The sequence below is a fragment of the Fringilla coelebs genome (assembly GCF_963513975.1).
Source record: "Fringilla coelebs genome assembly, chromosome: 2".
Taxonomy (NCBI): Eukaryota; Metazoa; Chordata; class Aves; order Passeriformes; family Fringillidae; genus Fringilla; species Fringilla coelebs.
This window is the reverse complement of record NC_140029.1, coordinates 10,548,850-10,620,938: the sequence shown is the minus strand read 5'-3', so window position 1 is coordinate 10,620,938 and position 72,089 is coordinate 10,548,850. Positions and strand designations below refer to the sequence as shown.

Genomic DNA, 72,089 nt, shown 5'->3' with positions numbered 1-72,089 from the left:
AAAGAAAACAACGGCAAAATATTTCTTGGCAAAGTATATCCCAACTTTGCTGCTCCAGGAGCTTTGGCTGGATTAGGGTCGTCCCCGCTCGGGGCCGGCTGTGTCCCCGCAGAGCCCCGGGGCAGGGCAGAGCCGGCGGTGCCCGGTGGGAGCGCCCGGGGGTCCGCGCAGGGAGCGGCAGGGACGGGCGGGATCCTGGCTTCACCCAGCCGGCATGGGAACTAATGCCAGGGCTCTTTGGAGGCCCCGAAATGTTTCAAATTCCAGGACCTGCGCAGAAGCAATGCTCTCTGTGCTTCCCCTTCAAAACAAAGTTGATTTCCCATAATAGGACAGCCCATGCACTCGACGTATAAGGCTCTGCTTCCAGGGTGGCATGTGCGATGGGTTTAAATTATGGGCTGCAGCTTCCCAAGAAACATTCGGGCTGCGAAGCGGGGTGAAGGTATTTATGCTCCCTTTGCACAGCTCCCTGGAGAGCCCTGTGAAACAAATTTGATTCCCTCCCAGCTAATGACCCCCGGCCCATCCCCAGACAGGTTCCTCCTTTTCTGGGAGAGGAGCAGCAACCCTCCCTGACTTTTGGGATTTCAACCTCCCTCCCGAGCAGGAGAAAAATAAACAAACCCTAAAATAGTGTTGTCACCAAACTAAATGTGTAAATGTTAACACAAGTTGTGGTAAGTCAGTAGCTGCTTAAACAGGAAAAAAAAAAAAAAAAACCAAAAAAAAAAAAAAAAAAAACCAAAAAACCTCAGGAAACCTCAGGACTATTGACTTACAACTGACCTTTTCCACTCCCACCAAAACCACGCAGCACTAATGCTGTACACAGCCCAGGAGCTGCAGAGGAAGCAGAGGAAGGAGTGCACACAAGCTGCCAGTCTATTTCTCTTCCTAACAGAGGGAACATCCCTTCTGTCCCAAATCCCAAACAGGTGGGGCCTGGGCTGAAACTCTCCCTCTGCCCTCAGTGCCAGCCTCTTTAGTTGGCACAGGAAGGAAAAAGAGGCATCCACACAATACTTGGGAAAAGGACTGCAGCATCCTTCGCCCAAACCCAGATGTTTATAAGGCTGCTTTCTACAACATGTACTTTGTACAGTATGCACAGCCTTTTGAGACTGGCCACACTAAATCATATAAATGGTTTCACTTGAAAAGTCATTTGAAGAAACACTCTTATGCTGTCCATTTTTAAAAATCTATCCTTAAAAACCTGAAAAGTGGTATTTTTTGGTTTTAAAGCTCAATGTGTCTAGTCATGCTGATTTTAAATTTAAAAGAAATTTCCTGGATTATACAGAAAAATGAACACAAAAATGAAGTGTGCAATATAACCTTACAGCCACTGGCATTTTCTACACTGATAGTCAAATGAATACACTGAAGAACCTGGATGTACAGTACACTCCAAGAGACTGCTAAGGATTAATTTGCAGTCCACAAGAACTGCAAGTCATGAACTGATGTAGAAAATAATCTGAAGCAGAACAGAGCACACTGTAACAGCAGCAGCATTTTGATTATTTGAGGGAGAAGGAGACTGAGAAAACCCAGGAAAGGAACCACTTACTGTGCAATTTCTTTGTTTTAAAATACCTAAAGTCACCCTTAATAGCACCTGCTGTCAATAACTGAGGCCCAGTAACATATTTAAAGGCTACAAGTGAAAGTTACCTTGAAGGAAAATGATAGCAGAACAGTGATCCTCCTGGCTTATCTTCATTTCAAGGTGACAAACCTTTACTCTAAAACTTTCAGGAGCATAAATCTCTGTTTCTAAATTTGATCACAAGGCCTTAATCTCGACAGAGACCTGTGGTCTGTTTTACACCCAGCTTTAGTTGCAATCCTCTCTTACAATGGCTTTTAGACCATCAGAGCATATTTGGATCAAGTTTTGCAAGAAATGCAGTGCTACTCAGCATTTTCTTCTAAAAAAATAGCCCAAAGTAGTGTCTAGTGGCAATATTTGCAATAACTTACATATTAAACAATCCTCCACCTGCAGGAAATCCATATTTGCTTCCCCTCTTTGCACTGGGGGAGTTCATGGTGGCCTCAAGTGAGCATCTGCTTCATTCACAGGAGGGCAGAAATCTTCAGCCCATAAACAATTTCCCTTCCTCCTATTGATGCTCCTCCAGTCAATTGGAAAAGAGTAAAAATGTGTTGGGCCACAGAGAGAAATAACAAGTGTGTTCAAATATACTGGGTACTTTGGTCAGGTTTGGATTTCTTGGTTTGGTGGTGGTGGTGGTTTTGCGGGATGCAAAGAAATTGAGAGGCTCTTAAAAACTTAATCCTCTTTTCAGCAGCTATGAATGCTGCGACCGCCTAATGCTGAGAAACATCCAGGCTGCTGAGGGTGTTTAAAATGTATCTCTTTGTGCCTATTAGCCAGCACTTAGATTGCAGGGATAGCCTGGAGCATCCTGACACGCCAAGTTTTGGTTTTTGTAAGTTCTTTTTGCTCTGTCTTCAGCAGCAGAGAACAAGGCAAAGCTGCTCTGCAGCTTTATGTCAGATAATCACTGTACACTCAGTGAATGCTGGTGGTCAGAGACCACCTGCCTCATTCTCCCCTCTACATGCTGCAGGGAGCAGGCTCTGACCTCAGTGCTCAGAGCCCGTGCTGCAAAGGAACAGAACAAGCTTCAAAGTCACTGAGAATCTGGAAAATGCAGAAAATCTGGAATGATAAAAATGGGTATTTTTTTCAGTGATTGCTGTCAGCTTTAGTTTAATGTTGCCTTACTCTTCCACAATCAGTAATGGCTTAAATGAAAGAAAATTGTCATCGTCACAGAAATGGTTTGGGTGACTTTCAGCCACCCATTAACCAAGGTTTTACACAGAAGCTGTTTATTTCTCTGCTTGAGAAGTCTTTTCAAAGCCCAAGTATTGATAAACTTGAAAATATCCCCTTTCCAACAGCATGAGCGTGACAGTAATGCAGAGCTGGAGCAAAAGCCGAGGAGGCCAGCAGCAATCTGGAAACAAGGACAACAATAAACTGCCTGTTCAGAAACCATTTAGGGGATTGGGTTCAGCCTATGTCAGTGTGACTATTGAAAAGAAATGGATTTCAACATCCAAACTTGGCAGCCACGTTTATTGTCTCAGCGATCTAAACCAGAGGAAGGTTAGGAGTTGAGGATAATGGTCAAACAGTGGACTGGACATGGAGACCAAGCTCTCAGTTCTCTCATTCTTCTGTACCATCATAAAGGGCTACATTAAAATTCAGGACTTCTCTGTCCGGGAAAAAAAGAGAACACAATTGGAAAATGATGTTTTTGACATAATTGATATGGGAGGAGAGGTCCCCAATTCAACAAAAATAAATCAAATAACTTCATGTTAACAACCTCCACAGAGTAACAAATCTACCATCTCGCTGTAATTTACCAGGACACAAACCCCCAGCAAAGCAAAGCACACCATATTGCCAGTTGTATCATCTATCTCCTTTCCTGTTAACAGATAAAACAAGAAAATAACAAATTGGTAGCATGCTGCACAGAACTGATTTACAAACCTCTTATGACTTTTTAAACATCCCAGTGGCACATGTTGTTTGCCAATACAACTCAACATCAGGCAGAGAGAGTGCTTACAGCATAAACCTAGGAGACAGATGATATTTTGATTATCATTTCATAAAGCATTTCAACCTTTATTCCACCCTGTTTTTAAATCACTGCCAATGCTGACCTAAAAAAAAAAAATAAATTAAAAAAAAAATAGAGGCAGTCCAAGCCTGTTGCTCTGTTCAGCCATTAAGCTCATAACAAGATGTCTCTGTGCTCTTGCCAGTATTTGCAAATCTATCACATCTGTCTGTGTGGGAAGAAGTGCTGAGCTCCAGGGACTATGGGACTGATGTGCAGGGAGAACTGGGATGGGATTCTTTCAAGCACTAATGTGCAGCGTGGGTTTTTGCCCTGGTGGTATATTGGCTCTGATTCTTTTTATTATTCACTTCCTGTCATGAAAAAAAACAAAACAAACACAAACCACTTGCATGTCAGCATCAGAGGGAAAAAAAAACATCTTCGACAGCTTTATCACAACAGAAGTAAACAGGCAGCTTCTGATTTCCCTGTGAAACAGACAAGGAAAAAAAAAATCTTTCCAATGTCAGCCATTGAAGAACTTCTTTCTTTTGTTTCTTAGCCTACTTTTACTTCAAAAAGGAATATATCATAGAGGATTTTAGTGCAGGTTGCAAAGAGGTTCTTTTTCTTGTTTATTTGATCTGCAGAAAATAAAAGACAAAAAACTCTTCAAACCAAGACAAAAAACTTCCTCCTATCTCTGAAGGAAGGTAGTAGCTTTTGGCTTTGAAAGTAAAATATATAAATATATAAATATAAATATATAAGTATATAAAAGTTTATAGTCAGAAAATAAGTGGTCAATACAATGATAAAGACAAAGCCTTCTTGTATGCAAGGCCTGAATAAAAAAAATAATTTTATTTTTATGTCATGAAACACTTCTGCTTGAAAACATGCTCTAGCATAGGAACCAGCATATTGGTTCACTGCTGTTCGTGCTCTCCCCAGGAAAGCTCTCTTCCTTCATGTCATGGCTCCTGGGAAATAGGGGTTAATCTCTTTTGCAGAGCATCTAGGAAAAAGCAGTGTGGGGTTTCTTCTTGCTAGCCCAACATAAAAAGTAACTCTCAGAAAACAATCACTATCCATTCTGGAAAGCTCCAGCTAAAGAACAAGCAATCCTTTTCACCCAGTGGATCTGTCTTTGGTGCAAGGTCCCAAGCAGATTTAGGAGGAAAGCATGTCCGTGCTTTGTAAATCTTTATCCTCAAACCCTGTCAATTCTCCAAATTTCAGAAACTTTCACCCCAGCAGAAATTAAATCAGTCTTTACTGGAGTCAGTTGGACCAGACTACTAAGAAGATATACTGAGCCATCCAAAGGAAAGTGCAAAAAAGGATATCAAATTATATAAAAACTAATATTAAGAGCACAAAGAAGAGACAAAAAAGAAGATTTTAATTACTGATATATATAAAGTAGGAATCGAAGTAATAAAGAGGAATTAGAATTACTCATTTATGTCTTTAAAATGTTGGTCTTAATCACTCCAGAGAGGCTGATATGACCAGAAGGGAGAACATCTTATTACTAGTATTTCTTTCTCTAGATTTAGGCATGTAACTCACACCAACCTCCACAAGCTTCCCATGTGACCTACAGAAAGGATCCTGAAAGTGATCTGGAAAGTGTCTGAGTATTTAAAACAGGCTCCTGCCCCAAACTGCCCTTGGTGAGGCAGGGGGGTGTCTTCCTCTAGCTTTATTTTGTTGGCTCACCCTTGATTGTGAGACCCTTGACCATGAAAGGCCAAGGTCAGACTGCCCCTCTTGTCCCTTCTTCTCAGTGTCCACAAGACGAAAATCTGAGCCCACAGACCAGAAGTGAGATGTAGCACAAGAGGATGGGCAGAAAACTCCTTGGTGCAGTTATTTTCTCAGGGTGGGTCCAAAACATGTGAAATTCACCCTATTCTGATTGCCGTAGCAACTCGCCCAAGGGAAGCCTGTATTCCAAGTCACCAAGGAAATCATCCCAGACTCTACAATGCTTAAATGCAACTGATGAAAACTTGATTAATTACATCACATCCAAATGGTGAAGTATTGACCAATTTTTATACAGACACACATTGGCATACGTGTATGTCACAGAGAGAGCAAGTGCGCTCACAGACAAGTGGTGGCAATAGTAATGTATGCCTGTGTACATTTAGTACTTCTTTTAAGAGGACCCAATTTCACAAAGTTGAAGACAGTTATAAAACCTCGTCAGTGAGAAGAAAGAAGTTAAACAGAGAAATGTGAACGATAATTGGAAGATGTTTGAAAACACTGTTTAGGCCTACGTCTCATTACTAAGAAAAGTTTCTCCGGTTGAAAACAAACAACTGCAAACAAAAACAAATTTAGTCTAGAAGGGAAGGAGGTATTTAAAAAACAAAAGCAAACACAATATGTAAGGAGCAGAGGAAAAAATGCCAAGCTGATTGCAAAGAATATCAATAGGAGGTAATTATGAATCAGAGTCAACAATCCATACGTACAAGACAGAGAATTCACCTAGGTCTGCAGGGAAGCTGCATCAGCTCTGCCAAAGACAACTCAAGGTCACTTTGCAGAGCAAATGTGCTGGCTGCTCACATAAACACAGTTTTCTTTAGGGAAACACAACTTGAGTGCCAGCTGCCTACACTACCCCAGGCACCCCATCACGTCCTCCCCTGGCTTTACTCTGCTCCAGCCAACATCTCAGCTCTGTCCAGTTTTGACCCAACACTTTATGAAAGCCACAGATAAATTGGAGAGCACTTAGAATCACAAATATCCAAACAGGCAGTTTTCTTTGAAGAGAAAGACTGAGGGAATATTACATGTTTAGTCTGGAAGGAAAAGGTGAAGAAGTACATAGCTGCTGCCTTTCAGCATCTAGACATCACAACGCCCCATTATTTTTCATGTATGCCAAGGAAATGGACATGATTAGGGTGAAATCAACTTAGATTTGATATAAGGAGAAAATTGTGGGAGTCGAAAGTTACTTACACATATGAAAACATGCACACACAGAGGTCATCAAACCCTTTTAAGTTGAAGCTTGGAAGGAAAAGCTTAACAAAATTTTCAAGGATAACAAAGTGTGCTTGATCTATCTCAACCCTTGCAGTAGAAGAAATCTAAATGCCTTTCATCTCTTTATTTCTGTAACTCTCTCACATAAGATTTATAGACTAGATAATAAGACCAGTCATATGGAGTTCAAGTTTGCATGCATCTCATATACAAAATAATTGTGTTTGAAAGGAGAGCAGTCCAATGGATACAGGAATACACAGTGACAATCTGGAAACCTAAATTCTATTAACAGTTCTGCCAGTCACTCATTGTTCAATTTCCCCTTTTTGTTTCCCTTCCCCACATAGAAAACAACACTTACAAGCTAAACAAATGTCGTTTCCCTGCTTAATTGTTGTTTGAGAGGTAACAAACTGTTTAAAGTAAAGGACTATTAAGAATCTGTGTTTTAATTACACTGATTTCATCCTAAGTGTCCCTGGATGACAATTGCTCAAAGCCTTAGTTACAGTGGCAAAAGACTGTCACATTACATCTGTGAAGACTGGGCTATTATGACAGCAAATTATGATGACAAAATTCTGTTAGTTCAAGTCTAATGAAACATCACTGCACACACTAGGATGAATGTTAAATTATTTCTGTGCGGGTCTATGTGCAGGTTAGTACATCAAGATGATGGCAAACTGAAGTTAATGCAAGCCTGCAGAGATGACATTACAAATGGCAAGATGATTGAAAAATGATGCTGCTGCAAGTGAACTGTGATTAAAAAATAGGTTTCTAAACACAAAAATGTGCTAAGGGAATGCAAAAATAAACCTACAGAAAATACAGCAACGGCATTTTACTTAAAGCAAAAGACATACTGCATACAATTAGTGCTGCAGACCAATTCCCTGCCAAACTGGCCAACGCTGATTAGAAGGGCACAAAGCCAGGATGAGACTGCTTTATAAGTAACTGCCAATAAATTCTGAGTAATGGTATCACTAGGACATTTTTTTCCCACTAAAAAGAGGTAATTGACTCTGTAGAAACATAAATAATTTTTGAATAAGTGCTCAAGATTATTGTCCTATGAAAGAATCTGGTGTTATCATGAAATTCCTTTTTAAATGTAATCATATTGATGTTTTCCTCTCTTGTATTCTGGCAGGGTTACTAGTACATCTCTGGAACCAGATAATTCATTAGGCCCAAAAGAAACTTGTTCACTCTCAGGTAAATTCAAATACATAAGATCCACAGCACTATAAGATTAAGGAGATTAGATATTCAATATGCACAGTGCTCATAATATTTTAATGTGATTAGATCAGTAACACCAAAGATCTGCTAGTATATTTCCTTAGAGCAATGTTTGATTATTACTTCTAACATATGAGGAAAAAATAATTCAAAACCAGAAAAAATTCTTCTTTTCTTTCTACATTTGAAGTCTTTCCTCCTTGCTATAATATTTTTATCTACTGGTAAATACAAGAGGTACACTTCATTTCTATGTTGGCAACAGCAGATACTCTGTCTTCTCAAAAGACAGGAGTATCTATCTATTGTCTGACTCTCTATCTGTATTGTTTTCCATCTTATTATCACACAAAATATGTGACACTCAGTTCCTGATGAATTACACTTGTGAACTGAAGTGTTTTGTTTAAACAACAGGCTTTGTCAAGTAGTTTAGGTAGTGCCTGACCTTTAGGTCAAAAGCCAGCATAATTTTAACCTATCTAGTAGGGAAGAAAATGAAAAATTCCCTATTCTTGAAAATTTATAAGTTTTTACTGGGAAAATTGCACATACTATTCAGCAAAGTAACAAAATGGCAACATCTCACTAAAAATAAATAGATCTTAATGAGGTTATTTATTTCAAAGATAAGTACAGAGTGACTTGTGCTTTTTTTCAGATTTGTCTAAATTGTTCCATAGCTAATAAAGTAGTACTTGGAGTACAGAAGAGGAGATCAAAATGATGGTTCAGGGCTCCAAGTCACTCTGATTACAGACTGGAATGTGTAAGAGCCATTACCACTGCATACATTACATTAAAATTCATGTAGCTTTTCTGGAGACACACGTACATTCCACCTGAAGGCATGGACTTTTTAGAAGACTGGGAAGTCTCTACATCCAGCTCCTCACTAATCTGTCTGCTGGCATAGAACCTCTGCCAAATGAAGCTACCTGTGAATCTGAACTGAGCACTGGAAAGAAACTACAGACTGAAGTAATATAAGATGAACTATATAGTGCTCCCTTGCTCTCTGCTGATTTTAATCTTACTAAATACACTCATTCTGGTGAAGATATACACTCTGATGCCAATGAGATGTGCAAAATTTACTGAATTCAGTGATGTTTTATAACACAGGAAAAGAACAGATGATAGAAAAATTACTTTTTTTTTTTAATTGTTAATGATAAGCAACATTAGTCAGAGTCACTTTATTGTAAGAACACAGAGAAGGTCCAGCTAAGGAGTTTGAAACATGAAAAGTCTATTCTCTAAGGAATTATGTCAAATCTCAATTGCCTAAAAATATTTGATTTCCTCAATACACCAGTTACAGGTTGGTTGTTTAGAGGCTGTTTTAGCCTGTTAGTTGCTTATGCAGCATGTTACAAATGCTGATCACATTAGATTCATGTGTTGACAAAAGTCCAAAGGGATTGTGTGTTGTGGGTAAACAACTGCTTCCTTAAAAACACTTCATGTAAGTTTAAAAATGTAATTTAGATGAAAACTGGAGCAGCTTGGTTACTAATATGAAAACCAGAAATGTTTGCAGCCTTCTCTGTTACACCCCCACAAACATCCAGCTTGAGCACCTACTTTCACAGGAGTAAAATGCACCTCAAACTATTTTTATGCAAAACGTCTTGGCTTATGCTTGGTATATAAGTACAACTAAATGACATATTAACATTAATGAAAGTGGGCTAAATATAAAATTCTCAAAAATTTATCGCTTCATGGAAGATAGAGCAACAAATTCCACATGGAGGACAACAGCAGCACAAAGATTCAGAGAAAGAGGTGACAACTTCTGCAGGTTTTATGTCAGCTGCAGATTACTAAATTTATTCAATATTATTTTAGGTGCTTAGTGTTAATTTGCCTGGCCCATACTCACTCCTTTTTAAAGGCACAGGTCTCCCATTAATCTTGGGTTAGAACCATCAGCTCCAGCCACAAGTTCCAGTCACTGTGAAACATTTTAAATGGCCTGTGCATAAATACCTGATTTATTCCCTACTAATGCAGAACAAGTATAACTTATTTCCTTTTAAAAACAGAAAAAATATTTCAGATTAAAGTACTCTGTCACTCTTTAATCACTCCAATTACTTATTTTCCCAGTTTGATAAATATATCCACATAAAACTTCTCAAAAAAAGATATACTTGACCAGAATGCAGATGCATCAATGCCTGCCACTACAACTAAAATAAATATTCTTAAACCGAATATACAAAGAGACTGAAAATGATTTAATGGTGGTGATACATGTTTCAAGTGTAAAATTAATCAGAAAATGCAATAAGTACTTCAGCTACTCTATAAAGCTGTTTCAACTTCAGCTGGGTAAAAACTACCAAATGCAATGCCCATTTTTGAAAACCCTCTTCTGGAACTAAAACCCAGTATGTCTAATCATGGTATCAGTCTAATTTTCAGAAATGCATAAGAATATAATTAGAAGACACAGGTATGAGTTAATGGAGACGTGTTTTACAGGGGCAATCACACATCATCTGTCTGGCAGGGCTCTTTGGATGATTCAGTGCACACACAGCACAGGGAAACCTGGTCTATGCAATTTAAAGAATTCTCAATACTGCCTCGTTAAAGAACTTAGAGAAACAAGGATGTCACAGGATAAGAGACTCACTTTCACAAACAAACAAGTAATTGAAACACAGAAGTGCCAAAAACATTCAGCTTTCCCAAATGTGTATGTCACCAGGTGTATCACAGATCAGAGCCAGGACTGCTCAACATATAAGGCACACTGATTATCACTACACAGATCTAGAAAGAGAAGGCAACTCTCAAGTTTCCTAATAGTGCTAAGGTATTCAGGGAAATAAAAAAGAAAGTTGGCTGCAGGGAGATGCAGAAGAGCCTCAGAGTGTCAACTGGGCAATAAAAAAGACAGATGAAATTCAATATTGAGAATATGGGGAGGAAAAGAAATCTCAAATTTACGTACTCAGCATGAGCTCCAAACTAGTTATTACCACTCAGGAAAGAGATCCTGGAGTTATAAAAGGTCTATGAAAATACCAACTCCATCTTAGAAGCTGTCAAAAAGCAAATCAAATGCTCGCCATTACTATGACAAAAATAGAGAGCAACATACAAAACATCATTATGGTATTATTTAGAGTCTTCAGGTGTTCACACTTTGAATACTGTGGGCTGTTTTGCTTCCCCTATCACTAAAAAGATATGGCAGGAATAGTAAGGACAACAGAAATCATTGAAAGCTAAGGAGAAATGGCTTCCATGTAAAGAATGACTACAGAAGAATCTCCTAGGTGAGGTGAGGGGAGGGTGAATGAACACCCAAGTCCTCTGAACCTGAGAAGAAGGAAGAGATATCCCAGGGATGCACACCAACCAAAGGAGCATTACAGCCTGAGGGATTAATCATTAAACCATGCCAGAGAGGGGCTGAGGCCCCATAGGCAGGTACAACTCCCAAAAGAGGGTCCTGGCACCATCCCTGACAGTTTTCCCAAATCTTCCTCTCCATGTACAATGGACAAAAAGAGCTGACCCAATCCTGCTCCTCCCCAAAGTGTGGTGGGAGCAAACCAGAGGGGTTGGCTGTGCTGCTATGGGAGCCTGGGGTGGGTTCATGCATGCCTGAAGGGCTGTGCAGTGCTGACCTCCAGGAGGATGCTGGGGACTTACAGAGGAGCAGCTGGAAACAATCAAGGGCCTGGAGCACACTCAGAGAGCTGGGAAGCTTCACTTCATAGAGGAGAAGGCTCAAGGGAGGTAGGACTGAGTCTTGAAAAGCTTGAAGGTGTGAACAAGCTGCATAAGGGAATTATTTACCAAATATGTAATAAAACAACTTGGTAAATGATGCACAATTGGTTTAAAACACTAAAAGAAAGTATTTCTTCAACCAGTGGGCTATTCACTTCTGGGTTTTGCTGCACAAGGAGTTCCTGTAGGCAGATGTTTATCAGCTGGTTTAAACCAGAGTTAGACAAATCGATGGAAAACAAGTCCGTAAACAGATGATAAAAAGGAAGGGGGCCAGACTGTAACCTCTAGCATTTTTAATATGGTGTTTGGAGATGCTGTGGTAAGATGAGAAAATGGATCTCAAAGTGACCAGGCTCATGTGCTCTCCCTGTCATCTCCTGTGCCATTTTCAGGAGAAATAATCCTTAGCATGATGCACCATTGTTTTGACCCAGCAGGACATTTTGTATGAACTTAAGTTACAGGGAAAAGTAGACTACAGCTGAACATAGCTGAGATGTACTAAGCTGATGGGTCTTCAGAGAAGATGAACAGAGAACAATTTCTCACTGTCTCTTTAGCACAAGGGCTGGATACAAGTGAGAAAAAACAAGAAAGAAAATCAGCAAGCAACTGGTTCAAAACAAGCAGTAAGAAATACCTCTTCACACTGTGAGTAGCTAAGGGACAGGACTCTGCTGCTGCATGATGTGGATGCCAAGGGTTCATGGCACTTGGCTACCCTGGGAGCCAGGCAGCAGCAGAAATGACTCCCTGGCACCAGCAGAAATGGTGTGGATGTCAGGTGTCCTCAAAAAAGTCCCCTCAGGCACACAGTCATTTCTCAAAGCAAAAAGGAACTGGACACATCTCCTACCTGTGCCCTACTTCAAGCACCAAGTGACAGCAACACTCTGCAGACAGCATTACAGCAGCTCTTTTCACACCCACAATGCAGTCATTTCTCTATTTCCTCTGCCCCAGAGCCTCTCAGGAAAAATGCTGCAGGTAAGCTTTGATGGGAAGAGTGCAACACAGGTTAAATCACTGGTATTATTCTTATCTTTTGTAGTTACAACCACCTCTGAATTTAATAGTGCTGCGTGTTTTAGTACAGCAGTGTTTGCATGAAAAAATACTAAAGAGCTTTCCACCTTTTTAACATATATCCTTCTTTCAAGGGCTTATAATTTAGCTGAGAAAATGCTCACAGCTGAAGATCAGCATTCAAAGTCTCAGTGTGGAGGCAGCATTTCATTTCAGTTGTGAGAGGGAAAACAGTATGTCATTTTTATAACCATCAATAGAAGGCTTCTGTGGGATTTTTACTTTCTGGATTTTTTTTCCTGTTCTAAGACATCTTCCTGTTTCACGTTAAGCAACTGGATGTATTAATAAGTGACATTCATTGATCACAGCATGAACAAGAAAAGATAACTGTCTTTAAAAAAAAGATGGTACAAAATCAGTGTACATTTTCCACAGCTTTACATGAAACACAAAGATCCACTTCTGTAAAGCATAACTACATAGTCATCACTCCCATGCAGTGCTGACAAAACTGTAAAAGGTTTTAAACATTGAATTCATACTTTTACATTCAGGAGAAAAGACAGATACTAACAGTAGGGACATGTGTAAGACAGAGGAATTCTTAATTTATCATTTCCAAAATCTTGAAAGGAATCAAAAATCTGTTCTTCACTTTAGAGAATTCATGGTTTAAAAGAGCATAACAGCCTTTCAAATTCTCAAGTTTTGTTGGTTGTTTTCACTGATATGACTTCAGAAATATTTACTAATTATGCATTCATTATATCAAAACATCTTGTTTATTAACATAGCATTTTAATTTCTTTGCCTTTCTTCCCACCTGCAGATATACAGAGAACTGGAGTTGTCTGCAGTCCCAAACATGCATCACACACATATACATCTCTGTGGAATTCAATTCCTGGCATGGGTGAACAAGAGGTTAATTCATTTCCAATATCCATCTCCAGAGGTACAGAAATAATAAAATATTCTATTTTACTTAAGCTTGTGTGCCATTCCCTTCTCTCAAGAGCTTCATTAGAATGTGAGAAAGCAGAAAGAAATTATCACACATTGGAAATAACCATCCCCACAGATTAAAAAATTCACATTGAACAGAAAAAAATTATAATTACATTTGGGTACCTACATACATATACACAAAGACAAATATATACATATAAGCAAACAACACAGCTTTAGTATTATTTTAGAGGAGATATATGGACATGGAGAGTGTAAGGAAAGGGTAAGTGTCCAGGATTCCAGGATTCACTGCAACAGGGAGTTTGGCAGAAATAGGATAATTGCTATACCTAGTTGTAGAATGGGTTTTTAGGCAGCTTAGTTCAATTTTTTTCTAGAAATAAGGGAAAGCTTAAGACTGTCGCCTTGATTTTTAAGATTTTCTAAGCCTTCTGATGTTGACATTCTTGTAGAGAACTTTCTCACACACTTTCTGTAAATAACTCATTTTTTTGCATTCTTTTATGGAAGAGAAATTTGATGGACTGTTGGTTTGTCCAGTGTCATTGGAGAGGTGGCACTGTCGCCCTCCAATCCACTGTCACTTTTGGAAAACTATAAATGTTGGAGTCAGAAAAAATAAACTTCCCTTTTTTCTCTTCACCTTGAGAACAGCCTGTGTTCTTTCGTGTCCCACAGAGACAGAAGAGCACTGAAGTCTTCCCTGGAGCCACAGTACACAAGAGTAGTCCTGGGCTTATTCCACTAGGGGAGCACGTCTCCTTCCTGGCTGACAGACTGCACAAACCAGTGCAGAGCTCCCTAAAGCACAGCCATCAGCCCAGACACAATTTGGAGATGGGTAATGTGAATCATGAGCCACTGTACGAGCTCCTTGTGGTGACAGTTCTTCATTTCATTTCTAGGGAAACTCCTCATCCATCAGACTTTGAATTGTCTGTGTCTAATCCTCATTCAGGAAATATGCCTTGACATAATCAACTTTATCAATTATTGCACAGTAGCTAATCTCTTGCTACAGAAGAAAGCATTGAGAAGGCGTGATGGCATTACTCTGAGAATACTTCACCTGTCCCCTATATCATTTCTAGACTTAATAGCCTCAGAGCTCAATACAGTTCTGAAATTTCCCTGATGGTCTCCTCTGAGGCATTATTACCAGATTACTCCCATGATCTGATGACAGGATATGTTATAAACATAAACAGTTGCTTGAAAGATATTAATTGTAATGTACGCTCTTCTGCAAAGCTCTTGCCAGCAGCAATCTCAAAATTAAATCCCTTCAACGCTGTTTTCATACACACAGATACCATCAGAATATTCTCATGGCAACCTGTATCAACAGTGGTGTGCTCAGCTCCCAAGTGAATCCCGTGGTCCCTTCCAGTTATCTGGGGGGTTGCCTCCATGGGGGAATTTGTGCAAGGAATGGCTGCATTGGAATCTGCTGCTCAGCAATTACTGCAGACAACTGCTCATGTGCACCACCTCGAGTGAGGAAGCTCTTCTGCCTCAGCTCAGAACATGGCGTTGCACAGGGGTGCTTTTGAGGCTCAAATAAAAATGCCAGATGAAGGTTAAGCTATTTTCTCACAGTAGAAATCACACTGGTGTTTTTCGTGTGCTTCTCTCCCCTTATAGATATGACCTTATAGATTATCTTTCCATATCCTTAAACTGTGTTTTCCTTCAGCCTCACCTCCACTATTTAAAAACAAAATCCTACCATTGTAAGGTATAGATTTATTGACTCCATCAAAAATATCCTAAGTTGCAAGTTCAAGAGATGCTGAGGTTTTGATGCATGAAGCTTGGTTTCGCTTGCCTGATCCATTCTGCAAAAAGTCTATCCTAACAATTTCTTTTCATAGCAAAATTCTCAGAAAACAGCTGTAAGCCTTCAGTGTCTTAAAGGCATCTATGAAAAATATTTCCCTCAAAAAGTAAAGCACTGCCAAACTCTTATGCACAAATAGCAGCCAGTTCATTCAAATGCAGCTAAAGAACTTCCATGAAAGAGATGCATCCTTGAGACAAACAGGACATGAGATTCCAGAACTAAAAAAACCCCTTATTTTGGGGGTAATTTTTAACAAAGCTGCCTCCATTTGACCAGGTTTTCTTTTGTTAACTGATGGTTTTAAAATTCTTCCAGGGTCCAGAGGGGAAAACAAACAAACAAACAAACAAACAAACAAACAAACAACAAAAACCCCAAAGAAACAAAAAAGGAATTTTTTCATTACCTATGCCTTTTTGGTAAGATGTGGAAGTACTGAAAAAAGGGAGACTCCTCTACTTCCCTCCCCAGCACCCTGCATGCATGCATGCTTGTACACAGACACATACACTGGAATACCAGTTTTAAATTATACAGAGAGACCCTGGAGAGTCAACATTAATGGAACTTTTAAAAAAGCATGTAAAAAGACAACAGAGAAAACCACAAATATTAAAAACCATGCCCAGGGGTTGAGAGAATCATGATAAGAAATTCCACACTCAGTTCTTCTGTCAGAAACACCCTCCTGGGACAGGGTGGTTTAATGATGCAGGGACTGCTGCCCACCAGCCTCATTCCACACCCTGGCTCACCCTCCTGTCACTGACCCTTTGTAATTGACTCCTGGAAGACCTTCAGAGGCTTTGTGAAGCCAGAATGGGGAACAAATGCTGCCTGGTGGGTGTTGGGGGCTGGATCTTGGGAGGAACATTCCTCTGGGACCCAAGCCTCTTGAATCCACTCCTGCAAAACCGAGGGGTTACTGTGTGTAAAATGAACCATCTCTGGCACAAGAGCCTGGGTGCAGGGTGATCCCCATAGTCCCTGGGCTACAAACCCCTCAGGAGCAGTAGCACTCCTCTCATCAGAGGTGTGCAGCTCGGGCAAAAGCAGTTTGAAGGGTAGTAATGAGCCACCAGCCAGCATATTTATAAACCCACACGCCTTAGAGCAAATTCCTGTGGGACACAGGATTAGAGAATAAGGCACAGAGTGTGGCAGCACACAGGCCAGAGTGACCCCACAGGCTCCATCCTGGAAAAGGAGGAAAAAACCATTAACATCAATATTGCAGCAAATGATTTGGGGAGGGAGAGGTGAGGGGGCAATGATGCCCTGAATTCACCCTCCCAAGGCTGAAACCTCCCCCCTTGAAATGTAGAGGGGTAACAGAGAAGTGAGCTAACATCTGAGAAAAGGGGGTTTATCAGGAAGGGGGAGTGTACTTAACAACTGCATATATGACCATGAAGTATCCATCCCTGTTCCTAGGATTCTTTCACTAGACTGACAAAAGCTAAATTAGATTAAGGAGACCTTCTGGCAGGTTTGGCCAGCAGCTCTGCTCCTCCCACCACAGAAACACTTTGAGCGTATCAGACTGGTGAGGATCCAGTCTGCAACTTGGGTGCAACAAAGGTAATGGACTTCTGACAGACCAAAATAGTCAGAAGTTCTACAGGCAAACTAGAAACAAGATCATTTAGGAATATTGCTTCATAAAAAGAAAAAAAAAAAATCTGGGCTCAAAAGTCAGCCTGATTTGAGGCAATATCTTGTCACAAAGATTGAATTGGCTCCTTGAACAAATGGGAACTTGAATTTTATTGTGCGTCTAAGCACACTTATGACATTGTGCAAAGAAATCTACATTATCAGTCAGAATGTTGATAGGATGAGAGCCACAGAAAATGTGTCTTAAAAAGCCCTTGTGATTTTTCTGGTATTCTGAAAAAATGCTAGACGGGTAAAATAAGTCACCTCTAGAAGACTATAAGGGCAAGCTGCAGGAATAGGGATTTAACTGGAGGGAAAGATGATATGGCATTAATAACTACTGGGCTCCCAGCCAGAGAGTGGGAGAGGCCTGTCAGAGACACCCCAAAACTTAAACCAGTAAATGCTGGTGGATACTATTCAAGTTCATCCTTAAAGGAAAGTTAACCAAAGCAACAGTAGAAGAAACAACACCATCAGAAAAAGAAATGTTCCCCTGATTCCTCTTAATTATGCAAAAAAGAATACAGGATTAATTTCCATTATCTAACCAAATGCAAACTGGGAAATAAAAGTAAAATTTTTTTTTTTCCCCAAACCAACAAGAGCCACGCATTGCAAATCTCCTCCCTCTTCTTCCAATCACATAACTGGAAGGTTATTTGCATTTTTTATGAAATACCTGCTGTGCCTTACAGTACTCAGGCAGAGGTTTACTCAGAGAGGAGGAAGCACGCTGGAGCTTGCACTGTCAGATGATGAACCTCTGTCACATGCTGTGGCTCAGGCATCCCTGCCAGATCAGAGCTGCACTTTGCCATGTAATGAAGCAACTTAGAACTACTTATTCAAAGCCTTGAACTTAATTAGCAGCAGAGCGAGGCAACTAACTTGCAGTGAATAAATTGTCAACTTCGCTTCTTTCTATTCATGAACGTTCTATGATTAGCACAAATTATTCTTATAATTATTCAAATTTAATTCACCATATTATTAAAATAATATTTAGTCTACAGCTCATTCACCAGGAGCATGAATGTTATAAGTGAGTTTATTAATTCTGAATATCTGAGTAGGTCACATGGTTCAAGGTGTAAAGCTGAGTCAGAGTGGCCAGGCAATTACCTACAGCACTGAGTTTTACACTCATTTCCCTGCTTTATACTCAGACCACTGGATAAATGTTGGATAAATTGGCATTGGTTAAGCACTTTTGGAAGAGGAACGTGACTGAGGCAAAAGTAATGTGTGTGAGTGTTTGTAAGGGGAAGGGAGCTACAGGGGAGAAGTTACAGATGGAAAACACTTCACTAGGGTTTTTCACAAGTTCAAACACCACAGCTCTTGGACTGAAGCTGTTAGCAAGCTCCCCATTAATAACATTCCTGACAACAGGAAGAGAACTCACAAGAGGATGCTTCACTCAAAACTGTACTTGTAAGAATGCTGATAAATCTAAGTCAACATTTAATAACTGAGCCCACCCAGTGCAACTCCAGGACAGGTGAATTCATGGTACCTAAAGTACCTAAAGAAGAGTTTGCTGCCTTGTTTCTTGTGCTGCCCTGAACTCCTTCCAAGATCTCTGGGCTTAAATTTCTTTCTTCTTTTCTCCAGGGCATTTATTTCAGGAAATCGACTGCAGTTGTGGTCTTCTCTCTGTGCCTGCTGCAGGGGGTGAGGGCAGAAATCTGAATGCTAAGGACATTTTGGATTATGGAATAAATCCTTCCTTCAAAGACAGAGAGAATTATTACTACAGTTGTAGTGACAAGGAGAAATGCATTTAAATGTAAAGAGAGTAGCTAGGTTTAGACTGGACAAGAGGAAAAAAATGTTCACAATGAGAGTGCTGAGACACTGGAGCAGTGGAGAAGTTGTGGATGCTCCATCTGTGGAAGTGTTCAAGGCCAGGCTGGATAGAGATTTTATCTAGTAAAAGATGTTCCTGCCCATGGACCAGATGATTTTTAAAGGCCCTTTCCAACCCAAACCATTCTGTGAGTCTGTGAAAACAACCACAGAGATGAAAGGGAAAAATGAGTAGAGGTATGAAACTATTTGCACACTAAAGGAAAATAAAAATAGACTGGGAGTCTTTATGCTGAAGGAAAAAAAAAAGTTTTCTGCAAGCAGGTCAGCAGAACTCTTGCGTCAAGAGAGAATGGAGACATGTCCTGTCCACCACACCTAAGCCCTGGCCCCCAAGCCCCTGGAGAATCCAGTGGCCTGCACCACTCTTCTGTATCAGTCCTCCTCAGAAAAACCTCCACACACAGCCTGCACTTGGCACCTGGCAAACACCCACTACACAGCAAGAGTTCTTCAAGCCCAGCCACAGATGTTGATAAAAATCAATGAAGAACACAGAGCAGTGAACATGGTTTATCAGCTGAAACAGTGGAAATGGGGAACTATTGACCAGGAGATCTATAAGGAGAGGAATTTGGGACTTGTTTTCTCTGTGATCTTTTTAACTGAGAAAGCAAAGAAGAGATGTCCTTTAGGGCACAAAAGAGTACATCTGGGTTAGTCCTTGATAATAACCAGGAGGCTGGAGAATGTTCCAGCCCAGCCCCAGTGCAGCTCCCATCCCAACCCACTCCAGGACACCCTCTGTGAGCACAGGTAGGGCATCCACTGGGGATCTCCTCATGTCATGACATCTCTGCCCACTGAGATTGCTTTCAAATGAAAGATATTCCACAGATAATTGTCAAACAGAAGCACAGTATGACAGAAAATCTGACTCACTAAGCAGTGTCCGTAGTCTTTGGTAATTGCTAACAACTTTTATGCTATATATGTATGGGTTATTGATACTATTTTGCAGTAGTTTTCTAGCTCAGAACTAACTAATGGAAGCCCCATAAGATATCTTAAAAGAGATTTCCCCTAGCTTGAAACTGAAACATTTTTTACAAAAGCCTGAACACACTTGGGCATATTCTCTCTTAAAAATCCAGACTGTAGGCAGAGCACGCATGATGTTACATAATGAGGAGTGAGATGCATAAATGTCTTCTTGTTTACCAATGCAAACCATGCCTTCCCCCTGCCATCCCTCTGCCCCCCTGCAAGTATAAAAACAGGTCAGAGGAAAGAAAAGGTGGTTCTGTTAAGATGGACTCATCCCAGGGGACAGTCCCTTTTGTTTGAAGGGACAGGCACACAGCCCATCCTTACTTTGCTGCTGTGGTCCTGAGGGTGTCTGCCTCTAAAATCTTTGCAACAACTCTTGACACCAGTATGCCACCATTACCTCATTAATCTATTATGATCAGTGCACCCCAAAATTCCACATCCAGCTGAAGCTTTCTTTACACCAGCACCCTATGCAAATTCCCATCATTTGAGTAAAATCTCAGTTAGCACATTTAGGACTTGTCAAAGACCAGATTTCTGTATGCTCCAGTCAAACTCTTTTCCAATCAACCAACTGCACATATTGAGCAATATATAACTATTTATGGCCAAATGTATCATGCAAATACTATTTCTGCTAATACAACAATGCAGGATGGCTGTTCAGTTGCCTGTGCAAAATGAGCTGATGGTTGTAATTAAATTTATAGTGGACAAGAGAAAGTACTGTAAGAAATTTTCTTTTTTTTTTTTTTAATTGGTGGAAGCTGAAAAGCAATGAAAAGTTATCTGCCCTACACTTCTATGGTTCAGGAAATAGCACAAGAGAAAGTCTACTTAAAAAAAAAATCAAAAAGAGAAAGAGAAAGGAGGGGGTCAACGACAGGTGAATAATACACAGACACGTCCACGGTGATCTGAATAATTCAGCACACAAAATTAAAGCATGTTTCACATCTGCCACCATAAAAGATAAAGCCATCTAGTCTGTTTTAAAAGTATAATGATTACAAGGGAACACTTCTTATTCATACTCAGGTCTAGTTTGTGTGCCAGCCCTGCGGTCCCCACAAAAGAACACCTCAAAGCTCTGGGCTGAAAGAGCTCCAGCTGCAAAGTTTTAATTGACTAGAAACAGCAAAGTTTTAAAGTGCCACCTGTTACCAGTAAAGCCCAGTGGTGCTGACCAGTCTGCCAAAGCCCTGCACCCTTGGGATACTTTCATCCACCACGTGAGATGCCCAAAAATGGCCACTGCAGTTATTTCTCTTTCTGCATTGAGAACAACCTTGTTTTCACACACCCTCCTGACACCCCATCCTAGAGGTGCCAAACCTCCTTCTGCATCTGAGTTTGAGGTGCCAATCCAAAAAGCAACCCTTCTAGACTCCTTGACTTTCTGTGTCTGAAGTTTCAACAACACACCATCTGAGGCTACAAGTGGTTCCAAATGAACTGCTCTTCCAGCAAATGCTTCTTTTCCAAGTGGAGACAGACCAGCAGCTAAGCACCAAATGGTTCCAGTGGGTCCATATGTCTTTCAAATTTTCACCAAGATGCAATGAGAGAGAAAACTCAGCAAGCAGAACATTCCTTCCTGCCGCGTGAAGAAATGTGACAGCCACGCCTTTACTATGCCATCGCACCTTACATACTCGACATGATGTAAATCTTTTGGGGGAGCCAAGGGGGGGCAGATGGCTGCTGCTGCTGCAAGGAGGCACTTGGGTCCCAGTGACAGCAGAAGAGCCCCTCACTGCCAGTGAGAGCAGTGCCAGCAGCCCGTGCCACTGGCAGGGCCCCGGCTGCTGCGGGCCAGGCGCTGCCCCCGCGCCAGCCTCCCACGGGCCAGCTGGGAGAGATGGCTCAGCCTCTCCCTGGACAGGCACCAGCCCTGCTCCTGGAGCCTCCCAAACATTCCTCATAAAGTAACAGCACAGTCACACATATCACTGCCTTAGTGTTTTGTGATGGATCTACTGCAAACAATACTTTTTGTCTTAAATTACTGGTTTTTAAAAAGCAGCAAGGTACGGATTCTTCCAGTAGGGAAGTGTTGCTGCCAGCTAGTTTTTCAGTGTAAATTCTCCAAAGCCTTGATTGGGCTTTTGGGAAAAACATCATGTATTTAATCTAAATAAGCATCCATGAAATCTGACTCATTGTTTTCTTTTTAGAGAGTTACTTATACAGGAGAAAATACACACTAGTTATTAAAACAATCCAAACCAAAACAAAACCTCAAAAAACCATCAACCTCCTCCTCTAATCAGAATATGGAAGTCACTGTGTTTTTCATCACTGAACAAGCAAATCTTTTTTCTTTGGTACCCTGGAGTATTAACAGGTGGCCATAGCCCCTAGCTCCATGAAACTACCATATGCTGCAGAGATCAAAATTAATAAACTAACACTACTATGTGCCAGTTTATTGTGCTTCCTTTTAATTTTAATTTTCTTCTTGGAGTTTTCATTACTGAAAAGACATATTTAGTGATTTTTAGCCTTAATATCAGTAGCTCCAATTTTGAATTGTTTGTTTTATCATCATACCAAGTAAGCACAGGTACAGAAATATATTTCTGACACAACATTTCAAAATACCACTTCATTTGTTCTCCTCTATGACTCTCTATGCTAAAACATTAGCAGTTCCATTTACTTTAAAGGCTTTAACAGTGGAAAATGTAACAAATTTCCTCTGACATAAGATTATGTGCACAATAAAAAATTATCTGAATCTCATTTAACTGTACAAATTCATTTCTTGTTAAATACTAATCAGCCAGAATAAAGCATCACATACAATCTTCTGCTCCCTTCTCTACTTGGCACCTTTAATGGGTCTTTAAAAAATTCTGTTTGTTTTCCTCCACAAAAACTGTTCATAATTGGCAAAGAAACCCACTGATGCAAATACTAGATGAATATGGAAACCACAAAGCATTATTTCATGTGGAGGAAATGAGCAGAGGTGCCTCCAAATATAAACAGGCAATGCTTATCCTGCTCTTCAGAGAGTCCCACTGCTGGCTCCTAAATTGAAGTATCTGCCAAAAACTACACAAAATTCTGTGTCCAAAACCAGGAGGAAAACACTGTCCATATTGTAAACCATTTGCATGACAATTATGGCCTTGAATCAGTAGCCTTCTATTCATGTGAGTAATCAGCACTCCAGTGAGTGTTTCACTGACTCCTCAGCCTGTACACAGACACCTGGGAGAAGGGTCTTGTCCTACTGACTGGGGTGACTGCCAAGACTTACAGGGTCCAGCACAAGTTTTATGTTGAAGTTACACCATCTCTGACCATGTGTAAAATCAGGGTCTTGACCCCTCCACAGCATTTCCCAAGAGCAGCCCCAGCTGTCCTCTCTCCAGACATTTCTGGAAGAACTCTGCTCTGTTGTCTAACCTCCTTTCAGCTGCTCACGGGCTGTGCTGCTTCTAGCAAGTAGTTCTGACAACTCTGTGTTCATCCTTTTGACCTTCATCTTGCAGTTGGATTGCCTTGCTCTCAGGGCTGGTGCACCCTGGTGCTGGGAAGAGCAGCCTGCTCTGCGTTAGGGGCAGGTTACACACAACTGCACGGAGTGGAAGGGAGAGGCAAGGTTATCATCTGGCTCCAGGGATTCCCTCGTGTGTACAGCACCGAAACAATGGAAGAAAATGGCAGAATTCGCTGATTTTTTTTTCTTTCTGCCTTATTCAGACAACCTCCCAATCACTGAGAAAAATAGAGAGTCCTTTCTGGCACACCCTTCCTCAGAGCCTTTTTCTCCCCATTCTCACAGGCTGAGAGAAGGAGCAGAGGCAGTGCTGCTAATCCTTCTTTAAAGTGCTGTCTGAAACCCACTGAAATCAATGGAAAATCTTCCAGTGATTTTAACAGACTCAGATCCGAGTTCTCAGCAGACATGAGCTGTCTCCAGCACATCATCCTGGAGAAAAAAGACAGGCAGGCAGAAGTGCAGCCTGCTTCCCACTCAGGTAGGGTTGGTGTCAGCTGAATCGGAATTGCTCAGTCCCAGGGACCCCAGGACACACTGGCAACTTCAAAGACATAACAGAAAACAAAGAAAAAAGGTTCACTTACTAATCTAGTTTGTCAATATGCATGGACTTCATTGAATTTTGTGATTCATGCCTCCAAACACAGGACATTTTTTTTTTCCCCTGAAAGAGATTGTTTTGATGTTTCCTAAATAAAGCATCTTCATGTTTAATTTCCACATGACACTTCAAAGCTAAATGAATTATATCACTGGAAAGCTTTTCCATAAGGAGCTTTTCAAAGGATGCCAATTCTTGATTTTTGCAGGAAGAGAAAAAAATTACCTTTTTCCACGTTTCTTTTTTTATTGCATGACGCAGCCAGCATATAATTTTGAGTAAATTATTTACATAGATATCATTCCAGTAATTTGGTTAAAATGATGGGAAGACATTTTTTCACCTATGACACATCAAAATTTTTGAGAAAAAGTTCCCACTAAAATAGGAACCGAATCCCTTAATCATTACTCAGTAAATCAAATCAAATGCAAGTTTTACCCCAGGAAAGGCAGAAGAATAAGGCTATAAATTATATATGGCTTTTCCCCAGTCAAGCCACTCCCAATTTTTATCCCTTGTTTTCATTTTGCCTTATTCTTAGTTCCACAGTTGCTCAGTATAAGCTTTATTATCACTGACACACACCACAATGTTCTTATGAATCTGTAAGATCACAATACAATTCTACTAATCTAAATATTTTTCTTATTTAGAACCAGCTTAATGCTCAGTCTGTAAAATAATACCAGTACTAATGGTTAATACAATTCTAATAACCAAAAGACAATAAAGAAACCCAATTCAATAACATGTTCTGGAGAAAGCATCTTCCAATATTTCAGCTTTGCAGATCTATTTCAATTAACATTTGAGGAGATCTGAGACATCATAAAATAAAAGTAAGTACTAAGTTTCCAAGAAACATAAACTGAACTGTAATTCCATTGCACATGAACATATTCCATCTTCTCAAAGAGCTGAACTGTGGTTTCTAGTATTGGCAGGAGGCACTCTTATAATAACATTATATGTATACTGTAGTTCCCTTGATGTCTTTCATATTTTTTCATAAACAAAATTACAGTGACAGTGCAGTTCATTACAGGAGATTTCATTAAAGAACTGGTTTATTTTAAGAGAACAGCAGCAAAGAACTGTCTTCAGGGATGGAGCTGAGTAAAAGGCCTGATTATGCCTCCATGAAAATCAGGCAGAAATTATGCAGGATCTTGACACTGTAACACAGGAAAATCCTCTTAAGAGACACAGGGAACAAACTGTTCCACTGTGACACGCATTAATAAGCAGGTGCAGCCCTGTCAAGTTGTTGCAGGGTGACAATTTGGGCTCCCCTGAGACCTGGCTCCCCATTCTCTCTTAGGGCTGGCAGTGCCCCAGCTCCAGCCCTCAGTGCTGCAGGAGGGACCCCAAGGGGGATCACAAATCACAGAGTGGTTTCACTGGAAGGGACCTAAAGGATCATCTACTTCCAACCCCCCTGCCACGGGCAGGAATGCCACTCACTGGATGAGATGCTCAGGGACCCATCCAGGCAGGCATTGAACACTTCCAGGGATGGGTCATCCACAGCTCCTGTGGGCAACCTGTTCAGTGTCTCACCACACTCAGTAAAGGATTTCTTCTTAATATCTAATCTAAATCTGCCTTCTTTCCATTTAAAGCCAGTGTCTCTTGTCCTGTCACTACACACTGTTGTAAATAGTCCCTCTCCAGCTCTCTTGTAGATCCCTTCAGGCACTGAAGATGCTCTAAGCCTCCTCAGAGCCTTTTCTTCTCCAGACTGAGCAGCCCCCACCCTCTTACAGCAGAGGTGCTCCAGCCTTCTGAACATCTTCACAACCTTCCTCTAGACCTACTCCAAAGGTTCTCCACCCTTCCTAAGCTGGGGGCCCCAGAACTGGACACAGTACTTCAGGTGGGGTCTCAGGAGAACAAAACAGAGGAGGAGAAGCTGTGCCAAGGTGCAGCAGCTGGGAAACAGGAGCTTTTCCCTTCCTCTACCAGCCTGGGTGAAAACCCACCATGCAGCCCACCCATCTTCACTTGCCATCAGGGCTGCAGCTGGCTCTGCAAAAAGCAGTGAAAAGTGGGGTCTATCAGCAATTTCTTTATTTTTCCTTCCCATTAAGACCAGTTCCTAGGAAACACCACTGCTTTCTGAGTGACTGTCAGTTTCTGTCATTTTTCTGGGTCTGCCACTTTTCTTTCACAAAAAATAATCTCCAGTTTGGGATTAATCAACGAAAAGGTCACCTTGTTGCTCAGAGTTTTCAAAAATGTAATCCAAATAAATGTGATATGGTAGTTTTTGTAAGTGTGTTTCTCAGTCGAATCAGATATGCTGTCTCCTATTGTTACTGCAATTTACCTCCCTTGTATATGCTGCTAAGAGGAGACACAATCAACATCATCTATGACTTCAGGCAATGGGTTGATGGAAGAGTAATTTCTCATTTTATTTTTTTGTTGACACTATTTTCACTGTACTCTCTGGAATGACAGCTTTGAGGTATCTGTGATAAAGAAATGCAGTCAAGAGCATTACTGGCTCAAAAATACTTTGCCCCCAGAAAAATTGGTTCCAGGATTCCAAAAATCCTATTTTTAATCTTCCTCCAGAAGGCGAACATAATTGCCCTTTTCTACTCGGGCTCTGACAAAGTATTCAAAGCCACATTCAAAAAGAGCATCTCCCTGCTATCATTTCCCCCTTAGGCAGGGGCAGTGGTTGAGTACAGTGACCTCTCCTCTTGTATGAAATCCAGACACTCTGGGCTGTCTGTAACCAAGCCAGCAGCACAAGACACCAAGCTATTACCCCTGACTTATGACCATAACACCTCTTAAATGTGCGGTCCTTCCAGGTTGTTATCTTTCCTTTCAACAACTTCAATGAAAAAGAATAGAGAGGGGCCTTAGGACAGATTTTCATCACTCCATGTGGTTGTCAGGCTATTTTCCTTTATTGACACCATGAATACATAACTCACTGTGGTTTCTGAAACATGTTTAATGCATGATATATTAAGAGCTGTAGAAAACACAATATTAAAATTCTAACATGAAAAATTATACCATTATGGCTCATTACATTCTCTGTTGCAGCCATCTGAACTGTGAGAAACATACTGTCATCTTGTCATCTACTTCTATAAGATCTGTGATCATGTTGTACATGATGTCATTTATTTCACAGATAAAGGAAGATAAAGTCTTCAAATTCTGAAGTGGATCATAAGTGTTTGCTACTGGTCATCTGAGAAGAACACTTAACTCTAGAGCTGCAGAATCAAAAAAACCCAAAGAAACTCAAGTGAAAAATCAAAAACAACCAACCCAAAGCCTTACATACATAGTGGGATTTCTATTTCCAATAACAGCAGTTTATCTAGTTCATTTATTCAAAATACCTACATATTCACATCATCTTTAAAGAAAATGTGGAGTTTTTCCTTGACTCCAGACAGTTCTGGTCACTAGCATTTCTAACAGAGCTTTGAAAACACAGATATCATCAAAACTCTACCAAGAACCTATCAGAGCACATAAGAACTTCTTTTTCAATGTTTTTTTTTCCCCGCTGCTACCTTTGACTACCATTTGATTAGGAAAAGTTCACATATTGCTGGAGGTTTACTGCAGATACAGCTTTTACTTAAAAATGTTCATTGAAAACACCTGTTAGGTATTAAAATGATCCAGCATAATCTGTCAGAAAAGCACAAGTCTGAATTCAAAGTACATGCAAAAATACCTGGAAATGCCATGGGCTTTCAATGCCTCTGTAAATCATATAAATTTAAATCTCCTACTTAATAAAAATATTCTGATTTAAAAACCATTTATTGCCTCTGACCACTCCTACCAAAGCAGTAAAATGCTATGTATTTTAGATGTGCTGATGTTGAGCGAGACCTTCCCATTATATTAAAATACTTTAATACAAATTCCCAGTTTTGCCATGATGACTTTCAGAAAACAACCTGACATTTTGGTACCTGCACCACTGCTGCCATTTATTTTGCATCACTGTTTTGTTTTACAGAAGTAAAATTAACTTTGATCCCTAATGGAACTGCCTGAAGACGGTCACCTTCTCCAGTCCAATATATAATATTCATAAAAGCTGATCACTGAAACCAGCCTAGAATATTTGGCTGACAAAGACAGAGTGAACTGCACATCTTTACCTATTCTCCCCCTTTCTGGATATCTCAGAGGGGGCTGCCTTAGAATTATGTAATAGTGATAATCCTCCCTGCTTTATGGAACCCTCAGACTGTCAGGTCAGGAAAACTACCCACAGTTAGTGTTTCCCCTATTAAAAAAAAAAAAGAAGAAGAAAAAAAAAACCAAAAACAAAAAACACCCCTCAGAACCATAATAGATATATTTCATCCCATAAGGAAAGAGCCAGGGCTGAAGAGAAGGCTCCAGGAAGACCCCACTGGGGCCTTCCAGCATCTAAAGGGGGCTTATGAAAAGGAGGGAGAGGGACTTTATGCATGGGCAGAGAGTGACAGGATATGGGGCAATGGTTTAAAGTGAAAGAGGGTGTCATGTTTAGATTTGACTTTGGAAATAAATTCTTTACTCAGAGGGTGGACAGGCAGTGGAGGTTGTCCAGAGAAGTTGTGGGTGGCACATCCCTAGAAGTGTCCAAGGCCAGGTTGGACACTTCTAGGATGGAGACCTGAGCAACTCGATCCAGAGAGTAGCATCCCTACCAAGGGCAAGGGCATTGGGGTTGGAACTGCACCATCTTTAAGGTCCCTTCCAACCCAAGCTTTTCTATTAAAACAAAACAAACCAACAACAACTACAAACCCCAAACATGCAAGCAAACACAAAAAAAACCCCACACCACAAAACCACCCTTCTCCTAAAATAGCGACCTTTGTATACAACCGTTTTTCTAGCTCCTACAGGGGATATATCAATTAACATCTGCACTGTGCTGATTTTGGTTTTGCACTATTTTTTCCGTATGTTAAAGTTGTCTGTGGAGGGTAGGCAGTTTTCAGGTAAACCCAGGCACACTTGCTGAGGATGCATGGTCACAGCTTCCAGTGCTCAACCTGAAGGAGGACACAGAAGCCAACAGTGGCCAGGGAAAGGAACCATTCTGCTCATTTGGGCTGCCTGGCTGCCAGTCCTGGCCCCTTTCCTCACTGTCCCCACTGCCAGCTCCCTGCCCCAGAGGCAGGCAACTATAAAGGACTTTTTACAAAAGACACAGAAATCATCATTACAGAACTGCACAAATGTGCCTTCTCAAAAGTTATCTCTAGCTAATGAGACAGGAGTAATTTATCGTGTCAGACTGTACAAAGCAGTTCTCTGTAATTTTGGTCTTTTCATGCACTCTTTGGGCTTTCTGGAGGGGTGAGAGGAGGGAGTGAACTGCTTAAGGCACAACAATACTTGCAACACATTCTTTTTTTATGACTGATAAACAATATCTTCTCTTAAAACATCACAACCTTTGAAAATAGTTTGAATTAAATTCCAAGTTGAGCTTCCTGATGTTATTCTTTCCCTGAGACCAACAAATGTTTCAGGTCTGGAGGGCAAACATACAGCACTAGTACGTTTCTGACTCATTAGTTTGCTTTTCTCTAAAGGATTTAGATTGACATCTATTGGCTTAACTTGTGACACAACGACCCAGTTCTTCAAATGTCAGCTCCATCGTTCCTGCTTTGTCAAGCTTCCCCTGGTATAGCAGCTTCAGACTCGGTGTTTTAAAGCAAGATAGTCCAGCTTAGCTTCTAAAGCAGAGCCTATGGATGTGAAAGCAATGTTCACATTATTTCCCCCTTTTTATTCATAACATATACAAGATAAAAGCCAGGGATTATGATGTCAATCTTTAAAAAAGGAAAACAAAAACTGAAGAGCAGTAAACTGAGACTTGATGCTGTGTTAGTCAACTGACTCTGGTCAAAGAATTACTGGCATGGACAATAAAGACACATTTATTTACATGAACTTATTTAGAACATGTTTTAAAATGTAAGTTAAATTAAATGAAATTTCCATATGCTTAGATGTGCACAGATCACATATACGTACACAGTTGCATATCTTTACTCAACTACCCTTTCTTCCTTTTCATCCCCCCCAAAATTCCTGCATGCAAACTGCAAAGACTGCAAACCTCCAGGCTATCATAATAACAAGAATGCACACATCCCTTCCATCACAGAAGAATAGATTGCTATCTCAACATCACGGGTAAAACATCATGGGTAAAACCATGAACCAAACCATGGGCCTGGTGTGGTTTTATTGGGTGCTTTTGGCCATAAAATGCAAATAAAGAGCCTTCTCCCAGAGATTTGGAATGGACTAACTGAATTTTTCAAGGCTTAACTTTTAGGAAGAACCTGCAGATAGATGAGTATTTTATTTATTAGAATAGACCAATAGGCATAGAAGATATATTCATGTAGTTTGCCTTTTCAGACGGTACTAAATGTACTTCTCAAAAAGGTTTACTACTACTAAAATTAGTAGTTCCTTTTCCTAAATCCCAGGGACAGACAACCTTAAAATTTCATTTGGGTCATGTGAAAGGAGCAAAAGTAAATTCAGAAGATTATTTAGAAACAGAGCCCTTCCTTCTTAGCCACCAGCAAATTAGTGTCCAGCAAATTAGTGTCAAATATGTTTTCGGTCTTTTTTACCTCTCTGGAGGATTCAGAAGTAATACTTCCATGACCTAGGTTCCTTTAGATGCTGAGTTCATCTTAAAAACCCCAACTTTAAATGCTAAGGTAAACATGTAAACACTATATTAAATAATACATTAAACAATGTAATATTAGTTTACACTATTTTATATCTTCTTATGGGCAGAGAACTTTCTTCATCCCTTTCCTTTTGCATGCAGACTGGTCACATATTTTCAGTACCATGAGCTTCAGATAACAACAGGTTCATAAAATCACAATTGCCTCAAAATACATCAGCCTTCTCCTACAACAGCAACCAGTTCAATAAGACTCTCAGGTTCTTATTATTGCTGCATTTTGCTCACTTCATGGGTACCCATTATGGCATGCTGTCAAAAGCTGAAGTGTTGTACTAAAAATCTTACAGCCCTTCATTTTAAAGGTGCCTCAATGGGGCTTTCACAACCTCTGAGCAGAAGATGGCAACTCCTAATCCAAGAACTTTGGACCCCACTATTCTAGAATCAAATATCTCAGAATAGGATGACCTCATTAACAGAGCTGACTTTACCAATTTGTCACAAACCAGGGAGTACAGCTATAAGAAGTGCTTCATTGTTCCATTTAATTAAATTAACTGCTTTCAGATGTGGCTAATGCTTTGCAAACTGTTGTCTTTGTGCTCTTAAAGTTTTAGAGCCAGTTATGCTCATGTTACTGCTGTATATGACTTAAACCTTAGTTTCAAGATAAGAAACCAGGTTTCATCTCATTTTTCTACAAAATAGAAGTGGAAGTTGCCACTGTTTCTTGAAATAGAGATCATAGAGATGATCATCAAAGGGATGATTTTTTATTAAACCCGGGCATGTAGTCATGCAGTCAGTGACATGCCTACACCTACCATGTGCCATCCATAAAACTGCAATAAGAAGCAGCAGGCTGCTCTCTCTGCCTGACCAACAAGGGGCCTTAACTCGAGGAAGTTTACAATTACTTTGGTTATTAGTGTGTTGCTAATAACTCCAGGGTCATGGATTTGGTTCCCACATGGGCCATTCACTTCAGAGTTAGACTTGATGATCCCTGTGGGAGCCCTTCCAAATCCAAATACTCTGTGTGATTCTGTGAACTGAGCCAACAAACACAAACAAGACCAGGACCCAAACAATTCTAGTCAGACCAGGCAGAGGTGAAACCCTTTCAGCAGTGACCTCCTTGGCTCTCCAAAGTTACTTCACAACAAGCTCCTTGTTCTGTACGTCAGCACAATGCAGCATTTTATGCCAACCCCTCAAACATCTGAAAATCACCATGCTAGGGGCCACATTGCCTTCACTCCTGACTAGCACCAACCATGTTTGTTTGCCCTGGGTGGCAGGAGACCCCTGGGTCAGCTGGGTCTTCCTAGACAGAATGGACAGCAGGACCTCTTGAGGACCTTGGAAGAGATGTCAATTTTCCCCTGGCTTCACATTATCAGAAAATCTTACTTACATCAGTCTTTACAGGTGCTTAAACCCCATGACACTTATAAACAAAAAAACCACTGATTAACATTTTCAAGTAGTAGTACAGAACTGGAGGCTTTATTTTTCCTCCCAACAAAATTGTTGTTTCATATGTGAAAATGTACTTTAAGACAAGGCTTTTGTTTGCTTGCTTTTGATTTCTATTTAATCTTCCTCCTACATCTGTTGGGTCTCACCATCTTTGATGAAAACAAATACATCTTAACACAGTCATAAAGAATAAAACCACAGAGAATAAAATGACTGCAGCAGTGCAAATTTTAAACACTTTGATAAAAGTTATGAGGGTTTTCTTTACCTCTCATTACCAAAAAGCATCTTTCCACTTAACTTCCTACTTGATACTCTGTCTGTCCTTAAGAACAAAGTTAAGAATGGTGCAAGGTGGGAGAATGAGGAGCAGGGGGCATAAAGAGACACACGGGAGGCTCAGGCTGGATCTTAGCAGGAGCATCCCTGGGGGCAGCACCACAAGGCTGAAGGTTCCTGGGGTGCAGCCCCCAGAGCACCCAGCCCTGTGCAGCCACTGACCCCCTCTCTGTGAGGCACACACTACCCCAGTCACCCTCCTGGAATATGATCTTACCACCACATCACTTCACTTCTCAAAGTGAAACAACCTTGAGCTGCTAGGTTGACATGTTAATGCCATGCTCTGCGTAGGCTCCTCCCTGAAGACACAAAAGAGATGGATTGCCCTTGTGATTTGTTCATTTCCACAACCATCTTATCATTAATAACCCTCTCTCATCCACTTGCAACACCCAATAAGCACACAAAATGGATTATAATATCCAATTCATCAGGTAAAATCTTCTGGGATAGTTTTGTGGGCTATTTTTCTTTCAGACTCCCTATCTTCAGATAGGAAGGAGAAAAATACATTAAGAAAATCACAACAAATGGGGTTTCAAAAATTAATTAGTTTAACAAGAGGTAGAAAAATGTCTAACTTCATCAGGGCTGCTTTGTGCCAGTGTAAGAAATTATGTGGTTGCCTTAGCGCAGGTTCTAATTTATGTATCGAAAAGTGCTATATCTCAAAGTAGATTAAGATAGCTACATGTTTCAGCTTTAAGTGCTCATCAAGCCAAGAGATAACAGAACTGATGAATGGGACATCTCAGATCCTTAGAGAAATGAGCACTATTACATAAAAAGTGTGATCTGAATTTGTCTTTCTGCTTAGGCTGTGCCTTCCTAACAGAATTTATAAATAGAAACAGAACTTTAAAAATCAAGAGCTGCCAGAGTGCTTTTTCCTTCATCATCTGATCACGAAGTATTGGACTTACACAAATCCATATATCTTGCATTGAAATAATCTGCATGTTTTAGTCACTCCTCCCCAAATCAATTTATTACTGAACAGCAAATGGTAAGTGAAGATATTATTTCAGTCTGACAAAAGTGAGTCTCATGGTCATTGTCTATAAAAACAGAGAGAAACCAACGTCCTTTAGCTCTTGAGAAGATTGAACATAAAATAACTCTGCTCCAGAGGATGGGAATGCTGTGCCACTAGTATTTAATAAAGTGGTTTCCACAGACTTAGATTTACAGGCTTAGAAATCAACTACTGATGAATCAATCTGCTTCCCCTGCTGAGCTATCAGAGCAGACAGGGACACTGTAACTGCAGAACCAGACAGCAGTGGCTCTGTTACAGCACAGGCTGGATCACCAGGGGACATCAGAGAATATGAGCCTTCATTCAGCCCTGTACCATGTTCTGCAGAGGGCAGTTTTCACTCTTTACTCACAGCATCCTTCTGTGTGAGTCCCAGCCTGCAGTTCTTCACAAGCTGCTCCCCAGGAGCCTCTCCAACAGGATGCAGTCCCCAGGAACAGACTGCTCCACAACAGGTCCCCTGAGGGGTCACAAGTGCTGCCAGCCAACCTGCTCCGGCATGGGCTTCTCTCTCCATGGGGCCACAGGCTCCAGCACAGGATTCCAAGGGGTCACAGCCTCCTTTGGGCATCCATCTGCTCTGGTGTGCAGTGTTCCATGGGCCACAGGCACATACCTGCTCCACCACGGACCTCCACATCTGCTCCACCACGGACCTCCAAACTGCCTCACCATGGACCTCCACATCTGCTCCACCATGGACCTCCACATCTGCTCCACCATGGACCTCCACATCTGCTCCACCACAGACCTCCACATCTGCTCCACCACGGACCTCCACATCTGCCTCACCATGGACCTCCAAACTGCCTCACCATGGACCTCCACATCTGCTCCACCATGGACCTCCACATCTGCCTCACCATGGACCTCCAAACTGCTCCACCATGGACCTCCAAACTGCCTCACCATGGTCCTCAACACACACAGCTCTGGCACCTGGAGCACCTTCTCCCTCTCCTTCTGCACTGACCTGGGTGTCTGCAGGCTGCTGCTCTCACATATTCCCACTCCTCTCTCCTCTGGCTGCAACTGCTCCAGAGCAGTAACTTTTCTTTCCCCTTTAACTACAACATCCCCAACTACTGCTGTCCTGATGGGCTCAGCCTTGATTCGGGCAGGTCCTGCAGCCAGCTGGTGTTGGCTCTGTCAGAAACCATGGAGGGTTCTGGAAGCTTCTCACAGAAGCCAGCCCTGTGCTCCCAGGCTACCAAAGCTTTGCCACACAAACAAGAGACAAGGAGAAACTGGAGTGAGTCCAGGGGAGCTCCAGGGTGGTCAGGGCAGGAGCAGAAGCCCTGTGAGGAACAGCTGGGGAAGCCAGACTTGCTTAGCACAGGGAAGGCACCAAAAACCAGTAAGAGACTCACTCAAAATGGCAAAATAAAGAGAACCATGTCCATCATGTGAAGACTGAAGTGAACTCATATTGCTATGCTCAAACACATACAGCAGGCACACTATGCATAACTACCACTTAATCACTCACAAATACTAAGCTCTCAAATCCTATTTCAGCTTGAAATGTATGGAAATTATCTGCTATTTTAAGCATGCTTGTCATAGGCAATGTAACAGTCTCTCAAGGCCAATGTTTTCAGAGTTTATGAGGGGTTCTCAGGTACAACATGTAGAGGAAAACATATGCTACAACTGTTTCTCTGGATGATTTATCACTGGTTTGTAGAATCTGTTCTGCACAGAAGTCGTTTTAAACAACTCATTTGTGTACTACAAATAGAAAAGATAAACACTTCTTCCATCTCTACAAGATAATCTTTCAGGTACAAAACAATCTGATCTCAGATAAACTGCAGAAGCAGTGTCATATGCTTGCAGTTAGACAGAATGCTGGCTGAGTTCTACCTGAAGTTTTAGCTTTAACTGCCAAGATATAAAAGACCTTTCAGAAAAAAAAACAAACAAAAAACAACCAAACCCCCCCCCCAAAAAAAAGGAAAAAAAAAACCTCAACAAAACAAAAACACATAAACAAAAACAAAAGAAAATCAAAACATAACAGTACTAAAAAACCCAAACAAAACCCCAAAGCAAATCAAAAGAACCCAACCCCCCCAAATAAAAAACCTTAAATAAACCAACCAAACAAGAAAAACCTCAATACACAACAGCCCTAGCCCTCAAGAACAAACAAAAAAGCCCACACCACCAAAACCTTGCCTTTAAAAATCCTTACTACTTTCAAGAGTAAAAATACTACAAGCTTAGTCTTATGTGGTACTTGGCCACTTGGAATTTCAGGTCTGCCAGAAGTTAAAAATATTTCAAGACCTCAAGATTTGAACTTGATTTCAGTTCTAAAAATAAGAATTGGCCCAGGTTCAGAATAGATGTAATATAGACCCTTATCAAACCTGGACTAGTTTGTTCAGCACTGAAATTAATTAAGATGACAGCTTTAGTTTACTATCACATTTGTCTGAAAAGCACTCTATAAGTTTGCCTGGAATTCTGCCAGAGATGGTACAGAATTTCTGAATGACAGAGGGTGTTTCTTCATAATAAAAACTTTTTCAGAGCATAAATACAAATAGATACCTATGTCTTCAACCTAATAAACTCACTAACTTAGTGCTTACTAGAGCAGCCAGATTTTCTGATTGAAAGCAAGTTATTTTCTATCACTCAATTTATCTCAGCGTGATTAAAAACCTTAAATAGTTACAAGCTATGACAGAGAATTATTTCCCTGGAAAATACTTGGGCTTCAAGTTTGAGCACTTCTCCACATAAATAGCTATGTATATGAAAAATTCCCCTCAACCTTGAAGGGGTATTTCTGAGATCTGTTCTCAGGATGTGGGACACCAGCACTGCAGTAATTACTAATAGCAAAAGGCAATATACTGGAACTAACTAAAAGGATAAATACAGGCAGGAGCAGTGCTTTGACATGACAGGAACATGGGCCAAATTAAGTCTCCCATGAAATCTCAACAAAACTTTAATACTTCATTCCTACTGTTCCACTGCAACTAATTCTCTTGTGCTTAGGAATTAGCCAGAAATTACAGTGAAGGAAATACAAATTCAATTTCCTTTTAGAGAGCTCAATGTGGGTACTGTTGTATTTTGTTGCAAACTTTATTTTTCAAATGTTTATTGTTAGCCCACTCATTTTAAATATTACATTTAAAGTGTCTGCCCTAAACTGACTTTTTCCTTCTTTAAGTTAATCTTTTTATTGCTTGTTCCCTGCACACTATAATATCTTTCTCAGATAATTTATAAAGTACTTGATTGAGGGCTGGGAGAAAAACTAACAGAGCAAAAGAGTCAAAAGATTTTCCTTTTTTGGATTCACTTCTAAAGACTGTGAAGCTTTGGAAATGCTTACTCACAGAAGGCAGCAAAACTGGGTTGCAAGCCCTTTATCACTGAGTGATTATTTCCCATTTATGCAAAAGAAAATAACACTCCATTGCCTTTTTGAGATACATTAATTGTTTCAGACATACCAATTTCTTGTTATGCCCTAGACACATGTCTGAAAATCAATTTTAGATACTTCATAAAACCTGCTGTTTAGTTATTAGGTTTTGGATTGTTTGGTTTTTTTCATTTAAATTAACTGAATTCTCAATATAGTTGCTTGGCAAAAAAAATATCTTTCAATTTAGCTACAGTTTCAGAAATAATGGTTGTTTTATTCTGGGAAGGCTTAAGTGAGCATTCCAGGAATAAGAAAATTAGGTGCACATATTGGAAGCTTGTTCACTTTTACTGCATTTACAACACTTTTCCTCTTTCTTTGCAAATTCAATATTCTGGCACAACAGTCTCGTCAGATATTTATTCAAAGCACACTAAATTAGCTCAGTTTTCACAGAAGTCTAAGGTTTCAATCTCACCAAAAACATACAGAAGAAAATTCAGTAAACTGCCTTTGCTCTGAATTTCAGTTCCTCTGCTGAGAATGCCACTGGGAGGAAAGGTGGTGACATCACTGCTGCAGCCCTCAGCTTTCATCCTCCTCTTCTCAGTTTTTCCTTCACCTTAACAAACCCAGCCCTAATTACCTGGTGAGAAACTGCATGTGTTTACACAGGGGGAAAGATGCTGTTGTCTCAGGCAGATTTATGTGCAGGTCAAGTAATAACTACTCACATGGCTCCTTGGAGGCTGGTCTGCTGCCTCAGCACAGACAGCATCTTCACCCATTCTTTAAAAATAACTCTTAAAATGATATTACACTCTTTTGTGTTCCTTTACATCACTGAGAATTTGCAGGGAAGTAAAGGCTTAGTACTCCTTGGCATGGTTGAGAAGGACAGTGACTCAGGTTGGAAGGGACCTCTTTAAAGCAGCATCAGCTGCAGGAAGTTGCACAGGGCCAAGGGATGGGATCCCACAGCCTCTCTGGGGCTCTGCCCCTCTGTTTGGGTACCCTCACAGTGAAAAGCATTTTCCTTGCCCTGGATCTGCATCTCCTGCATGGTAGCTCACGTCTGGTGCCTCTCCTCCTTTCACCACTCTTGAGATGAGCTTGGCTCAGCCTGTTCTACATCTCCCCATCAGGCACAGCAACAAATGCCCTCATCCTTCTCAGCAATTTCTCACCCATCTTTTAACCCAGCTCGTATTTCACCAATCTCTGAATGGAAACTGTGGAAGACAAGGTCAGAAGCCTTCCTAAAGCCAGAGGTAGGCAACATCACCTGCTCTCCCCTTTCCCACAAAGCTGGCTGACCCATGAGAGAAGGCAACCCTAAAGGTCAGGCTCATCTTGCCCAAGGTAACCCATGCTGGCTGTTACAAATCACCTACTTGATTCTTGTGTTTGCAAATGGTTTCCAGCAGGATCTGCTGCATAACTTTCCCTAGATCCTCTTCCTTGACCTTCTTGAGGCTGGAACCAATGTTTGCCTCGTTCCTGTCATTGTGACCCTTTTTGAAGTTGATAGTGACAGTGACAGTGTCCCCTCGCAGTGACCCCTGTCAGCCTCTCTGCTGCAGCCTGCCTGGTGTACCCCCACTGGGGATGTCCAGTTGGCCTAAAAGACATCAGTCTTGATCTATCTCCACTGGAGCTAACTCTTCACTCCCTCGAGCTCTGCCACTTGGCTCAGCGGCTGAGCTAAGGGCAGAATGCAACAGCAAAAAACAGGAAGACACAGAAAAAGCTGAGGTAACCAATCTGTCAGTGCATCCCCTGCTCCTCTGTGGGGTGGGCTCACATTTCTCTTAGCCTTCCTTTTGCAGAAGGCTGTGTACAGAAATTTGTACTTTGGTCCTCATATCCTTCCCAGTTTCAGCTTCAGCTAAGCTGTGGCTTTCCTACACCCCTTCTCCATCCACGAAATCTTGGACAATCAGTCTGGGGTCCTCCAGGGCAGCCCACAGCTTCTACCTCCTTCAGTACACTTGTTTTTTATATGTGAGCTCTGCTTGTGCTGACCTGCTGCCACAACTGCTTGGTTTCCTACAGGATGGAAAGCGATGTTCTTGTGCTCTGAGCCCCTCTGCCCTCCAGGCCAGCTTCCCATGGGATCCTGCCAAGCTCAGATCTGTTTTCCTAGTTCTTCTAACTATTTATTGGATTTTACAAAATTCTTTACATTGAACTACTGCAGCACGAATATAACAGAAATGTTGTTTATCATAAAAAGCCCAAACCTTTTCAAACAGATTAACTACACAAGTTTTTCTGTTGCATATATTAAATTGCCTTGACTTTCTCAGAGCCTCAAATAATCTAGGAATCTGTATTTGTCAGTGACTCAGTAAACAGTACAGTTTCAAGCAAAGACTGCAAAGGACAGATCTGTGAAAAAGAAAAAATGAGAAAAACCATTATGCTAAGGCTGCTATTTTTGTACCAACTGTGTGGACATGTGGGCTCATTCTTAACCTTTGACCATTTGATTTCAAATAAAATTAATTCTATGAGATTGTCAAAGTCATTAGTGAAGCTAGATCCTAAAGTCAAGATTAAATACAGGTTTGTCTGGGGAAAAAAGCCAAATCTTTAAGTCATTATAACACTTAAAAACTAGTCAATATTTGTATTGGTTTTTCTTTGACTAATCTTCAGTGACCGGTACCCAATTACAAATTTTTGTCCAAACAAACATTCAATTATGCTGCATAAATATTTCCTAAAACTTGAACTACAGAAGGAAAACAGGTCAATTTGTACACTGGTGCTGTCTCTTACAGTGTGATTTTTACACAAGTCACACAAGCAGATAGGGACTATACTAAATATAGTCAATGAAAATAGCATTTTGTAAAGGATATAAAAGAGGCCAGAAGACTTGTCACCACTTTCTTGTAACCATCTGGCTTTTTGAAAGATGAACCTGTGTTTGGGATAACTTCTGGACAGAGGCTGCAGGTGGCAAACAAAGGAGAGTCAAGAGTAAGATGGGAACGCTGCGGTACTTCGTGCCTCCTTGGGCAGCTTTGTTGTTATCAATACCACCTGTTGTCACTATTATTAAGGAAAATAACTTGTGCATTTGGAAACAAAGTGGGAAAGTTTTTTCTGGGTAATTTAATTCATTATTTTTGTCTCAAGGACTTGTACCTACAGATAGAATCACAGTACGAAAGCTGATGATGTGCTGAACCTTGGTGTCTTTGAAAAATTAAGGTTCCCTTTCCTGCATCCACTGTAACAAGAAGTTCTGGAGGATTCAGGGCTGAATCTTTCCGATGGATTTTTCATGGTTGGCTTTGAGTTGTACAGAGATACAGCTGGAGCCCTGTAATCTTCCTATCACACCCAGCTGGAAGCTGCCTGAAACATCAGTCTGACACAGCCTGGGCCTGCTGCTTACAGCCCATCCCTATATCCACCTATCAGCTGTATGTCCAGATCAATGAGAAAGTGATTCCTCTGCTGGGAAAAAAAAGTGATAAAATAATTGTAATAGGCACCTGATGACTAAAACACGCTGATCTACTCTAATGGATGTGCCAGCTTTACAACAGAACTTCAGCAGGTACCAAAATGCTGTGGATGATACATAATATCTTGCTAAGTGTCCTGGACACAGCGGTTACATGAAAAGAGAAATCATACAACACTGACTCTCTCTCTCTCCAAAGAAATATCCAGAGGAAAGGAAACTTAATGAACATGAAACACTTGCTTTTTCAATAAAAAGTCAAGTCTCATTGAAAGAATCTACCTCTAGCTAATTTTTAAATTAATGTCTTTAATACCCAGAATATTATTAAAATTGTTTAATAGTAGATTGAAACTTAATATCTAATTTCACTCAATGTAACCTGAAAGCGCTATTAAAAATAATTAAGCTGAAGAAGAAAATATCTCAGATAATCTGCACATGTGAGCAAAAAAGCTGCATGAGTCATAGGAGAGAATGACAAAAGCACAAAAGATTGGGATGGAAACTGAGCCAAAACTGAGAGCAGCTTCGGAACCAGAGGACAGAGAACGAATTGCAAGGAGAGCCAAGCCTGGGGATATGCATGAAGGACCAGTGTGCTTTTCTGTCCACAAGCCTAGAAGCAAGCATGTAGTGAAAAATGATTTACAGACACAATAACTAAAAGGCTAATGACTATGTATAACAGGTTAATCACCCAAACACACAGTAATAGGTTAATCTCAGAAAGCATTGTAGAATTAACCAAATAAGGAATTAAAATTATATTTATCCCTACTCATCCTAGGGTTTCTATGGAGTCAGTTTATTTTGCACTTCCTGGGTATTAAACTGTTTGTTAATGTGCATGCTTTCTTCATCTTTCCCTGCAGGGCTGATATAAATACTGCATTCATTAACTCATATGTACTCCTTTGCTGTCATGATTTATCCATTACAGACTAAACAATATCAGCCAATTTATTAACTACTTCAATTCCTTCTGTAATATAAAACTCAAAATATAGACCTGTCTGAGGCTAGCATTATCAGGTATTTTGGATAGAGGCAGAGAGAAAGGAGCAGTTTTTCTAACTTCTTTAAGTTTGTATTAGCTGTGTGTTAGTTGCATATGTTCTACTGAGTACTTGTGAATTAACTGTTTCAAATGTTGTTGCCTCTTTAAGTCACTCTATCTGAATCCTCTGTTGATCTCATTTTCCCAATACAGGCAGAGTGTTTGAGTGGCACAATTTTTTTTTCCCCCTCCTTACAAATTAGCTTTTGTGCGTACCAGAGCAAATTCTATTCTGCTTTCTAATGCAACCTTTTTTTCTCCACACTGTTTAAAAGGGTAAGCAAGGTTAGAGAATTACTTAATCATCACACCTAATTGCCCATCCATGCCCTGCCTTTATGTAGGAAAATTCATTAACTATTCTGCACTGAGTTGGGTGCATCAATGCAAGGCTTTGCCTTCTGTCTGCATCTGGGCTACTGGAGATAAGGTCTGGGTTTGTTTACCTAGAAGCAAAGTCTACACCAAGATGAAACTGAAACCACATGTGTAACGAGGGTGCCCCTGCTGTATGGTCACAGTCCCTTATCTCAGAGCATACCTGCCTCTGCTCTTATCAGTGTGACAGCAGATGTGCCACTGCTGCTACAGGATTCACGTGCTGACACAACTTACATGACAAATGATCTCTTAAATATCCTCAGGTCCATCCGGTCTGTGATTCAAGTGAACTACTCCAAAGTGGAAATTCAGGTGAGAGCAATAAGCTTATGCTGGAAAGATGGAGCCCTGTGAAGAGGGGGACCTGTGTCACCCAGCAAATTAAAGTCAACTTGAGCACAGCAAATGAGGGCCCCTTTGACAGTGCTACCCAGCTTAGACAATAAGACTTTGATTCTGTGTTGCTGGAGGATTCAGAGGTGTTCATTAATGAGCAGAGAGGTGCTCACAGAGCATCAGAGCCTCCAGCATCCTCTAAATGGAACTAATCAAACAGTTGGGTTTCTGATAAAAGAACATCTAACAAAGTGGCTGCATGTTTGTGTTCCCAGCTACGACTGCAAAAATGAGGTTTATTTATAAACATCTTTGACAGATGTAAACAAAATATGTATTATTTATAACGATGCTCACGTGGCAACAAAATAAAAATTGGGAAAAAACTCTCTTGGTTAATATTTAAGCATCCAGAAACAGCTAGAAAAAAAGCAAAACATTATGAATAATCAAATAATCGCAAATTAAAGAATGCGTGTATTGGGTATATAGAATACTTATATTTGGAAAATTTAGGCTAAAGTAGGGAGAATACCATTGAAACACAAGTAAACCACAGTAGTTCATCACATGATGCCTTCTGTAATCTCAAACAAAAGCAAAGTGAGACTTTTTAATATTTATTCATTCTTTTATAAAAATTATTCTGCTGCCTGTAAATTAGCAATATCTGCAGAAACTACATAATTCATGATTTGATAAAAATTTTACTTTTTTTCTGCTTATATTAACAGCTCTTACACAAATATATTGAAGCTGTAGAGCTGCATTTGCTATGCATGTCTGCCCTACCATAACTGTAACTTTAAAAAAAGTCCTTCTGGGCAGGCTCTGTGCTCTGCAGGTCCTCCAAAGGCAAGCCCCCAGCGAGTGGCAGTGACAGGGTCTCAGATGCAGGGTCCTAAACCACATGATCACTGACTGACTGATTGATGTGGGGGGTTAGGTGGTGTGGGAGGTGCTTTTACATAATAAACAGGACTAAGTAATTTCATATATTAGAGGGCAAGTCCCTAACTGCTCCCAGTGAGCTTATATTCTTCTACAGCCACAAGATGCCTATTGGTGCCAAAACTGCTAAAATTCCTTAGCATCACAGGCATCTTAAAATACTGACTTTGTCACAGGACACTGCATCAGCCAAGTAAAATCCTGCACAAGCCATGAGTTCTATTCTATGCAAGCAGCTACAAACATTCAGGGGAAATAGATACCCCAACCTCACTGCCAGCAGAGGACAACTTCATCTCACAAAGGCAGGACTGATAAAAAGAAAATCAAGTTTATGCAATTCCAGTTCCCTTTAGTTCCTGCTCTAACTTACCACACTACAGTTTTCATGAATACAAACTTCATGTCTAACTATTTACAGAATACGAGCTGCACACACACTTATACATGTAGAGGGTGTGTGTGTGACATATATATTTATTTATAAAAATACAGATATATAAAAGAAAAGCATGACATTATATCAACTCCTCGAATAATAACCCCGTGTACCCCCCCCAAGCTTAAACAGTAATTGTTCACAATCTGTAGCACATGTCACTTTTTAGGTCACTGGACAACAGCCCACACAGAGCAGAAGGGATCGAAAATTAGTGCTACTGCTGAAGAGGAAAAATACAAATAAAGCCAAGAAATGAAGAAATAATAATGCTATGAAGACACACAATAGCCTATTAAACAACAATTCTTATCAGATTTTATTTATTTATTAATTTTTGACTGAACATTTCACTTTCCGCAAATATACAATATGCAAAAAGAAAATTAAATATCTTCCCATAAAAAAAAAAACAAAAAACAAACCAAACCCTGTTTCTATGCTGTTTTTTCTGAAAGCAGAATTCATTGACATGCTAAATAAAACGAATGCTAGCTTGTATCAAAATCATTACCACTCATTCCCTGTTTCAGGGGAGGGCCATTTATACTAATGAAAAGAGAGAACTACCAGCCCTAGCTGGTAGAGCATAGATGTTACATGCAATAGTTGTAAGTGGTTGTTTTGAGGCTGGATTTTTTCCTTCTTGTCTCAAGCAGCTATTGAAAGATTATGCTTGGAAAACAACCAGCTGTTATTAGATTTAGTGTTTGGTTTTGTTCTGTGGTGGAGCGTTTGTTAGATTGTTTTTAGGGGTACTCATGATGCCTAGAATAACTTTCAACCTGCAGTTAAATACTTACCTCTCTGCTCATAAGCTTCAAAGTGGTTCTTTGAAAACACAGGCATTAAAGGGTATGCCCTTTAAGAGCTCCTTCTGTAACTACAGACTGAAACATTTTTGTTTTCCTCACGCACACACAGCGCATGTGAACGCACAGACCCATTTTCCCCAGCTGCCATTCTCACAGTCATACCTCCTGCTCTCCCTCTCTTCGTCTCTCGCTTTTCCCCCTTTTATGCAGTCCTGATGTTTTGAGAGACACAAAATAACACAAGTGGATGGTTTTTTAGAAGTTTGGAAGCTAAGCAGAGCCTTCTCTGGCACAGCCATTTGTCCTGACTCCTCCAGTGCCCGGCAGTGTCTGTGCTGCTCCCAGGGGAGAGGCAGCAGCTCCCAGAGGAGCTCCCATGGCACCTCTTGCTCCCGCTGGAAGCACCTGGAGCCAGGTGGGATCTGTCCCTCCCTCTGCTGTTAGCACACCTCTGCCTTTCCTGTGCTGCTGTGGCAGTGCTCCCCCTCCTTCCAGCTGGGCAGGGGTGCTCCGAGCTCCACTGGAGGAGGATGCTGCTGGAGCCCAGCCCCTTTTTTAAAGATGGGATGAGCTCCGGTGACACCAGGCCACCAGGCTGAGAGACACCAAATGCCAGTCAGCTGCAAAGAGGCAGAGCAGCCCCCACTCTCTCCCCCTGGCATCCAGCCACCGCAGCGGGGGCAGCAGCCAAAACACCAGGCAAACGAGGGGCTGCAGCACTGCCACAGACACCTGCAGCCCAGAGAGAGAAGATGGTGGGAAAGGGCAGAAATCAGGCAGTTGCTGCTTACAGACCCAGTATTAAACTAAAAATCAACCTCTCACTGCTAGCACCATTAGGAGAGCGTTCATGATCTCTGTGGGGGGCCATTTTCATCTCTTCTTTGATGTGAGAAAGGGGAAAAGTGATAGTGCATTAGAAACAGGAATGAAAGGGGCAGGTTTGGAATCATTAAGTAAACTCCCCATCTCTTAAAAATGAAACATTCTTGAATTTATTCAGTTTCTCATCTCATCCGGACATATTAAAGCAAAGTATGCAGGAAGAGAAAGAACTCTTGTGTGTTTCAGCCTAACTTCACTTCCAGATACACACCTTGTATTTCAGTAGCCTTCAGGTTTGACCAACTCCAGTAGTTTAATTAACCATTGCATCTTTTACAGGGTGTAATTGGTCTCACAGCTAGTGCATTAAAGCCACAGCAGAATCATTCTGACAGTCCAGCCATGAGCAAGTTCACACAGAGCATTAGCAGTTCAGCCCCCTGCACATTAAACTGGTGAATGTTTTCTGAACAGAGCAGATGAAATGGTACCAGCCATCTAGTTCCTGTCAAGCATGTACCCAGAAAAATATTCTAAAGAGAGATGACCAGGAGCAAAGAGACAGTCTCAACCTCATTACTCCCTGTTCTACTCAACATATGTCAAGTATTTGCATTAGGCAAACTGACATTTTAGCTTACTGTTGGTCTATCCTGGAAACCTGATATTTATAATGTAGTCATTCTATATCTGGCCCCTGGAGCAGCTGCAGTTAAAGGAAGATGAGTTATTAAAGAAAAAACTCTCCATTTGGTGGCATTTTGTAGGTGGAAGTCTTTTGAGACACTCCTATTACCTGAAATAGTCACTAAATAGTTTTACTCGGCTGGGATTTTGAGGTAATCTGAAATATGACACTTTTCTCTCTGCCTTTCAAGGTGAAATTCACAGACTTTACCAAGGTGTAGGCTTCTGCATGGATCTCAGTATTCCCAGATGCAGATTTTTCAGAAGCACATTCTGCCTATGACTCAAAAAATAACCCTTGTCCACCTCTCTATTACCCTCACTTTTTTCTTTGCTGCACTTCTAGCTTTTCTCCACTTGCCCACAACTCTCCATCTTCCAATTTCTTTGTCCCATTTTCCCTTTTTAGCTCATTTATCATTAGGAGAAATTTCCAATTCTCTTCTCCAACAAGAACAATTTTTCAGGAATGAACTCTGCTGGCCTTTGTGTTCAGTGGACCTGTTTTTAAATTACTTTTTTCTTAGTGCTGACATGCAGAGCTCAAGGAAATTCACTTTCTTGAGGTACATCAGCAAAGTCTTCCAAGGCAAACACAACCTCCTGCTGCCTGCTCTCCAGGCACACACAAACTTGTTCTGCCAATGCCCTCAGCCAAATGCAACTTGTATGGCCCTGTTGAGTAGCTGAGCCACTAAAGTACAAAGACAGTTCAAAGAAAAAAGTGTTAAAGCCATGTCCTAAGCCCAGTGAGACCTATTTATCATTGTGTTTGCAGGCTCAGGTTTTAGTGCATCTGGAGCTTGGTCAGAGTAAACAAATCTGCACTCAGAGTACTGACAAAGGGAGCTCATATCAGCCTGCAAAAGACAACACAGGAAGAGGCTGAGGTTGTTGGTAACAACCATGCTGAAGCTCAACAGGGGCCTATGGGGAAGTCCAAGGCTTGATGGCATATTTATAGTTTTATTCCAACTTTCTCCCAAATAGTATTTGTCTTCAGCAGTGTCTTCAGCAGCAGAGCTTTATGTCCGGAGAAATTTCTGACCTTTTAACAAAGCCTGCTTCATAACAACATTCCTATCTTTTCTCCAAAAATAAAATAATTCCACAAACCTACACTTATTGCTCTTGCTAAAAGAAAATAACCTGTCATCTTTAATATCACACAATACCTGCACTAAGATTTAAACTTCTAGGAACTTGGTCAGCTGTTTCTGTGTTAATGTGGCCCACCTCTGCACAGAGTTTCACAGCTGAAAACTTGCTGAGGTGACACGCTCATTACCAAGATCATAATTTGGAAAAATATTTTTAAAACAGAAGGAGTTCCACATACATACTATAAGAGATGCACAAAGGGCTCTGTTAACACTTTCAAGCATCTTGAATGCTTAAATAATTTTTTAGCACATTTTGAACATTGTGTCAAAAAATCATACTGAATTATGTCACTCTAAATATAAAAGGCATGGAAATTATTTGGATAATTGAGCACATGAATTAAAAAAATGATTGCTTTATTGGATGCTGTACAACTTATAGACAGCACCTTTGTTGTGTAGGTTTTACAAACTCTGTGAGCCTAACTGCCTCAGCACAAGGATTTATTCTAAAGAAAAAGAGGTGTGCACTCTACTCAAAGCTCAGAGCACACACTGAGCTTTCATATACTCAGGGGTTTTGCTGATTCAAGTATCAACATGAGCTCTGAGGAGCAGCAGCAAGAAAACTTTGGTCTCCAAGGTCTGGTTAAGGCAGCATCCAGCATCAAAATACAAATTCCAGGAGAAGGAAAGCAAACAATAGTGCTGTTAACTCTATTGGTCCTTAAGCTCTCAGATATCAGTGAAATTCTTTGCCAGTCTCTTTTAAATTAAGTGCCAATCATTAGAATAAGTACTAGCCAACAAAACTGTTTATTATAGTAACATGAAGAGGGGCTTTTAATTGTTAATAAAATGTTTTTAATTATTAATAAAACTCCATCAACACTTGAAACATGGATACTGGGATGCTAAAATAAGCTTAAAGATTCATAAGCCATGTCTATCTCCAAGACAGACCACCCACATCCCTCTCATGTTTCACTTACCATTGGGATGTGGGAAAAACAATCAATTTAAAGAAAGATGAACAGGATGCAGCGGGCATCAGTAGTGAGTACACACAGAGCTTCAGATTATCTTCTGAAGCTAAAGGAAACTATTTTGAACAACCACTCTTCTACAATGAGTTGTAGGAGTAAGAAACATAAAAGCATTGTGTAATACATGGAATTATGAAAAATACCAATATAAGAGATTCTCAGATTTGTCTCTGTGTGCATGAATTTAATTCAAAATATGGACATGCAAGAATTACTTGGATGAACCTGAAAAGGTGGAGAGAGCCTTGAGCTAATGTGCAGATAGACACTGGAAGAGATTATTGGACTATTAATCCAAGACCCATACCTCAAGTGTAACTTTCCAAGAACAATGTCTGTTGGGAATTGTAACATTCATTAAGAAACACGAAAATTCAGATTTTTCCGTCATCATAAACCCCTCCATTCTCTCCTCAAAAGCAAAAACAGCCACGAAGTGGAGTTGCTTTTAACCACTTCAATCAGTTAGTCACAGGTCACAGTTTCTTGATGAAAAATTGTTTTCAAGTACCAGTTACAAAAGCATATCTCAAATATGAGGTCTGTAATTTTATTATAATTTGAAGTGTTTGTATGCACAGCTGAAGAGGAGGCACAAGGCACTGCTCACTGTGTAGCTAACACACAGGGAATGCCAGAGGAGGAGAAGCAATCCACTGCAAAGGGATGGGAACCAGGGAAATACACATTGAAAAAGTGAAGACACTTGAGAAACGTACTCATGGAGAGATCACAGAAGAATGTTGGCCAAGAACATGCAGAAATCAGTGTCATCAAACAACACATCGATTGACAAAGTCAATGAACGGATGAAGCCAAGCAAAGTCAAGCTACAAATTAAGAATGAGAAGTTTTGTAGTGACAACAGTGCCTGCCAGCCGAGTGAGCCGAGAGGCTGAGGCAAGTTCTCAGCTAGGGAAGGCGTGTTTGTTTAGAAAGGGTGATTAACCAGTACAGCCCCACTGCCAAGAGCAGGAACACACACAGCAGTTGTTGCTGCCTTCCTGGGTGTCTTCCCGAGAGCTACGCTTCAGCCAAACCAGGATCCAAACCAGGATCCAAACCAGGATCCAAACCAGGATCAGCAAAGGGGTACCTGTGCAAAATAGAACGACCTGGGTTTCACAGAAGGTCAGATGGAATGATCTAATGGTCTTCCCTGGTGTTAAATTCTCTGACTCACACAGGAAGAGGCTGACAGAGCACAGGAAAAGAACACAGCACTGTGTGAGCCCCCATCCTGCACAAGCAGTTCAGATCATCGTGCTCCCTCTCAGAAGGAAAATGAAGAGTGTTTTACAGGACACACATTCAGCACCAGGGACCCACTGCAAATGCTGGTGGCAGGACACTGAAGACTTGAGGCAAAGACTGTAGAACTTACTGAAATTACTGATCATTTCCCTTCAGGAGGAGCCTGTTGAAGGGCTTTTATTTGCTTAAGAAAGTGAATAAATGTAATTATGAACCTTTGCTCCATATATAGAGAACATCACTGGGAACCAACAGAGAGCAGATATTTTTCAATAATACTGCGGTGACACAGAAAACCCAGACCAGAAAATATTTAGTAACTGTTCTGACTTCTACACCATTGCATCATCTTACTTGCACCCACAATATAGGGAGAAGATAACAGTATTTTTCTTCACAAATTATATATATTTAGCCTATTTTTTTTTGCAGTCAACCACAGCTCAGACAAATCTGATCTTCCCTGCTAGAAGGACTATACTTACTTTTTTTCTAAGACCAAGAATGTTATACAATACCAATACAACTCAATTATTTAGAAAGGTGGATCTGGAATAGGTGGCCTTTGCGAAAGCTCTAACTCACACTTAAGATAAAAAACACGTTCAACAGTTCAACCCAGTTTATTTTTTCCTTTTCTACCATCTTTCAAATATTTTTACATATTTTTGGCACTAAAAGTATTGGCTTTTCCCCTAAAATATTGCAAAAGAATAACTACCCATGCCTCAAGACAACATCAGGTTCTCAGGACATTTAGACTCAACAAATATTACAGAGGCCCGTTGTGAGCTATGTATAGCTGGAAAAATCAAATTTCATCTGCCACTCTGTCAGGCTGCATTCCAAAATCATTTTATCACCGCAGTGAATACCAAGATATTTATCTTTTCTGGCCAGGTTAATCTTGTGTTTCATAATTATCATGACTGCTGTAAACACATTCAGTACTGATTCTACACTTTCAAGTGGTGCCAATTTGAGGGGAAGCTGAGCTTAAAGAGGGTTGCTTTTATTTACTTTTAACTTTAAGGCAACAGCAGAAATTAGGAAGTATACTGCATTGGAGATTTATTACTAGACATGTGATGATAGCTTTCCAGTTATATTTTTTTAGCCTCAAACTAAATTGCAATCTAATCGCAGGGCCACCACATTCACAGTGCTCCCGGCAGGAAAGGCTCATGAGTACTATGAACATAGTTGGATGGCAGTATCTGTCTGTCTGTCTGTTTGTGAACCTGTGGTGTGCAAACACTCATAAGTTTTGATGAATTTTCCAGACCACTCTCTTGGGATTCCCCCCCCACACCCCATTTTCTTTGATGACATGACAAATCCTTAGGATGCAGCATGTTCTGTGTGTCTGCAGGCCTGGCAACTTCACCACCCTCCCATGCAGCACAGCTAAACAGTTTGCAGCTCCAGATTTGGCTCATTTGGAGTTGGCATGGCTCTCTTCACTGCACACTGTAGTTGTGCCCTAAAGCAGTGGAAAACATGGCCAGCCAGGGATCTTTCCTACTAGACTGCCATTCCTGCTGCAGATTATTAGCACCATTCCTACGAGCATCTGCTCTCCTCCTGCTTTGAGTAGGAGAAGACAAATAGCACCTTTGTCCCTGCTTTCAATGGCAACAACCACGCAAAATGCAAGGCTCAGAAAAACTGGAGAGACACTGAGAGAAAACAAGGAAAGAACATGACCCTGCCTGGGGACACTGAAGGCTTCTGTGTACTTGACAAAAGGCCAACCAAGATTCAAACCTTGAACAGTTCCTTATCAAAAGCCAGAGTAGGATGTGTGGAGCTCCAGCAAAAGATTGAAATGTGAGGTTTAGAGGGTTGAGCATATCCTTTAGTTCAGAGGATTAAAATGTTGGAGCAAAAGCCAGACTGCAAACACCCTAGGTTTTGATTCCATTTAGCTTGTAGGAAATTGGCACCTCTCACTGCATCACTTCAGAAAAACAAAGGTGAACAGAATAGACTTTACCTAAACTTTTCAGAGATGAGCTGTATTTTGTGGTGTAAGTTCAATCCAAGCAAAAGCTGAACAAAGTAGTAAGGCTCTGGCTAGTTTGTATTCACAGGGCCAGCAAAGGCATTTGGAGTAGGCACAAGAAGCAGGGTTTCCAAATCTTGGTTCTCTCCCTCTTTAGCTCAATATTCCAGAGGAAAACAAGAAGATAAAGAGACACACAGAATACCATGTATACATGTATTTACATGATTACAACTCACAAGAGTCTTCCAGAGATAAGATTCTGACATAATATGAAATACAATTATCTCATAAGAAGAGGGAATACATGTGTATGCACATAAGTATTTACATATCAGTGTTCTCTTATTTTGTTTTCTCTAGACTTCCAAAATCTCCATGTAAGCCTTAACATCGCTGGAAGTGGCCAGGTTGTACTGGGCTTTGAGCAACCTGATCTAGTGGAAGATGCCTCTTTCCATGGCAGAGCAGTTTGAATTGGATGATCTTTAAGGTCCATTCCAATCCAAAGTATTCTATGATTCTACCAAAAAAAAAAAAAAATCGACTCTTCTAGAAAGTTTAGACAAGCTTCATAGGACTTCACCAGTCAGGAGGGAGAATAAACTGGAGGCTGTAAATCCATGCTCTTATGAGGAGATTGAGAGAGAGTTCTGTAGCCCCAGAACTCTGACTTGCAGAGTGCTGGGGCTACATCACAGGAAAAGCAAAATGTGCTTAAAAAGCATCACAGTTGAAGTGGATAAAGTCACCTTTGGCTTCTGCTGCAGAAGTGACAACATGGCAAAGTGAAGCAAAAGCCCAGTGCCACAAGCCTCATTAGCATAACTAACAGCAGATTAAGCTGAGAGAATATGACTCAATGACCCACATATTCCCCAGCTGTATTAAAAATAGCTACAGAGAAGTAGACAAGATATCCTCCAAATGTGGAAAAAAACCTCCAAAAAAGAAGGTCTTAGGCAATCTAAACCCAAAGAAAACTTCTTTCTCCTCTTAAAAATTGCTCTTGGTAACTTGACAATTTAGAATCAAGTAATTACCTCTATGTGTGACAACAGGCAGGACAGCTCAAAAAAAAAAAAGCCACACATTAGTGAAGGGCCAAAGAACGTGTTCTATTAGAGCTGTGTTTGCTGGAGAGAGTTCTCTGAGAGGGGTAATTCCAGCCAGGCTGTCAGTAGCTGTAATGAGGGCTGATGAGGAGGAGAAGGTGGTTCAGTATGTAATAGAAATTACACAAATTTGAACTCAGTCCAAGAGCTAAGGAATGACTAATTTCCCCAATTATATTAATAACAAAGTGGGTAGGCTGTGGAGACTGGTCAATTTTACAGAGCAGTAAATGCTACCACAGCTATTGAGTGTGGCTGGGAGGTGACCAAGACCACATCCACTGCTTATTTTTCAGTTTAAGCATATCTGACAGAAGAGTCAATGTGGTACACACGGTTCAAAGTGGCAGCAACATACCTGTCCTGTTTGCTTTGCATGGTTTGAATCTAATCTTGCACAACTTCAGGTAGGATGACAGTGGCATGCAAAACAAGTTGATGTGATGCATGAAATAGGTATGTCACTTTAGCTTTTATCTCTGAGCTTCAACAGCCAAACAATTTCTTTCACATCTCTGGAGAACGATACGCATTAAATTTAACATGAGTGTTAACTACTGGCACCTTCAATCTTCAATATCACCTAGAGTTCTCATAAAACACAGCATATAAAACAACGAAAAAGAAGATTCAAAGTACATGGAAGATGGAGCAAAAATGAAAAAGTAAAAATAAGAGGTGAAAACAATATGAAAGACAAGAACACACCACTAAAAATGTTAAGTATTGATTAATAAAATGAAAATATAAGATAGTTATACAAAAATAAATAAAACTGGTTTAATTTATACATTTTATAAAGAACCTGGGACCATTCAAATAAGTATGTTCAACAAGCTCTAGAAAGAGAACATTCATAAGGTTACCAATGGTTCCCCTTTCTGTAGGAATTGCTTTTCAGGTTCCCTGGATGGAGAACTGATACAGGAAGAAACATACCCGCCCTGTAATAATCAATATAAACTTAGTTCACAGAGAAGGTATTGGTATTCCACCCCTAAAGCCTAAAACATTTGACACAGAAGATGTAGGAAGTGAACTTAGTAGTTCTAACACTAAGTTAGGTTACAGCTAAACTTGGGATGAAACTTGGCATGGAGGCCACACCAATTTTTCCTGTGTTTCCAAACAGAGAGCACAGGTTCCCAGTGATGAACCTGGTGACCCTCAGACACTAAGCACAAGATGCAAGGCTGCTCCACAAGGTGCTGTGACACTGTCAGCAGTCCAAGGCACGTGCTGCAGTGGGGAACAGCATCTCCCTGCCTGAGAACAGCGTTCTGTCAATGCTCCTTCTCAGCCCAGCTCCCCACAGAAAATCATGCTGCTTTTCTCAACACTGTAAAGTCTGAATTACAAGGACTTTTCCCCTGGAGGACATGTAATGTTCAGAAACACAGAATAAAATACTTGAGTAGGTAAAAAGGAAACAATTAATTCTCCTAATTATTTTGTTCAAGGTTTTTCCTTCTCCGCCTATCCACTCTCCTGCGGGGGAAAAGCTCAATCACTCTCATGCTGTTTACTTTCCAGGGTTAACCACATTTACTTTAATATTAAACTTCAGGCTTGATCTTAAATGACTGCAGATAGGTTACAAAGGAGAAAATATTTGAGGGCTCAAATATTTTTTTTTTTTTTTCCTCTGAGCTGAATTCATGCACCATGATAGAGCCATGCTGTGACTCACTTGAAATGCATGGAGAAAAACAAAAATTTTCTAAATATACAGAAAAATGTGTTCTTTGGTGTGTTCTCTAGACCCAAATAACTTTCTCTCCTTCTGTACTCTTAAGGGACTCACTCTTCAACCAATAGTTACCGAAATAAATAGAAACTGTTTCATTTTAGGTGTGTCTGCTGCACCCTTATTTCCCATGCCAAGAAGGAAAAAAAAAAAAAAATCTCACTGCCTCTCTACTGTGGTTTCTCTATTCTCTATTGTGGCTTAATCAAGAAGGCCCTTAACACCCTACTCTTTTCCTGAAATAGTATCAGTATTAATATTAGCAATCAAAATATTACTATATATATATCGATATTGCAACCTAGTAGGAATACAGTATCAAAAAACCTGAAAGAACAAGCCAAAATTTAGGAAACTATAATAATGTAATTAACGAAATTAATCCTGCTTCATGTATAGATGAGCTTTCTCTTGGTCAGTTTCAGGTTCTGTAGTAACTCACTACATATCTCTTACATTGTTCTTGAGCAATGGAGCTCATTACTTACTACAAGAATTGGACTATTCCAAACTACTTGCAAGCACTACCACCAAGACAAACTACTTCCAGGTGCAAAGCAACATGCCAGAATGTACAAAGAAACATCACAGATCTAATCTAAAAATGCATCTGCAATAAAGATTAACACTGTATTCCAGTAATGGGTTGGGCTAATTTCATTTCCTTGGTTACAAGGAGAGAAAGTACTGCCAGGCTTCCATAAATACTCTTTGAGTGACCTCCAGAAGGAACAGATGAAGATGTGAACCTGACCCTTTCTAATCAGTTTGCCTCCTCCCCATTTCCACTTCACTGAAGGTAGGAGAGATATCCAAGAAAAGCCAGATTTCCATGGGTGTCTCCACTGAACCCTAATGTTCACCTTGATGTTTAAGCCTGTTCTCTAAATTCCATAAAGAAGCCAGAAATAACATCCACCTCACAAATCTGGACAAGTGGGCCAAAGCCACTACTGAGCTGTTGTACAATCCAAAAAACCAATAGATAAATAAAAATAAATAACATAAACTGCCTTGGCCCCAACAAAACAATTGTGGCTTCTTACATTTTCCAAATCTTTTACATTTCCTTTGTGTTGAGTTAAGCCTTCAGAGGCCTACAACCTCATTGTTAAAATAAGGCTTTTCCCATTTTTAGTAAAACCTTGGAAGAGGAACCACTACAGTTTTCCATGCAGAACCAATCTTGGTGCTATCAGACTGTCAATATCTGAGGCTCAGAGGGTCAACAAAAAAAGCTTTTTAATTCTAAGTCACAGAGTTGGAATTATTAATGAATAAAATAAGATGGTCCCAAGGCAATGCCTGTTGCATATATACGTGTGTGTGTGTATACACACACACACACACACACACACACACACACACACACACACATATATATATATATGTATGTATGTATGCATGTATTTTTATATATGGTTTGGTTTTTTGTTTTAAAGTTTAAACAAGTTTCATCCACAAGGTTTCTGTTGGGTGCTCCAAAGTGGCTCCTGAATACTCTGGACAGATTCCATCCCTCCTCCACTGAGTCTGCAAGGGTACAACCTTCTGTTTACACACAGCACTTCTACTGAGCAACTGCACTGGTTCAAACCTATTTCCTGTTAGCAGTGGTAGAAACCAGTCTCCAGAATGCAACCTGTAACAGCAGACAGCTTCCAACACCCTGCAAAGGACATCCTGCTTTTCCCCCATCTGACAGCAGCCCCATAAGACATTTCTTGACACCTTCTCAACTTGAAGACACAACAACGTGTTTTTCCTTCACTGATTATCTCAGAATGGTGAAACAATTCAAATACTGTAAAAGCATTTTTTCCCCCAGACTCTGTTAGGAAAAACAGATATTATCTGTACAACCAGTGTGTTGTAAAATGCCAAAGACACCCATTTGAGTAGCACTTTTCTTAAGGACAAAAACATTTCTCTGATTATTTTTTATGACATATCTTTTTTAATAAAGCTTTTTCCCTCCTTTTTTTACCCTTTTGAATTAATAGCCTGTCACAGCCACAGCACCATATCTCTTTCAGTTTTAAGTGCTTAAAAGTGAGGAAACATCCTTAGAATTTGTTAAACTCAAGATTTGATTATATGTTATTAGTACAGCCAAGGAAAATTTTTGATACATTAAATCCCTCTCTAGGAGACAAAAACATTAGCAATGCAAGACATTCTTGATGTTGCTCAAATAAATTCCTCATGCCCCTAATCTTAGCTCAGGTGTACACAACCTACAGCAGCTTCAAAATAGTAATAATGCCCTTTGCACTATGTATTTTCATCATCTTTTCAGGGCAAGTTCTGGATAAATATCTCAGGAGTGACTCTGCTTCAAACGGAGAGCAGTTTAACTTTACAAACTCTTTTGTTTTACCAAGTATCAGCTTGGTAAACCCCAAAAACTCTAATGCCAGTTATTCCTAAAAATGACCAACCTCGAGTCATTATGTCCAGTCAATTTGGAAAGCTCAGGTGGAATAATTCTGTTTAACCTAACTGTGGTGGGATGATCTTGGTCAGCAGCCAGACACCCACCCAGGCTCAGCAGGACAGGGGTAGAAAATAGAAGGCAAAATCTTGTGTCAGCACACAGAGAGTATTTACCAATAATGTCATGGGCAAAACAGGCTCACTGTGGGGGAAAATAATGTAAATTACTGCAAATTAATTTAGACAGAGAAAAGCAAAGACAAAATGACTGTAATAATACCTGCCCTCCATGTCCTTCTTTTCCCAGGCTCCTACCTCCCAACTCCTTCCCCACCACTCTGACTCTGCAGGGCACAGGGTGATGGGCAATGGAGGCTGTGCTCAGTCTGTAACAGCTCCTCTCTTCTGCTCCATCCTCTTCACACTTTTCTCCTGGATCCAGCCTGGATCCTCCCACAGGCTGCAGCCCTTCAGGAACTACCCACTTCCTCTGTGGGCTCTTCACAGGCTGCAGCTTCCTTTAGGGCAGCCCACCAGGGACTGCCTGGTGGATATTTGCTCCAGCACAGTCTTCTCCAAGAGCTGGGGAATCTCTTTTCCAGCACTGGGAGCACCTTCTCCTATCCTCCTCCGACCCTGATCCTCCCCCTGCTGTTTCACACGGTTTTCCCCTCAATTGGTGCAGGGCAGAGCTTTTCCCTTCCTCAAACAGGCTTTTCCTGAGGCACCACCAGCTTGGCTGTGGGCTCAGGAGGGGATCCACTGGAGCTGGCTGGAAGCAGCTGTGTCAGGCAGAGGACAGCCCCTGGCCTTTTCTCCTAGAGACCACCCCTGCAGCCCCTTCCCCTTGGCCATAAACCTTGCCAAACACATTCACCTAGGAAAGAGGGATCACCACTGCCAAAACCTCTGTGCACTGTTCTCCTTCCACACCTCCATCCAGGGGAGTGCTGATGTAGGTGAGGCCAATGCTCCCCAGCCCCATTCCTACACTGGGGGCACAAAGAATGGCTTTTCCAGTCTTGTCAATGCAGCTCTGGCCAGCTGCAACTATCAATATGAGTTTATTTTCCCTTTAAAATAACTGGAGAGAGATGGGACCTAATAAAATCCCAGAGAACAAAATAAAACTGACTATTTCAGCACTAAAATACGTCTCAGTAGTTTCTCTGTGCTTTCTCATATTTCTAGAACTTCTGGGGTAAGGTGTTAAACCAGAAAACTGTGCTGCAACACAAACCAAATACCTTGTGTTTTCTCTCCTGAATTATAATAATGCTGTTCTGAGATTGTTGTTCACTGAGGTAAAAACTTCTCCCTGGCCTGGCAGACACCAACAAGTTGCATGAAGCAACAGCAGAATGAGTTATTCCTCTGAATGGACACCACTGCATCTCCCTCATCTAACTGACTGGCTCGTTTTTTCTCTCTTTCCATGCAGATATTTCATGTCCCCCTCTCCCAGTTTCATTGTTTCTGTTGAAGCACAGGCTGTGGAGGATTCCCAGTGACATACCTATCTCTGGCTCACACACAGACTGCAATGCCTAATAAGGGTACCTCTGTTTCCATGGCATCTCAGAATCATCAATGGGTGGCTCGTCTCTGCACAACACAATTTTCATTCAGTGCAATATCCTCAAACTGTGAGTACCAAGAATGCCATAAAATGCAAGCCCTTTTCTGCTTAGGGTATTTACAGCTTCACAGCTGGTCAAGGTTTGCAGCCATCATTCTGTGCCTGGTTTTCAGGATACAATGCAGACCCTTCACATTAATTACATATTGTTCCCTAGAGCAAAGTCACTTTTCACTATGATTTCTCACATGCCACATACACTGATGTCACAAAATAGATAATAAAGCATCCACATTAAATAATAAAAAATTAATAAATGTTCTGCTCTCCAGGCTTAGGCAGATATACAAAATTGTGTGCTACAACAACAGAGCTGCTTGGACTGCTTCTTCTTTGATGGGTCAGCCAGGTCACTCAGAATATCACAGTAAATACCATTTTCACTAAGGACTCATTAAGGAAAAATTCATTTGCTTGTTGCTGGAGGAATAACCCTAATTGGTTCTCTTCAGCAGTATACAACTTCCCTGCTGTTATGGGGCCCTTATCATCTGCACTAACACTTTGTCTAAGGCTGATGATTCAAAGTCACATTTAGGCTCACACAGTTCAACAAACAGTGCCAGTAAGAAAAGTGTAGGATTAGGTATTTTGACAGACAATCAGATATTATTACTTCAAGTGTCTTTACCTTGCTAAAGAAACCCAACAGGAAATTAAGAACAGATTCTCTGAAGGAAGCAAACCATATTTGATTTTTCACATTCTGAGGGTGTTTGATTGTGCTGGCTTTACCTGGCATACAATGCCAGAGTATGTCAAGAATTTTCAATTTTTGCTTCTTCATTACATGCTTAGATTAGTAGCCTGAGAGTCTCCTCATAACTCTCACTGCCTTAGGATTTGTTTGTTCTTGGTTCAGGCAGCACCCTAACTGATCACTTACCTAATCCTCATTATTTCTGAAGTTTTAAAAAATAACACAGCTTGAGAATAAATATAATTAGGGATTTATCAACATCTGTGATATGCTTTTGTTCTTGGCTTCTGCAGAAATATCTGAAGAGACACAGATTTAATCACACTGGGCTGGCAATTTATTTCACTGTTCTTGAAATGTTTTGCTAAGTACCAAATTCATTCATAAGATAAAAATCCCTTGTGCCTTTCAGTAGTCCAAAACAAGGCCACTAAGAAATAAGAATTCAGTAATTTTACTATTAGCTTGAGAGTTATCACAGACACTGAACCATAGACATCTTAAAGTTCTTCATCCCCTTAACTTCAATCTTCAGTCACTGAATATTTCAATGGCACCAAAAGTACTTCACTAAAGCACCCTGTTTAAAAAATTCTTTCCATTAGGACTCAGAAGAATATAGATATAACATTTTCCATGTACATGAAGTTGTTTAACACCTTTGCTTTTCTGCTTTGTTATCAAACCTGATTCAGTCACAATTCAGGGTCTGCAATCATTACTGAAGACAACAGGTTGAGTATTTCATTGTTTGCAGTCCTTACCAACAGTGAATGGAAACCAGCCTGGGACTGGAAAGTGAAAAATTTTGGGGTGTTTTTGGTGGTGGTTTTTTTTGGTCTTTTTTTTTTTTTTTTTTTTTTTTTTGGTCAAAACCCTTAATTTTAACAAATTGATAAAATTTCAGCTTGCTCTTTGAAAAAATGGTCTTTGTACCAAGGGATATTTGTTAAATACCATTTGGGGCCATTAACATCAAATTACAGAGGAATCCCATTATAAATGATATGTTGTAGTAATAAGAAATAAAGATGTGTTAAATATGAGCATAGTATGGGAATATTTAAATGACTTTTGTTACAAAAAAAGAGATAAAATTATGAACTTCTTCCCAGTATCTGGGCTTTACTTTTTGCAAAAGCGAGTGTGACCTGCATAACGGCTGTTAAAAAAATAACAAGCTAGTCATAAAAGAAAGTCTACATAAAGCAGCATGTGGTGGTTTTATTTAGTGTGGCTTTTATGTTTCAGGGAAACAGATCAATAAAAGTGATCAAAAGTGAATGCTAAAAAAAATTTGATGCCATGAAGAAATTCCTCATACTCTTTATTCCTAATTATTAGAATAACAAAAAAAGAGGTGAAGGTGAGACTAGATAAGAAAGCACAAGTTTCAAGTAGCTAAATTTTTGTTCAAATTTCGTGTTAACTTTTTCTTATCTTTGGCTTTCCCCAGTTGTGGCAAATTTTGGGCAGGAGGGAATGGAGGGAAAGGAAAAAAAAGGAAAGAAAAAAAGAAGAGTCTTGTCAGCATTGGTCAAAACCAACTGTATGTCCTTGACCATTTCAGCATCTTGAGCCTCTGTATCATCAAGCAAGTCAGAGAACTGGTAGTGCTGTGTGCAGGATCTTCAGGGGAATGAAAATGAAAAAAAGACCTATAATGTAAAGACTAAGCTGGGTAACTTGATGATACTAACAAAAAAAAAACTGTTTGACTGATCTTGATTTACTTTTCAGATTTTCCTTTTTTAAGTCTATGATCTATCTAAAGATAACAAAAGCCAAATAAACTGCAGTGCAGCCAGAAGTTCCTGGTTTTTACAAACAGGTGCATCTTGCATCCTGATTCTGATGCACAGATGCTCAGACCATAAAGAAAAATTTAAAAAGATGCAAGCAAAACTATTATTACTTCCCCTTTTCCATTTCTGGCAAAGCCCTGATTTCTCTTTTTTCACATCTCCATCAGCTCTGCCTGTTTCATGACTGCATCACTGGGTCTATCATGTCCTGGACATTTCTGTAAGGAACAGCTCCTGTGTTCATATCCTCAGTTCTGCAGGGAATATCATGGACATTTTGGAGCTAGTGGCATAGAGGAGGAAAGATCCAACACCACTGGTACCTTGTAGTTTAAGAAATCATAGAATAGTTTTAATTATAAGGGACTTTTTAAAGGTCATCTATTCCAACCTCAACTAGACTGAGTTGCTCAGAGCCCCATCCAACTTCCAGGGATGGGGAAAGCACCACCTTTATGGAAAACCTGTTCCCCTTTTAAATCCCTCTCACTTGTTTTTTCATCAAAACTTTTCCTCCTCCAGCTTAAAACAATTCCCCCTTTTCCTATCACTTACAGAGCCTTGTAAAATGTCCCTCCTCAGCTTTCTTGTAAGTGCCCTTTAGGTACTGGAAGGCTTCTCTGTGGCCTCCCCAGAGATTTTTCTTCTCCAGGCTGAACAACCCCAACCCTCTCAGCCTGTCCTTGTAGGAAAGGTGCTCCAACCCTCTAATCATCTTCACAGCCCTCCTCTGGACCCACTCCTGCAGGTTCATGTCTTTTTTGCTTTAGGAGACCCACACATGGACCCAGTAATTCAGGTGAGATCTCACAAGAGCAGAGTAAGAGGATAAAATTGCTAGTAATCTTAATTTTGTTACAGAGTATGAATAACTAAATTAAAAACCTACAAAATGTGAACTCTGGGTTTTGAAGGACAAAAATATTTCCCTCTTTGCTAATAGCCTTAATTTATTAATACATTTTGCTTAGATACAATATGTCTTTGTAAAATGTTTTCTGGCAGTACATAACCAGATGCTCACTAACATCCCTTGGACAATTTGACTTCCATATGTGCCTTTCCTTATGCTTTTCTTACAAGGCAATTACCATTCATTCATCAAATGACTGTCTCACAGAAAACCCAAAGCCCTTTCATTCCCCACCTTATGTGATATTTCCCCTCCTCCTGCCCTTCTCCTCATTCTAGTGGATTTTTAAAAGGACAGCTTTGACTGACAGAAAGAAGAAGCACAACTTTTTTCTTCTGGCTCAGCCTCTCACAACCCTTGCCCAAGATGGTCAGACACTTCTCCACATTGTGGGTATTTCTGAACTAAAATTTAAACCTTCTTCAGGAGGAACCACAAACTGACTGAAGCAGCAGGTGACCAGCAGCAGAAAGCCAAGAGCTGCCACATCACACACATCTTCCTTTTGTCAGAAAAAAAATTCAGGACATGTCAGGATGAGTTCATTCAAAGCCAGTCCTAGGGTGCTGGAGGACAGAAAAGGTACAGAAGACAACATAACACATTTCCAAGATGTTTCTGGCTAAGACTATCCATTAAAATAAATTTTAAAAAAATAATGTCATGGCCTACCTCCATAAAATATTCAATAATTTGGAAAACTAATAATCTTTGTCTCCACCATAACTGATCTCCTCCCATGCTTCTGCTATTGAGCACAAACTGCACAGCTTGTAACAAAAAAGCTCTCTTAGGGTTGACAATGCAGCACTGCTTCTTGCAAGGCTCCTCCAAAAAGCACTAGGTCCACGCACAATTTTATTTTCTATTAACAGGACCATTCTAACCCTCATGTCACTACTAAAATTATAAGTTTCTATGAATAACATTCAAAAAGGTCAATCTCCAGTCTTCTAAACTTCATTACTCCTGGAGTGTTAGGCGGCTGTCATTTCCCTCCTCCACAAGTCTTCCTCGCTAACTTGAGCCTCTCCCTACCCTAATTCCCTTTTAATCCTGTAAGAAAAAGGCATTGACTGAACTTGCAAGTGCTTCACTTAACAGAGGCTGATGGGAATTGTCATTGTTCTGTGAGGCTGCTCCAACCCACATCCTTAATCTCTGTTTTTGCCTGTCACCTCACACTTCCTATTTCCTGTTTTTTCCTCTTCAGTTCATGTAACCAAGTATCAACATACATCCTGCCTTTTATGTCCTTTTTGTTGAATTAATATTTTACCACACCTGAGGTCCATACCTGTATACCTGTGAGGAAGTGAGTGTATTTTTCTTGTGTTGTCACACTGCCGAGGACTACAGATTCCTTATCCTTGACTAGGATTAATAACCAGAATTATGTGAAGGAGCACATGCAACCAGATTCCACCTCAGACAGAAAATAACCTTCCAGAGTTTTCTTAATTATGTCTGGCCAACATATGAGTGACAACTCTCTGTGCCCTTGCACACCTTCTAGAACACCCTCCCAAGAAGAGATTTGAAAACGTGCATCCCATATCTAAATATAAAGTGAAAGATGTCAGCTCTATAAATTACTTCAGGAAGACAGAACGGAAGGAAGATTTAAATGTAAGGATGAGAGAAAATCTGTGTGCATCAGGCTAAGGATGTACAGATAAACACACAACTGGGTATCTGCATGTATCTATAGTAGAAACATCTGCTGGTTCTCATAGCTGCTTCACTCTTCTTTTTCTATTTCTGTACATTTGCTTCCTAGACCTCTTTATTGAATGTAGATGCTCTTTCCTTAATATTATTTTTCATATTTGATTACAAGCTTCTAAGTTAATAAAAAGAAAGGAAAATTAATATTTGGTTTCCTCTAATCTCACCACATCTACACTTTCATGACTAAGTTTCAACTCAATTCTTAACATTTTAAATTGGTTTTTTTTAATAATAAGCACTATATACCAGAGCTTGCTCATTAGCCAGGCCTGTATTACTGTAGATCTATTTATAATCAACAGCTGGCTCCACCTAGTGTCCTATTAATTCATCAGTGAAAGAGAAAGCTAAAACCAAATACTAGAGGGAAAACAGAAACAAACTATAAAATCACTTGTCAGCTGGGTGATGGCCACAGACAGCATGAAGTTACAATTACTGGCATCTCAGGGAAAAGACCATTTTAAGTAACTACTGCATGATGATTGCCAGCCAGCCCTCCAGAGACGTGAAGAGACTAAGCAGCTTCAGGAGTATAAATATAATGTATGCAATCTAAAACAGTTTTACTGCTACCCTGAAAAGGAGAAAGGGACTTAAGCTGTTTATAGGGGTTACTCTCTCTATGGCTTCACCATGATCTACAATGAGAAAGTATTCTTAAATTTAATTGAACTTCTATGAAATAAAATAAAATTTTATTTTCATCAAAACTACAGAACTATTTCTGGTTATTCATACCTCACAGTGATCCTCTCTGTTAATGAGTACATCTCCCCTCCCGGCAATTACAAAATCATTTAAAATGTCTCTCGTGGATGATCAAAACAGGGAAATGCTCAAGCTAAATAACAGTATTAGTTTTACTAATCCTTAAGTTCAAACTTTCCAAAGGCTGGTTCACTGCTGTGTATCTAGAAACATCTATCTTTCTAAAATTGTTACAGTTTTACTCAGCAACATTTAGTATTTAATAGCCTGAACCCTGTTGACAAGACAACACGGAGTACAGCCAACAAAGCAATTTAAGATAAAGTCAGAAAAGTGAATATCCAGTTTGACAAGAGATTTCTGAATTATCACCTGTGAAAAAAACTATCAATCTAATGAAGCAAGGAGTTTACATAGCAGAAAGCATTTTGTAAAGCAAAATAATCCAAGTAATTTAACATAATCATAGTCTGTGAGCTATCAAGCAGTGTTTGAGTGGTTGTTGGAGCTTTGAATAGGAAGAAAGAGAATGTCTTACATTTATAAAGCACTACTTTCACTTCTGTGATCGAGGGCGATCCACTCTGATAGAGCTGACGTCTGTTTTAAACCTGTTCCTATCACCTGTTCGGAGCTGCTTAGCCATTTCACCCTAGTGGTGATAAAATATATTTCAATAAGTACAATATACACTTAATGACTGTTCACTGTGACAGAGAGGAAGAATATATGTGCTGAGGGGGGGAGAGGTAGACAAGAGGAAGAATAATGTAATTAGACAATACCTACAACAAGGAGAACACCTGTAAATTTTCTGACACTCTCTCAAAATATTCAGTTACAAGTTATGTTTGTGACCCATCTAAAGTATTCACAGCTCAATTCAATTATTATATGAAAACCTCACAATGCAACACAGAACGTGATTTTAATAAAATGCATACAGAAATGCTCTCTAATGTTTCAAAAATAAGAGAAAAACTCAAGTTCTCAACAGTTAAGCAGTCACTGTCATTTCTCATTAACAGCTTTCAGAATCCTGTCTGAAACAAGTTGATACAGGGAAATTAAGAACAGTAATCAAGCGAGAAATGACAGACCAGCTGGGTAGGCATCAAGTTGGCAAAACGTGAATACAGTTCAATAGCTGAAACAGATGCTGGAGTTGTTGAGAAACCCTGCAGGAGATATTGATGTATTTTCTTTATATAATTCTGAACAACCGGATAAATGTCAAGAGCTAAAAACTGATGGGGAATAAAACCTGTCGTAAAAACTAACTGTAAAGCAGAGACATGCAATAATATCCTTTCATTATACCAGAGCATTCAGTGCATGCATCTTCATTTCCTTGGAATTCCTCAATATGCCAATATATCAATCAGAGCTTGCTAGTGAATCAGAGAGAGCTTTTCCCGGTCTTGTTTCACATTTGTTTGTTCCTATCTACCTGAGGCTTCAGAGACTTAGAAAATACTTTATTCTTCAGTCTCATCCTAACAGAACACTCTCTCTCAAGCAAGCAATTCCCCGAGCTTGCAGGCAAGCAGGAAAGAAAGAGTAACACGAGCATAAATGAAACTGCAAAATCCATTTTGCACGAGGAATTTTCTTTTCAGAGTTTCAAGACCTCAGCAACAAATCCCCTGTCATCAGTGACAGCTCATTCTAGCATATGCTTTGTCATGGTCAGTTTCTAATTACATTCATAATGATGCAATAGCTTTGATAATCCTACCTTCCATGCCAGCTGCTTTTCTTGTCACTCCATCATGCCAATAAGTTGGCTGCCGTAACAAATCAAGATAGTGCAAAACAGCATCTTTCCCCTGCATCTGTCATCTTCCTGAAAGCATTCTATTACTGCCGACTGCTGGGAACCAGAAAGTCTATTTGAATTCCAGCAGCTCCCCTTTCGCATGATTCAAGTTAGGTTAGGTGGGCATGCCTAACATGATTCTCTCCATCATTTATTATGCAGCTGCTACACCGTCGGTGTGGTAACCACTCTGACTTTATCTGATACGTCAGTCTTGCAAACCTCTACCTCCGTGCAAGCCCACGAGCCACAGAAGCATCTTGCATTTAATGAGCACTCTCCCTGCCTAAAGAGAGTGCATCTGTAAATCTGTTTCAAATCCTGCTGCTTGTATTGTCCTCTAAGGCTGATGCAAATGTTTGAAGATTTTCTCTTTTTTTTATCCTTGCGTTTTTTCTCTTCAGAAAGCTCTTCGTGCACGCTTGAATTATTCAGCTTCAGCTAAACGTTTGCTGATTTGTGTCCAACCAAACAGCACCTTCCCGTTGAAACTCTCTGCTCGAAAGCTACTTCTGAATAACAGTGCTGTGCGTTCAGGCTCTCAACTCTGTTTCATTTTGAACATGGCTTTTATAGCTACACCTCGACAAATACATTTAGTTCTTTCCAGGCAATGAGTGGCTGTCTAATGAGGGAGCTGTACATTTTTAAGCAATTTATCTAAGCCTATCTGTAGGTTACACTTGCTTTTTGTTCTTTATACATTTTAACAGTAAGTGGATAGCTCTGTTACAGCATCTTGATATTCTTAAAGTGGTAAGAACCCCACCATAAGCTGCTTTTTGCCAGCCTGTGTAGGACACTTTCAAATGACAGAGTTTGCTTAACTGCTTCTGAGTATCGTGAATTAAAGGGATAGGGTTGTTTTGTTGTCTTTCTATTTTTATTTTCTGTTGAGTGGGGGAAAAACAAGCTTGCGTCAGTGATTTCAAGAGAATATTAATAGAAATTGACATCTACACATCAATCATCCTCCAAGTCAAATTAGCTGTGTCTCCTCCCACCACTTCTGCCTGCAGTTCAGAGTCAAGGCATTTCATCTTTAATGCGTCTGGTTGCTCATAAGCTGAATAAACAACCCCAGCCCCACGGTGGAAAGTTTGAATACCTGTGAGAGAAAAAAGGGACAATTCAATAGAGGCAACAGCCTGGCTTAAACCTGAATAGTTAACTGAAGTAGTGAGGGGAGAGCAAGGACTATCACTGGAGTAATACCTCCTTTCTCAGCTTTTGTACTATAGAAAAGAGGAGAGAGGAAGGTGAAAAAAAGCAGAGTCCCCGAGGAAATCGTTCCCTTGAGGCAGCTGCCAGCTCAGCATCACTCACCAGTTCTTGTATTCCCAGCTCAAAAGACTCAGAGGGTTATACTTAAGCCTTACTTCTTTACTCAGATTATATTTGTTGAACTTTTTTGTGGTTTGCAGTCCGTCCCCACCCTGATAGTAGCCCCTTCCTCCCCCACAAGTTTTGAATCTCAGTAAAGTTCCTCAAGGTCTTGGCTGTGAAAAACAAGCCTGAAAACATGAGCTCAGGAGAGATCTAAGTCACAGAAAGTAAATGGTGAGGGGGAGCAGGAGGATGGGGAGACCAAATAAACAAAAACCAAACCAAAGCAAAAAAGACCCATACAAACAAAAAACCCCAAAACAAACAAACAAAATTCAAACCAAAAAACCTAAACCTCAAAAACAAACCAGGAAACAAGGCAAGAGGGTTTCCTGTTTTGAAAAACCAGTGGAAATAAAAAATCAGAACATCTGATATTCTCCTCTAGGACTCCCACAGGGGTGTTACCAGTGGGTGCCCCCTGCGCAGCACTCAGCAGAGACCCTGGGCAGAGGGGCAGGCTGCTGCTGGGCTGCTGAATGTGAGAGAGCTCCCAGCCCTTCTGGGAGGGATCTGACTCCCTGCTCTCGCCCACATCCAAATGGCACAGCTGACACCTGAAGGAGCTAACATAGCATGGCGCCGTTTCTATATGTGATACTGTATTTATTCCTAGCGTGCTGCCAGAAGATGCCTTTTTAGAGATTTCATGTAAATAAAGTAGAATTACTACATCTGTTCCTCTGTCTGTAGCAGCACGTATCAACAAGCTAATTTTGCATTCAAGGCAACAGAGATAGTCCTATCATATAGTTGCAAAGTGCACAACTATAAAGCGCCTATCTGAAAATACTGTCAGCTCCTTCTTGTTCACAGTTCAAGTCATTGCTGAAGTGAAACAAACCAGGCAATGAATGAGGACTGACTTTGAAGTCCCCATCAATTGCAAGTACATAAAAGGATATGCTTAATATTTCACACTGCTAGGTGCATTATGATTTCTAAATCATAGACACAGCAAGAAGGAATTTACATGGTATTTCATGACAGATCAGTTTGAGCACATAGATCATATAACTCGTATTTGCTGGGAAGATCTAAAGTACCCAAGAACTCAACCTAGGCTTAATTTTTAATTCAATGGATTTTAAGATGTGCAAGATTATAGATTAAAATATCCAGAAAAACATTTCATATATTAGTAAGACATACAATAATGAAAAGAGGATGGGAGCATCTGGTATGGCAAAATATATTTTACCAGAATCTTATCCCACCCAGATACCTTAGAATGACAAAAAAAGAAGAGGGGGAAATGAGGGAATGATGAAAAGTATTTCCAGACAAATAAGCATGGCATTATGGGGAGGACCCACCACTTATCATTCAGTATTTCTGCCCTGCAACACAGCACACAGTGGATGAGATACAGTTCAACCACACAGACATTCCCAGACACATCAGGTCTATGGGGAGTACACATTTTTGCTCTGGTGGGGAAAAAAAAAAAAAAAGCAAACAAAAAACCCCAAAATATTTTAAATTATCTTTTTTGGAGAAGGAAACCATAACAGACGAGTGTTTGTATCTTTTGTGTGCACTAGCTGTATAGAAAAACAGCCCAGAGACAAATGGAGAATCTGGGAGGAGAAACCAGTATCAGTCATTCTGTCCACATACTAATAGGCCAGATTAATAGCTGGCTTTTGTCTCTAGCTTTTTCTGCATTTTTCTGCAAAAACAACAGCCGTGGTTTCTGCATATTGTAAGTGGATTCAGCATCTGCATAGATATAATTATAGCAACCCACCCATATGGAATGAATTGCTTTAGAGAGAAAGCTCCATGGGTTGCGCTCCCAGAATCTACAATAACACAAATACATAATTTTTTGTCTTATACAGATCTGTCCTCAGTTTGGAAAAAGCAGATATAAATGACAAGTGGAAAAACACTCATCAAGTGGTATTCTGCTTTTTACAGTACTGAAAACTCAGTAGGCAAAGAAACTCCAGCCTATTTGGGTGACAACTCTCTTCCTAGTCTATCTACGGCTCATGGCAATGACATATCTACTTGTTTTAATTGTTTCACTAGAGGGACTGATTGGTGCATTTAGGGTGCTTGAGTTCTATTATGGTGGTGTGTGCACATGACAGTGAGAACTAAGGTGCCTTGTCGAGCCTCTTCTTGATGCAATTTCTTTTTTTGTTGTTGTTGTTTTGTTTAGCTCTTTGGAAGCACCAGTGACTCTGACCAAGTGAAAGTAAATAATGGATCACTGAAAAATAGGAAGCAAGCAGATTGGCCTTGACCTTCAGCTCTACATGATGCTCTACATAATGCACTCTCTCCAGTATGCAGAAATGAATGCTGATTTTGCTTAGAAAAATTGTTCATTTGTTTTGCTAATACATCTCCTGAAGAAAGTCAATTTCTCTTCCCTTTTTCCCTGCCTCCCATTATACTTAGGTACTTCATGCCTCTCCCAGTGAACAACTAATTCAATCGATCAATCATGCAAGAAAATACGTTAATGATATACTGTGCATGTTTAGATTAATAAACGCCTCCAATAAAAGCACTGGGAAGTTTGTTTGGATAACCCAGACAGGAATTATTATTTCTTACTGTTAATCATTCTATATTAACTACCTTTCAATTATAGGATTTCTGATGTATAAGAGTAATCTGTGCATAAACAGTCACTTTCCAATATAGTAAGACACACCAGTACTTTCATTTTTATGACAATATTTCAACCGTTTGGAGAGGATAAGTTCTGACAATTTCAGCAAATGTAGCTTTGACTGCTCAAGATTTTTAAAAATTACTACAGACAAGTGTATGAAAAACTGAAAATTAAAAATGCATAAAAGTCATGGCTCTATAAACCAAAAGGCCAGTGCCACCATCCTCTCCACTTGGATGCTTGCAAGCCCTTTGCAATGGAAAGGTGCAGAGGCCTCGTCATGCAGGCAGGACCACAGTGCTGGCCAGAGAGAAGTTTGACACGTGTATGTCTCAAGTCATCCAACCAGGAACCTGACAGACATTCCAGGAGCTGAAACTTTCAGGGGTTTAACAATTTTTGCTCCCCTGCACCATAGCTTATCCAGTTATTTTTGTGCAGAATTCACCTTTGTTTTTTTTAACTGAATCTCAGGTATATGAAATTCAGGTAGGTTCAGGCATTTGTCATAAGAGGAAAGCTCAAAACACACTGATCTCAAAATGTGTTAGGAGGACTCATGACCAACCTTTTGAAATAAGATTGATCATGTTTATGGTAATTTTTTTTTCAAAATTTTATTACAGATGTACTTGCAACAATAATAAGCAGTGATTTCCTCAGCAAGAACAGGATTTCACATTACAGGACATTAAAAAGTTATACACAAAAAATGCTACAGAAACAGTTCTCTGAGATGCAGAGCACGGCACACTAAAAAGTGGATACTCTACATTAATTCTGAATATTACTGTGTGATTTAGTCATCTGAACAGTGCTGCAAACGTGGATAATATAATCTCTCACATGCAGTAACTATTGAGGATTTTTAATGTCAACCTCTGCTTACGTCTACAGATAAGCCAACACACAGTCTACATTTGGTTCTCACATAGCATATGTATTTCAGTGACACTGAATTTAAAACAGTAGGTTCTAGCAAGAAAAAATAAATCTGGTTAACTCCTCCAAATATTTAACACACATCAGGAAGCAGAAACATTCAGTGTCTCTATTTAACACTCAGGGAATTAGTGACTTTGAACTCTTCAGCAAATGCTGCTAATCTGCCTCCTTAAGCAAGGCTTGTATGTTCTGTTAGCACAAAACTGAACAGCGACATGAAGCTCATGCGAATTACATAAAACATGTATTTTGTTCTCTTACAGCTCATTTTAAATCAGGCTGATGTGAGATACATAGCTTTAACCTTCTTCCATTTACACCCTGACTTCTTCAGAAAAATACATAGTTCAGCAGTACTGCGCTTGAAATAATTACTGACTTAAGCACCTTAATTTGCTCATTCTTTCTACAGTTGCAGTCCATGTATAAAATGATGTATAACAGATGTACCAGTAATTAAAAAAATGTCAAAATTAATTAAACTCAAAAGTAAAGCAAACCACCCAGATCTTGCACACACCTCACAGCCTGCCCTTCTGTGCAGCCTGTGGGCTAGTACTCAGCTTGCTGCAGTCTTGACTTCATCAGCACTCTCATCTGGCATAGCTCTCCAGCAAAGCATTCCATGTTTCTCTCAATTTTCACCAAATGCAGATGATTGTCACACAAGCTAAATTAGGGAACTAGCTCAATAGCAGTTGGTCAATAAATGTTTTGGAGATCACATGCTTTGAAATGTGTTCTATTGGTTACTTCTACTGCTGCTGCAGATATATTCTGCTTTAGTGGTATTTCCAATTCACTGTATTGGTTTTCTGATGGATCATTAACCAGCTGGCAACGTGCATACGACAGCTATATATAACAAAATTAATTAAAGCAAATTCTGCCATATTCCCAATTCCTGTAATAGCTCAAACTTGTTTTTTCTTTGATAATTTTTTCCTGAATTAATTACTTATGTTGTTTGGGTTGCATTAATATTAAAACCAGATTAATAATGCTGATGAGACTG

General features: G+C 40.2%; 1 protein-coding gene across 5 annotated transcripts in view; it reads right to left on the bottom strand.

Moving 5' to 3' along the window:
* Positions 1-194, bottom strand: part of DMD (dystrophin) — a 972,793-nt gene extending 972,599 nt beyond the window's left edge. For all 5 annotated transcript variants that reach the window (XM_084201221.1, XM_084201219.1, XM_084201223.1 and 2 more), the window contains exon 1: positions 1-194. This exon is cut by the window's left edge and continues 69 nt beyond it. The gene's annotated coding sequence lies outside the window, so the exon portion shown is untranslated.
* Positions 195-72,089: the final 71,895 nt, after the last annotated feature.